The sequence below is a fragment of the Lepisosteus oculatus genome, chromosome 13, assembly GCF_040954835.1.
Source record: "Lepisosteus oculatus isolate fLepOcu1 chromosome 13, fLepOcu1.hap2, whole genome shotgun sequence".
NCBI classification, from domain to species: Eukaryota; Metazoa; Chordata; class Actinopteri; order Semionotiformes; family Lepisosteidae; genus Lepisosteus; species Lepisosteus oculatus.
In genome coordinates, this window is record NC_090708.1 from 8,177,688 (window position 1) to 8,246,719 (window position 69,032).

The following is a 69,032-nucleotide window of genomic DNA, read 5'->3' on the forward strand; positions in this document are numbered from 1 at the left end:
GCCCAGCTTGTTCTTATGGGACCTGAAATGCCTTAATTACACGATACCCAAAACAGCGAATACGACGCCCACTTTACTCCTTGAAAACGCGGTCCATTAGGGGAGCTAATTGTTTTACAGACGAGTTAATTACTGTTTTGTTCTCTTCCTATTCTAACAACATGCACCTTGTGAATGCCGCACGAGCACCCCCACCGACGTTTTGCGGTGGGCTTTAATGGAGCCGCTTCGATTGCTGTGTGATTTAGCAGTTAGTTGTGAGTAGTAAAATGCACCTATTTTACTGACCTAAAGTTTTGCTACAGATCACAGACCTAAGCAGGAACCCGCGATATTACAACATGCGACAGTGTATGCTTCGACATACTAACACCGTCAAAAGAAATCAAGCCAACTATGCTTGAATTGACTGTATAAGAATATACAAAATTATGTTTTTGACGAGAATGACCGCTGATATGATGGAATTAACGACAGTTTCACAAATAATTATGCCCCGATAGATATATATATGGTTTTAAAAAGTTAAAAAGCTGATCTGTAAAGAAATCGGCATCCTAAATTCCCGAATGACACGTGCTTGTTAAGTAGGCAAGAAGGCACGTGCTGTATTTATTTTTTTTGGAACGGTCCAAATTACACGGAGCAGCGAGACACAAATGGCGGGTTTGGCGACACAGAGAGCACTGGACGGCAGGCAGGTGGCGGACGTCACGTGCTTCGCTTTTGTTGGAGAAACCGTCGCGGCTTTCCAAAATACCTGTAAATCACGATTCGTAAAAGAGAAAAGACAACTCATTTTTTTTTTTCGAGAGCACCCTCTGGTGATGTATTAAGTCCAAGGAGAAGAGGTTGATTTGCAGCACTAAAAAGGACTTAACAGGGATTGAAAAGCATGCCAACTGAGGGAGGCGGATAGCACAATGAACAGCTAGACATCTGGCCACGCGACTCGCACGCAGTCAGATCCAGAAAGCGTCCTGCAGAACAATTGGGATACATTCCTGCTTTGTCCCCAGTCGAGCCCCACAGAAGCGGAAAAGCAAAGTTTCTGACGGGCTAATGAGAGGCATCTCCCCTACATTCTGAACGTTGGTTCATTTACGCATGAAATATAAAGTGCCTATATGTTGTATTTGCACGGTAGTTAGGCTAATCCTGCTATGAATATGGGTTTTAACATTACTTTACTAACCCTTTACAATTTCTTGCATTAGGAATCTGTCTTTTCGCATACCCCAGCTTGCTCTCCATGCGACACTAACAGGGAGAGAAGCTTGGGGTCAGAGCTTGTACAGCACCCCTGGAGCAGTTGGGGTTCAGGGCCTTGCTCAAGGGCCCAACAGAGTAGGATTTCTCTGCTAGCTGTGGGATTTGAACCGGCAACTTTACAGCTACAGGCGCAGATCCTTAACCACAGAGCCACACTTTTCTAGTTTGAGTATAGCTATTAACGTTAAATCCTGAAAGTAGTGGAGAACTTTCGCTTCAAAGTGATCCTTTTCAGGGTTTTTTTTAAAATAATGAACAAACAGTATTCTTAAATCCTGATTTGTGCTTCATTTACGCTGGATATGTTTTACCAACCAATATAAAATATTTTTAGAGTACAGGCAGATTAAGGGACAGGGGTAGTGGTCAGGAGTACGGTTTGAGCTAAGGATAGAAATGTTAAATATACTCAAAGCGGCCGAGTACTTATAAGCTGTCTTACGTAGCAAAGCACCACGATACTTGCGCAAAAAAAACATACTTTTGAACAATAATTCAAGAAGAATGAGGGCAGTGTACAGTATTTGACAAGTTTAACGAAAAGCATTTTAAGGAGCAGCACAAGCGCGAATAATGTGATCCATTTACCCCCTTTTAAAAAGGCAATTCAAACGCCCTTTCGTATTACAACGGTGCCTAATTGACTTGTAGCCCTCATTAGCAATAAAACAAGAAGAATTTCAGCATCTTAAAAAAAAGTAGTTTAAGGAGCTAATAAATGTCTATTGATTTCACACAGTAATGGTCCACGATAGATTGTGGTTTCGGGTCATATTTTAAGACGAGAAGTTAATATATATTTCAGAAGACCTGCAGAATACTCCTCGAAGTTCCGTTCACCCCCTGATCAGCCGGATTATTCCTCAAGGCCATGTCAGGACAGGCCTGGTCAATCCTGCTTCTGTCGAGCTACAGTCTAGAGGTCTGTATAGGTCACTCTTAACCCCTGAAGAGACTCGGTGCACGCTCATTGACCACTTCAGCAGTCAAATTGTTCCATTAAGATGTTCCTTGGAAAAAATAAATAGCAATAGCTCAAATATTGCAAATAACTATTCCCGACTTAACTGAACTGATTTACTTACTGCAAATGAAACAAAACGTGGAACTCGTGTTCCAGGTCTACAGATTGATGATAGACGGGTGTCCAGCAAGATCTGCTGGACTCTAGTTCTCCAACTAGAAGAAATCCAGAAACTGGATGGCATGGTGGTGCAGTAGTCAGCATTGCTACCTCGCAGAGCTGAGGTCCAGGGTTCAGTTTCTGGGGTGCTGTCTGCGTGGAGTTTGTATGTTCTCACTTTGTTCATGTGGGTTTCCACCAGACTAAAGGCATTTTTTTATCAATAACATCACTTTATTAACCCTTAAAAGATCATTAGGAATGATCTTTTTGCATACCCCAGCTTGCTCTCCATGAGACACACAGACAGGGAGAGAAGCTTGGGGTCAGAGTGCAGGGTCAGCCATTGTACAGCACCCCTGGAGCAGTTGGAGTGAAGGGCCTTGCTCAGGAGCCCAGCAGAGTAGGATTCCTCTGGCGGCTGTGGGATTTGAACCAGCAACCTTCCAGCTGCAGGCACAGAGCCACCGCTCCACCAGGCATGCTGGTAGGTTCATTTGCTTGTAGGAAGACTGACCCTAGTGGTGTTAATGTGTGGCTGTGTGTGCCTCGTGTTGGACTGGCATCCCATCCAGGGTCTATCCTGACTCGAGCCTGTTGCTTACAGGGGATATGCTCCGGCTCTCCCACGATCCTATATTGGATGAAGTAGATAGAAAATGTGAGGATGAATAGGAAATTCAGAAACCTTCTGGCCACCCAGGACAGAACTTGCGCACCACTGAGAACTTGGGAGAAGAATAATTACGCGTTACAGAAGAGCGATCCCCGACTGAACAGCATAGGCGGATCTGTGTCGAAGCAGCAGGCATTCAAGTCAAAACATCGTTTTTGTTTTATACAAAGTCTGCGACAGGAAGCTGAGGATTGTGGACACTTCTTTACCATCTGGCCACGCGTCTTCATACCTACGAATTCGCTTGGGAATGGCGGAGCAACAATGTGCCTCTCCGCCCACCGTTTCTTTCAGATCCGTGCCCTGTCCACCTCTGGGTTACTAATCGGGTTGGACGTAATCGTCACGCTGTTGTTTTTTCCTGTCTTGCCGACTCTAGGTTCAGTTTCAGTTAATTAATCCCTGACATGGTAAACACAGTTCAGGGCGATGCGCTGTACCGTGGCGCTGACGGCGAGTCAGGAGGTCCGCGCTGAGGCAGTGGGGGGAGAGAAACTGCACAGGCGGTTCGGGGAAGATGATCTAGACATGAATTTCTAGACTAAAAGCTAAGAAATATGTGTATTTGTTGTTTCAATGTGTCCATGGATGTGCACTGTATGGTAGAGGGAGAAAAAGAAATACGTTTTTGTTTTCCAAAAAAATATTACGTTTACAAATATGTTGAGCATGATATAAAAATGTTGTCTAGTGAAATTGATAAAATTGTAATTTCAAAATCGTAATGCATCGTTACTGTTCAGTCTATTACATGAATACTTTCTCATTTAAAAATTCAAAGACTGGGAAAATGTTAACTTAGTCGCTGAACCCACAGAAATTACTGTATATTTCAGGGATGGCCATCTCCTGTCCTCAAAATTCAACAGATTTTACAGGTCTCCGTCTCCAGTTTCTTAAGAACAAGGAACGGCTTCACATTGTCCGATGAGGGAAATAATGAGTTCATCGAGGCCATTAAGAGTTTAGGCAGAAACAAATCCAGAAGCTTTTTGGTCTTTCAAAACTTGTGCACCTCTGGGGTACCTGGTTCACATATAGCAGGGCTCTAGTACCCTGAACCTGTGGAGGCCCAAATTCAGCAAATTTTATATGTCAGCATTAAACTACCAATATCTAAAGAGTTGAAACTCTGAGATTAATTAAAAAGGTGTTTTTATATATTGCGGAATCTCTAATTTATTTGACACAAACTATGAGTTCCCTTCAGTCCTGTGATCTCTTAGCTAAATGGATCACTTGCTGAATTCATCATGTTGTTCTCAATTTTTAGAAACAGGTGGTCTCCTGACCGATCATTCCAAACTATGACTCATAATAAATTCAATTGTAATGATTCTGTTGGATTACAATTATCGCCCAAATATTATTGGATATTTGGAATTATAATGGATTCCAAATATACTGAAAATGTCTTCAAACAGTGTATAAAACTGTTAGGTTACTTTACTCAGATCACACATCATATAAAACTCAAATACCATACGTTAAACGCACACATTATAAAAAAAAAGAATTAAACATTAAAGATAGGCCCAGTTCCTTTACTGCTTCTATGCTCCCTTTTCAATAAGATAAATTCAGAGTTCGAGCGCCATCTTGTGTGTAGACACGGCATTGTAGTTGAACAAAATAGTGGTCAGTGGTGATTTTTGGGACAATTAAGTCCCAATATTAGTGCTAGTCCAAGGCCTAACTCTACATTTAAACCTAACTCTAACTATAGCCCCAAAAAATCCCACAAACCCACAATGAAAGCCCTGATATGAACCAAGCTGAGTCTAGATGAGGCAACAGTGAATCTCTGAGCTAACCCAGAAGCTGGTATGCAGGGGAGAAGGAGTACTGTAGAGCCCACTGTAGAGTCAACCTGCTCAGAGCTAACACTCACCCTCAGAGCCCCAGAAATTACAACTGGGCAATTTTCTCAAGGAAATTAAGTGATTCTTTCTGAAAACCTAATGCCAAATCTATCTTTTTCCTTAACCCTTAGTCTAGTTTTAGCTTTCTGGGGAACCTCAGTCATGACCATAAGCTAAACCCTTACCACAGCTTTAACCCTACCTAAAACCCTAGAAGTAGACACAGCCAAAGCACCTATCCAAGGTTAAGTCGTAACTCTAGTGTTAGTTCTATTTGGAATCTTTACTCTGGTAATTAAGATTGTATAAATTACACATTATATACTTACATTATATACACCTTAACTGCTAATGTGAAAAAAAATATTTCAAGGCAGAAGAATTTAAATTTATTGCTGGCCAACCACAAGATTTAAAATATTTTTTTCCCAGATACTGTAAATCAATAGAGGCTCACTGACATGGTCAAATGCTATCAGATCCAGTGATCTGCCTGGCTTATTCTTCTCCATCTCTGCATTGTATGGGTATTAGAACCAAGGCAGCAGCAGCCTAGAGAAAGCTGATGTACTTTGCAGAAGATAAATGGTTCCACAGGCCACCAGCTTCAGGTTTTCACTGGCCTTCCCCTTTCTGACACACAAACTAGCTTTCACGTGGCCCAAAGAAGACATATCAGGGCTCCACCACTATTCGATTCAATTCAGTTCACTTCAAGGTGCTTTATTAGCATGACCGATGGGTACAATCAGTGTTGCCAAAGCACATAATACAATTACTGTGAAACAAAATAAAAATAAAATAAAATCTACAGACATATTACAGACATTAAACAACAAATGACATATCAGAAAATATTTACATAAACTGTAAACATATTGAGCATTATTGGGAGACAGGCCCTCTGTTTCTCGGGCTTCTGAGAGGTGTGAAATGTTGGAGTTGTCTGACTAGATGCCACATTCCTGAAGGCCAGGGCACCTGATAGCATCTGTGCTGTCCCACACAGTTTGTGACTTTGTGACTTTGTGATTAAAGGGGGGTGGGGTTTTATATCTCACTGCTCTTCTAATTGTACCTTGTTCCTGTGAATAACACCATTTGTAGCTACTCTTCATGTTTTGCTACTGGTCTTTACAGCTCTACCGATCCACTCTGTTGGCTTAATGTACACAAGGTATATGTGGCTGTCCCCATACTTCTCTGAAACTGAAATCATCACCTAGTTAAAAATTCACATGGGAATACAGAATCCGTTAAAAATGTCCCATTGGCCTAAAGTAATTTTCCCTCTCTTGTCAGCCACCTTATCATGGTGGTTTATTTAACTACACAAAGTTTCTTTGGCCTGTGATATTTCTCATTTCTAGCTGGTTGTATGCTAATTACTTGACTGTAGGGCCTCATTTGCTTCTCATACAATATAGTTCTGTCATGTCTCTTTACATACTGTATACTGTATGTAACATGGTTCGATTAACTCTTGTTTGGGAATACGCCGATAGGGTAAAAAAAAAAAACTATCGTTGATCATTGGTTTTGTTGTGCTTGTTCTCTAAAAATACATTTCCACCCCAATCCCGTTCTGTCTGGTCTTGCTGTACGGAATAAAGTACAAAAGCCTTGGGAAGTGACGTATCTTAAGTTTCCTATGAAAAACAAAAATGCAAAAAAAATTTAAACAAATGTATTAAACGTATGAAGAATTTACAAATACAACCAGAGGATCAGAAACAGGTACAAGAGAAAAAAACACAAACAGAAAAAAAAAACAATGAACTGCCGGAGGTAAAGTAAATTATGTGATCAAATGGTATTTTTTACATATATCAAATGTTTTCTTGCTTCAGCCTTTTTTATCGAATTTAGTGTTTCAACTCCACCTCAAAAGTACTAAAAAGGGGAGTATTATTAGACCGTTTTGATTTATGAATGTGAAATTCACCCAGAATGACCAATACATTTACTGTACATAAATGCTCTTTTTCGAAATTTCCTATTAAACAGTTCAATAAAATATCGAAATCCTCAACTGCCTGCAAACAATAAAGGTTTGCTGGACTGGGTCATACTGGCATTCGTAGTACTCGAGGAATGAGGAAACATTTCGACTAGAGACTGGCGGCGCAGACCCCACGGTGGCTGCGCAGTGTTGTTGCTATGACACTGGCGGGCGGGCGATGGCAGCAGAGAGCGGCCTTTTCGGTATCACAGCGGAAATAGAAACAGCACTGCACTGAGAATTCGCACAGTTACATCCAGCTGCAGGGAGAACTAGGAAATAAACTAAAAGTATAATCACGGAGGGGCAGTAAATTAAGGAAAACCGGGCGGTATCAACCCCTGCCATTCTCCTCACTTGCTTCTGCGATTCCAAAACACTCGGAGACCAAGGAAGACGGGTCGTGTTTGCAAGGTTTGTTGCAGAGTAATATTTACTATCTCATGCAAACAGCGAAGTTTTTTCCCCTCTCTCTCTCTCTCTCGTCTTGCAGGCCTGTCAGTGTGCTCTTTTAGGCGAGAAAAGAGGAAAATTGTGTGGTGTAAAAAGAAAAACAGCGCAGCGGGTCTATGTCCGTGAGTCCTCACTTTGGAGAATAAACTGGTTTGTGTTCGCATCATTTAGATGGAAAAAGTAACAGTCTGTAGTTGTGCTGTCTTTGTGCGGAGATTTAAACAAGCAGAGCATTTTTTTTTCTTAAGGCCCGGTTGCTTGAGGCCTGCTGGTCAGATTGGATCCAGCACACGGTGCAGTGTGCACTGCTGGGACTTTCCTGTGTTGTGATTGATGTATTCATATAAGTTAACGATTCTGGGCGATGCAATACCAAATGGCTGTTTTTCTTACAGTTGCGAATTTGCAAATCAGCTGTTGGAGTGAAATAAACCACAGCAAACCGATAACAGAGTATCAGCTACTGCTGTTTAGAGACGACTGTCACATCTTGTCTCCAATTTCTGTTTTGTGTGTTTTTTTTTTTCCTGCTAGGGTGCAACAACTTAGCGTTGAAGGTGTATATTTCTGTTTTTCCCTAAAATGACTACCGAGCACGATTGGTAAGCCTGGTACATACTGCGCACATGCAGCACATAGCTCCTTCATTACCTATGTAGCCTTCGTATGTATTCATTTCCTTTAGTGTTTTTTATTTATTATATGCGTACGTGGTCATCTTTTGATTACCACCTTCCGCTGTGATTTGTAATTGTCTAGGGCTGGACGAAAACTCAGTGCCATATTTGTCAAATTACCTGCCACCGTCTGAAAACTGAACGCGTAACATATTGCTTTTGAGCTTGAAGTTGAGGTTGTGCAACGCTATGAAGCAAAAGGGTGTAACAGGCAAGGAAAATGTAGCGATCTGCGTAAACCAAACACTCGTGGTTCAAAGTTCAGGCCGTGGTGTAGGAATAATTGGTTTAGCAAGCTAAATTCGACTTTCTGTCCGTCTTGCCTATTGGTAGCAGTAAATGAGGTGCCGTATGTTTTGTATTCAAAGGCAAAATGAAGTCATGCTATTTATACAACGTGGAATGTCGTTTAAACGATTAAAATAAATGGTGTGTCATTTTAGACATCCTGCTTTCAAGTCTTATCTAAATACCACTCTAGAACGAAAACCTATCAAGGCTTGATTTTAATGAGCTTATGTGGTACAGTCATTTGAAATGCATATAACAAAGATTAATGTGTTATCTTATTGAAGCAGTCATTAGTCTTTCTATTTGTTTATGCCATTTCCATAACTTGTTCCTGTATGATTTTGTGCTACACTTGAAATGTAATTGTGGTTGTCCCCCTTTACATATTATAGAGTGACTAATTGAGCTCAATGATAAGAGGTTTCTTGTTGTTCTGCTGTTGTGGTATTTATGGGTTTAATAACCTTTGAGCAAAACCACACTTATAATTATTCCGTTTTGTAAATGTCAGCTCATACAAAAATAACAAAATGCACAGAACTTGTAAACTAAAATGGGAGCTCGTATAGCTTTTGACTCAAGACATTTTTGATTGTGTTGACTGAGGCGTTGAAGCAGAAGAGATTATCTTGAAATAAATGACCTCCATCTGTAAGGATAAAGGCAAAATATCCAGTGAGAGATTTGATGTTATAACAGATTAATTTGTTGAAATAGAAGACCAAAGTGATTACATTATGCCATATGTATGACCAACATCCTGTCACACGCCTATAGATTGTACACATTAAGCCTAAGCTTTTTATGTAAAAGAAGCCAAGCTAGCTGTGTATACATTCAGAAATATGATGCAAAAATGTTGTATTGGGTATTAATCTAAAGATAATTGGACCTTTATGAAGTACACAGGAATGATGCTGCACACATTTGTGGATGCTTTATATTTTGCTAAGGCACTGTGATTATAATCATGAGCATTAGTTATACTTTTCTATTTGCTATTAGATGTTATAGAGGAATCGCATCTTTTCAATAGATAAAAACATGTCACAAGAGTTCCTTTAAATACGAACATTACAAATGGTAAAAATAAAATGAAGCCCATATAAGTTAAATGCTCAGTTAATATCAAGGTTGTCAACCTTGATATACAACTGTCCAGCAGGTCTTATGGGTCATCCTTATATCAGCTGTTTCTAAATGCTTGGAATAATTGTGCTGGCCACTTAAGCAGGTGATTTATTTAATTAAGTAATTTGCAGATCTGTTAAACACTACTGGGTGTTGCTATTTTGAGTTCCACAGTTGGCCATTCCTGGTTTAATTGTCTCAACATTTTTACAGTAGGAATGTACAATTCTGTGTGTACTGACTTTCAGCATATAGTTGGAGGCTACAGTAAAGAAGTGGTCTTGTGCATTTTGGAAAACCAGTCTCTATCACCACCTCTGTGAAACTTGCATGACATGATTCAGCTTGTGTATAAGCATGCAAAAATTTAGTTAAAATAGCCACTGGACCTATCATGAGTTTATCTTTTAAGCAGTTTTGTTTTGCTAGCCTAAAAATGGTATGTTATTTTTCCAAAACACAACTTAATTCTAATTGCTGCCTGTCCTTATCCAGAAAATAGCCTCATTATAATGCTCATAGTAATATGTTTTAAAGCAGGACCTGTAGGGGTTCAGTGAAAACAATGGAGAATCAATTCGCAGCTACAGAATGCCTTTTGGGTGCTGAATTGATTGTTGTTTATCTTTAACTTCATACAGCTTGCACAGCTATGAGTTTAAAGAACATTAAAGATTATAAGATTTTGTCATCTGTTTTATCTGGTTAAAAGATTCACAATATATTCTATATTCCCAGAAGACTGAACAGTTGGTTAACAGTTTGCCACTAAAGTTTACAAGATTAATCATATACAATAACATTATTATAAGTGTGATTGGTTGCATTTGTAAATGTGTGAGCCTTTGATACTGCTGGTCAATACAAAAATTGCACAGTGAGAGAATTCTGGGCAAAATCTTTTTAAACAAATGTTGAATATCCTTGCATTTACATCTTTAATAGTAGATCCAGTACTGCATTATCTAAAGAATGCAGTTTGGTTAATTATTTTGTAAGTACATGTTGCTCTTGTAGATAAGGAATTACTTTTAGAAAGTACTCAGATTAAAAGGAAGTATTTTTTGGGAACCTATTGGAAGACATTTTACCTGTTTTCTACTGTGGTCTGTTTTTGCACTAAGTTGTGTTTGAGGCCCATCACACTGGGTTCGAGTAGTTTTTTGTTTTTTATGTTCAAAAAGCAGTATGAATAAAATGCAGTTTTTCTACAAAGTATTCCATAAATGCATAATTGCATGCTTGAGGAAATTCTTGTCTTTGGTAATGCATTCCTGTGTTACTTAAAACCATCCATGCATAATATGAAACCAACCCTTTTATGGCTGGTAAAGGACTTGACAATTGGGGGTTTATTCTAGAAACATAGGGCACCTATGGTGCGTTTTTGTCCCAGGTGTTACATCCACATTGGAATAACTTATAGAGTCAACAGAAAACCTAGGCAGCATGTTTGGGGACAGTGAGAGGACATGAGCATCTGTCCAAAACTCCTACAAACCTAAAAAGTATATGCAAACTCTAAACAGTAGGTAACCCAGCCTAGAACAGAATCCAGGTTTTTACCACCACTCCACTATGTTGACTGCTACTCAAAATAAGTTTTGGTAATTTCAGTACAGTATATTTATGCGCTTTTATGGGATTTGTACACTGAGGCATTCATACCCTGACTGACTATTTCAGACTCGCATTCATGAGAAAAGTTGGTGAGAGTATGAATCGAGTGACAGGCAGTCTTTAAGGGGATTGCTAAACAGACCCTTATGGAAGAGTAATAGGGAATGAAATCAGTATCAATTTGATGATGAGGATGAATGTGATGATACTATGTAGCCTGCTTGTAGAAGGTTCCTGGAATACAGGTCTGTTTTTCGGAGTGATTTTTAAAGCTGTCTCGATTCACAGAGAAGCATTAATTCACAGAGAACACAATAAGCATAAATCATGATTATTTACCTGATATTCCCAACTTGATGAGACTAGTTGATTGAAGTGCTTTCTGATATACAAACTGTCAAGCTATTTAAAGAATATATTGGAAGTCCAGGTTTTTAAAATATGATTGACTAACTTGTAGATTTGGGCAGTCACTGTATTGATTAATGAGCTGCTAACATCCACTGGGATACCCAGAGTAATCTCAGTGGAAGCATTCTGCTCTTATGTTGGGTCATTGTGAATACTTCACAACTTGTAATGATGTGGGAGTGAGTTCTATAAAACATCAGCTTAACATTTTTGATGTATTGGTCAGTCAACAGTCATTACATTTTGGACTGTGTAATTAAACCAAAGAAATGTTGACTTAAAGAATACCGGTTCTTTATATATTTTAATGAAAGTGTAGCCGAACCTTGTATAGATAATATTAATAATTATGAGCAGGCACATTTGCATTGTGAAGACAGAGATTAACCATATTTAGAAATTAATTTCAGTTCCCACCCCCTCTTGTCACTTGCAATAGTAAGATGATTTTTTAAAATGCTCTTGCATTCATCAAAGACATTATAGAATCGTAGAGGGGAGGTTTTATCACAGGTAAACTTCTCTGTTGAACAAGCCCTGGTTGTGTAAGAGGAACTGCTAGCACCAGCCATGTTGAAATATCAAATTAAAAGCACCCGTAAGCTGAAACATACAGTATAACTAAGCTTGCACTTGCCAGTATTTTTTTTAGAGTAAGTTTATTAGTGTTTTAAGATTATATAAGTGATGCATTCTGTCTCTGATGTTATCCAGGAAAGCACTAAGTTAGACTCATCTTATTTTACTGGATAAAATCTTATTAATGTTTTTCGAAATAAGTGATTTGGTAATTCTTTATTTTAAGGAGTGTTAGTCTTCCTTGTAGGCCATGTGTAGAGATTTCAAAAGGAATTTGAAAAGGTGGTGCAAGTGTGAAACAGTGCATCAAAAATGAGATTCGAGGCTTGTTTTTAAAGAAAAGTATAATTCTTTGTGATGCATGATATCATCCTGTATTATGAGTTTGTCATTTTGAAGTTCTCATGTTTCACAAGTCAGATATTCATATTTTGTTCAGATAATGTATGGTGTCCTCCAAGATTGTTTTTTCAAAATGCAATAATATTTGCACAGTTTGTTTACTTGCAGTATGTTTGCAGTGCTGCTATAATTATAGAACTCTGTTTTGCGGATGGAGTAAGGCATGAGGTTTCAATTGTAATGACCACCATGTGATGAGATGATTTATTAAAGCCCTGTTCTTCCTATATTAAGTAACTGATTACTAGTATGTTCTGTAACCCTTGGAATCCAAACCAGGAGCAGAGACTTGAGGGACAGAGTTCAACACCCACTCTTTTGTGCTTTGTAGAATCAGGCTATTTTGCAATGTAGCCTATACATCCTGAATTTAAAAAGTGGTGAAAAAATACTCATCTTCTATATTTAACAAAGATTTCATGTTATGAAACTGTTTAAGAAAAAATATATAGTCCTAGACTTAAAATCATTGTTTGAAAAATGAAAAGTATCGACAGTATTGGCTCTCATCAAAATGTCTCAAGTTGACTTGATTTATTACAATATAACTTTTGTGGAGGTTTTGCTATTGAGAAAGGCAGTTTACACAACAATAAGTAGAACTGTGTCCTGGCAACTGACCACAGCTGAACTCTTTAAATTGAGATTGAATGCACTAATGAAGAATAACATACGTTACATAACAGAACAGTACAAAATCTAATGTTTTAAGCCTGTGCTTACTAAAATGTTTTTTTTTAAAAAGTACACTATACAAACACCGTGGTGGTTAAACAAATTCTACTTTGTTTCTGAAATAAGACATATTCCTCAAAATATTAATAAGTTGAAGATGTTATTGTGCCATATAAAATGTTTTTTTTTGATAGAAAATCACTCATTTTCTGTGAGTGGAAGATACCACAACACAAGTTCATATTTGTTGAAAAAGCATTTGTGGTTGGCCTATTTTTTCCAATTAACTTTGCTAATTGATTAAAGTTCATAGTTTGAGATTTCACATATCAGGAAATAAAGCTAAATCCATCATGTTTCTTGTGTTTGAATAATACCTGTTTTATATAGTAAACATGTTCTTTCTGATAGAATATTTTTCATCCTTAACAATGACTGTTGTTTTTGATGCCGTCTTGCTTAACGTCTGTTTTATTGGGCTCCCATTTCCACAGGTGGACAGTGTGCTGTTAGTAGGACTCTGCTATCGACAGCCATGCCGTTCCCTTTTGGCAAGTCTCACAAGTCTCCCGCAGACATTGTGAAAAACTTGAAGGACAGTATGTCCGTTTTGGAAAAACAAGATATCTCGGACAAAAAGGCAGAAAAGGTACAGTCAAAACAGTGCCGTCTTACCTTGTGCATACCTTAAAAAGATTTTGCGAAATTAAGAAGTTTAACTGGTCTCCTCTAACTAGATAAATGAACCATTACATTCCGAAGACTGTCTTGAAGAATGTTAAATGAATGCAGCTGAACGGAATTCATTGTTCTTTTGAAGTCTGCAGTTTCAAACCCAGTCTTAAGTAAAAGGTGTATATAGTCACTGAAAATTCAGCTTTGAGGGTAGATGGACCCTATGTCTGATGAGTGTGTTTTTGATTGTATTCATACCAACAATTAGTGTAATTTTATGTATGCATTATAGATATGTCTAGATATGTTAATTTATCTAATTTGGTTACAAATAGTCCAAATCATTGGCATAGATCAGGAAGAGCTGTGGTCTTAAAGTGGATCCCGCAGTACACCATTGCTTACATCTGCCCGGTTAGATGCCCCTTAAGATGATTTGCTGTTTCCTGTTTGTTAATAATCCATGTGCATGCATTAATTTGAACTTCAGAGGTTTTCAATTAAAAAAATAAACATTTTATGAGGTAAGTTATCAGTAGCCTCATGGAATTTTAAATACGATATTTGTGTGCTTTATTGTTAAATGTTCATGTTTTTCCTTTGAATAATTTTAACAAGCTAATTCAACAAGATCTTCCCTTTCTAAATCTGTTGGGAGTTACACCATCAGTTACATCAGACTGCTACAGAACATGTTTTGAACTAGTTACATTTCAGCTGTACACCTAGAATCGGTTTCCCTTCTTTGCCTTTCAGTCCTTCTTGCGAGCGCTGATGTCTGATGTCTTCATAAAAAATATTGTCATTGCATGATTTTAAATCAAATTAAGTGAAAGCTATCCCTTTGTGCAAACTTAATTAAACAATCATGTGGAGAGCAGAATGAGGTCCATCAAGGTCAGTGTTTTGATGTAACTTCTTTTAACTTTCAAGAGGTCTACTTCTTAGAAAACAGTGGGAACAGTTCAGAGTTGAAAGCCAAACCTAGAATCCTAAAGGCCGCATGCAGTGTTGTGTGTCTTAAAAATACATTTCAGTGTTGTTTTTTTCTCTGTTAGCCAAATCTTTTAATTTTGTTTAGATCTAAATTCTGTTAGTATTTGATATCGTTACTTATCCAATTCTTTTTGTCGATTGTTTGTTTTTGTGATTAGGCAACAGAAGAGGTCTCAAAGAATCTTGTGGCTATGAAAGAAATCCTGTATGGCACAAATGAGAAGGAGCCTCAGACAGAAGCTGTGGCACAGCTTGCCCAGGAATTGTACAACAGCGGCCTTCTTAGCACTTTAATAGCAGATTTACAGCTCATCGACTTTGAGGTAAACTGCACTTAAAGAACTCCACATTTCCATGCCTTTTTGTTCATACTGCATGAGGGATCTCCTTAATAAGAAGTAGGACTTCTATATTAACATTAGCATATTATAATATTTTTAAAATTATGTCTAAGCATATTGAGGTATTCATTGTTTCATTATTGTCTGGTATGTTTTTATGCAGAATGTTTTAGTGACCATGAAATTGAAGAAAAGGAACAATGTTTTGGCTGTGGAGCCTTCTTCAGGTGACACCCGAAGTCTCCACAGCCGAAACGTGTTTCTTTTCTTCTCTTTTCAGCATGGAATGAACCTTTTTGTTCCTTTGCAGCCTATGCATGCTGACGCAGCTGCCCATTTTGAATAATGGATATTTGAATAATGCTACATTTTTACAAAGTAGTGTTTAAGTTAAAACTAAAGTTAAAGTTAAACAAATGTATTAATTGACTTCATGCCTAAACTTGTAAGTGCTATACATCAGATATTTTGTCAGAATTCCTTCTCTATTTGATGGAATTCAGGCTTTGAATGTTTTCATATGTTCTCTTCCCATTTCTATATTTTAACTCATGTGTCATTTCTGAGTAGATCTTTGTTTCTTACTTATTCCTTCCTCAGATGCATTGTAACCACATTTAGGCTTGGACAAATAGGGAAGCAGTTAAAATGTCAGTACCATTAAAATAAAGTACATGAAAGTATTTAGGAGCCATTTAATTTATTGCAGAATATTAAAAGTTATGTGCTAAAACTGTACTGCTTCTGCAACATTCAACTTGTGCCAGAAAAAATAAATTTCTTACAACTATGCCACTTATGGTTAACCACAGTTTTATTCATATTCTTCTCTTCTGTTTTATTTTTTTCTTAAAACAGGGTAAAAAAGATGTTGCTCAGATCTTCAACAACATTCTCAGAAGACAAATTGGTACAAGGACCCCTACAGTAGAATACATCTGTACCCAACAGAATATATTGTTCATGTTGTTAAAAGGGTGTGTTAAAACATCTTGTACTTTCACTTTTTTAAATAGTTTCCATTCTTTTAAAAGGAAAGACTGACAAGTTTCACATTTGTTCTGTTATTTGTGATTTGTAAAACCGAGGTCCTGACTCTCTGTGGTCATTAAAAATCCCAGGGCGTTTCTTGAAAAGAGTAGGGGTGTAACCCTGGTGTCCTGGCCAAATTTCCCATTGGCCCTTACCGATCATGGCCTCCTAATAATCCCCCTCTATGAATTGGCTTCATTACTCTGCTCTCCTCCCCACCGATAGCTGATGTGTGGTGAGCGTTCTGGCGCACTATGGCTGCCGTCGCATCATCCAGGTGGATGCTGCACATTGGTGGTGGTGGTTGTGGAGGGGAGTCCCCATTACCTGTAAAGCAGAGTGGAGTATCCAGAAAAGCAATTATAATAATAATAATAATTATAATAATAATAATTATAATTATTATTATTATTATTATTATTATTATTATTATTATTATTATTATTATAAAATAAGCTTGACGTTTAATGACCGAGGCATTTTATCAACTAGTAACTGCTGCAGTGTGGTGACCAGAACAGAGAATTCCAAATTACATCTTATTAATGCGTTGTATTTGTATAACATTATTTTCCTTGATTTATAAATTCTGTGTTCTTAATGATATTGCCAAGCATCTTGCTGTGTGTAGATGTTTTTCTTTTTTATCTTAATTTCATTTCCTGAGCTCTGCATTCATTTTTTACACAGGTATGAATCTCCTGAAATTGCTTTGAATTGTGGAATAATGCTAAGGGAGTGCATCAGACATGAACCATTGGCCAAAATCATCCTATGGTCTGAGCAGTTCTACGACTTCTTCAGATACGTTGAAATGTCAACATTTGATATTGCTTCAGATGCATTTGCCACTTTTAAAGTAAGAAAATGTTTCCTTTTCTATGACAAAGTAGTATTACATGACCACATTTAATACATTTCCTATTACGGTTTATGTACATTTACTATAGCAGTATGAGATAGGATGGCTGATTTTAGTCCTGTATTTTCTTATAGGATTTACTAACAAGACACAAGCTACTGAGTGCCGAGTTTCTGGAACAGCATTATGACAGAGTAAGTGGTTGTTTTTTATGTTCGTTTTGCTTGCATAATATCGGAAGACACATTTTCTTCCATTTTCTGGTGGTGAAGTTGCTATCAGAACTAAGTTTAGGAATGGCTATAAATTGTATCTGGTCTTAAAGGGTAATGTATTTATACTTACATTGCATAGTTTCCATTCAGAATAATAAGTTTTCGGCCAGATATTTGAAATTGCATAGTTTCCATTCAGAATAATACGTTTTTGGCCAGATATTTGAAATTGCAAGTGTTTTATTACATTGTGTATCAATACAGGAGTCAAATGCTAATTCTGTTTGTTATACGTCATTCCATTGTCTTATATAATGCTTTCCTTTCTTATGTATAACAGTTCTTTAGTGAATATGAGAAGCTGCTCCATTCAGAAAACTATGTGACTAAGAGGCAGTCTCTAAAGGTAAGGAACTTGTTACAAGATTCATTTACTTTTTCTCAGTGTACTGTATCTCAGTCTTTAAAGAACTATAGAATTGTGTTGCTCTGTGTGTGCTTTCTTGCTGTAAGTAGAAGCAACAAAGTATGGAGGTAATGCAGCCCTGCTATACTCAAGGCTTTTAGATAATCTAGTTTTAACATAAAAGCTAGATTGCATATTTCTGATTGAGAAATTAGCTAAATTAGGGATGTGTACTAAAACTGCAATGCATGCGCACATACCGTAGCATTTGTTTTAGTTTGCTGGCACAGACTCCCTGTAAATTTAAGAATAAAATGCCAAATGCTGCTTACCTTATAAGGGCTTAAGTGGTTTGGCTTCTGTCTCTATCAGTGAAATGTTAACACTCCCTTTACACCTACAGTACACATTTGCGCTTTTAGAACTCTGGCATTCCTACACATCCCAAAATTAGGCTCTCATCGATTGGGACACAGCTTTCTTTTCTGTTGCTCCAGGACTGTGGAATCTTCTGTCGGCCCAAATTAGATCTTGCTAGTCCGCTTGTGCTAACATTTCCTGTCTTAAAACTGTTATATGTTATACAATGGTTGTTAATTGTTTTATTTATTAATATGTATATACATATTTGTTTTGGCTTTATATTATGAAAAGCTTGAGATTTCATGAAAGGACATTATTTAAATGATTTATAATAATTTAAGAGTGTTAACAGCAGTGTGTTCAGAGAATGTAATGAAGTTGTGTACAGTTGGTATGTGACATTTTAATGGACTGATAGTAAACGGTAATTTTGTTAAGGTGGCGTTACATAGACATATCCGCATTCTCTATCTTTGCCTGAATTGTTTTTAAAATTCCCTAGTTGCTGGGTGAACTTCTTTTAGACCGACACAACTTCACCATCATGACGAAGTACATCAGCAAACCGGAGAATCTGAAATTAATGATGAATTTACTACGAGACAAGAGTCGCAACATCCAGTTTGAGGCCTTCCATGTCTTTAAGGTAGCAAGGAGAATGTAGGACAGTTTTCTCTGCACAGTTCTCAGTTCTCATGAAAACTGTGTTTTGAAGAAAGCTATTACACATTTTGAAACTGTATCTAATTAAATATTTCAGAAAGTACTTATTGATTCACTGTGAAATAGAGGTGTTTAGCCATTGCAAATGGTGTGAAAAACACAGTTAACTCCTGCAGTTCCCCCCAATTTCCACAAGGTGGAAACATACAACAATTCTAAAACTTCGTCCAAAAAGAGCACTTTTTGGTCTCATACCTTATGTGTACATAACAAAAAATGTATTTTGATGCAAAATAAAGTTGTATTGTACATTAACTTAGTTGTATTAGATTATTTTACAGTTTTCCTTATTTTCAGAAAATCTCTGTATATCAATTTTTAAAATGATTCTACATTTTACAGAAAAATAACAATTTCCCCATAAAGCAAAGTGATGCCAATGTTTTCAGATGATGTTTAATAGTTCTGCAAACTTAATGATATTGTCCTTACTATGTAATGTATCACTGATATTGGGAAATCCTAACTTTTTTTTCTCTTTCTTTATACAGGTGTTTGTAGCCAATCCAAACAAGACTCAGCCTATCTTAGACATTTTGCTGAAGAACCAGACAAAACTTATTGAGTTTCTTAGCAAATTCCAGAATGATAGGACCGAAGACGAACAGTTCAACGATGAAAAGACCTACTTGGTGAAACAAATCAGGGATTTGAAGAGACCTGCTCCCCAGGAAGCTTAGAGCTCCATTTAATTATGGAAACGGTCAAATCAGCAGCTGCTGTTAAGATATTGAACATTAAACACCCTTATTCAATTCATGAGGAATATTCCTGCTAATCTGCTGTTCAATGAACGGTTCTTTTTGTTTCTTTTTCATCTTATTTTGACTTTCAGAAAATATAGATGCTGCTTTATCGCACATTAGAACACGATGTGGACATATTCCTAAAATAATTTTGTCATTCAAACAGCACAGTAGACATCTTTTATATTTTGAATGCTCTCTCGTAGATGTCTGGAAGCACAGCGCTAGGTAGCATGGGGTTTATAAAAGAAGGGTACTGGCAGCTGAACATGGAGAGGTTGCATGCCTTTAAAATCTGATATGTCGGTGTACTCGCACCTGCTTTCTTTTGCCGAGCGTTAAGCACATGTGACCTGTGCTAACCTTAATGCACGTGCATTACAGTATGAATATAGCTGCAATTCTATGCCTTGATTTAAAGTAAGATTGTGCTTTAATGTAATTAGATGGGAACATGCAGCTACCATGTATGTTTGGGAAAAAATGGTAAAATTCATAAAACGTGTTTAGAAGAACATCTTGAAAGTTGGGGGGGGGAAGTGGCCGAACATGTACATATGCCTTTTTTTTGTTGCTTTCTAGGTATTTTTTGAAGGTGTCATGATTGACAGTATATTACCTGAAATCTTTTAAGGGTTTTTGTTTATTTTTATTGAATCCATTTTCAAACAGTAGAAATAGCAGTGACTTTACGTTTCATTACAGAGGTTTGCTGGTTTCCTATGTACATAACTCCTTAGAAAGCTCATAACTTCTTAAGATATTAATAAATTTGTACAGCAGAAGAATGTTATGGTATTAGTCTGTAACTATTAACCTATTGTTTTTTGCAAATGACTGCGCATATATAATTGAATATTTTTGCAGATTGCAAAGGGTGCTGACTTGCTTTTGAGGGGTACAGAATTAGTGACCGTGAAGCATCTGCATTTGCTTAGGTTGTGGGGTGCCATTAAGAATAGGTGAATAAAAACTGGAACCCAGTAAACTGGATCCCTAACAAGGCCCAAATGAAGCCCAAATCATTTATTTTATCATTTTAATAGTCCCTAAATAAAAGTATTTCAAGTTCTCCTGTGTCAGTGTTTTACAGTGGCAAAAAGGACTTTCAGTTCCATGTGTCATTCTAATTGAAAACCGTAAAAAATTCCAGTACATATACTTAATCTACTGCATGGAGTATTAAGACATTTGAGCACTTCCAAAAATAAGAAAATGTGTTCAGTTCAAATTGAAATGTTAATTTTACATTAAAATTAAATATTCCATTACTCTCTAAGATAAGGAGCACATTTTCTATTTCAAACCAACATGGGAAATAAATAGATGTTTATGAAATGTTTGATAAGCCAGACTTTAAAAGTCTACTATTAAAAATAGAAAAGATACTAACAGTTGAAATTATAAAACTGATAACACACTTATTTATTGATTTTTTTTTTCTGTTGTACAATCTTAACAGAAATGAACAAAAACTGATTATGTAGTGAAAGATAAGCCTGTAAAACAAATTTAAACGTACAGGTTAAAACCTAAGATATTTCAGTTGAAACATGATGTATGTAATATGCAAAAAAAGCAAAGATCTGAATAAGTATTTCACAGTGCACATTTAAATAGCATGCTCCACAGAAGAATTGAATATAGCATGATATTCTCAGAATTGCTGTACTGGAATATTTTTACATACTACAAGCTGTGGTGAGAAATCGGAGAATGGATAAATTCAGAGAAAAGTTTAACTTTTCACTGAACTCTGCAGTGTATTGATGTGACTCTACAGGAGGTACAAAAGTGCATTTATTCAGTTGTCCAATAATCTGGCTGGTCCCAACAGCAACTACAAAAAATAAATTTTGAATAAATTCAAATTGATTTCATCCTGTTTTTCTTTGTTGTGTCCTGTTTTTCTGGTGAATTGCAATATATCGCATATGCAGGCTGATAGTGTTCTAAATGCCATGCTAATGTGTGACTAGAACAGAGAGAGGAGAAGGGGGCAACTCCAGTTATCGTCGCCTGTTTCGAATGGATTTAAAATCTTTACTCCATGTGAAATTATTTTGCTGTTATGTGGCAATGTTAATGAGCTGTACGTAGGTGGAAGTGTTCTTTCCATTACGCTTTTTTTATCAATGTGGTGTCCAATGATTTTTTTTCTCCTAAATGTGGAAGTACCACTCATTGCTTCAGCCCACATTTGTGTGAAAGTGTTCTGCCGGGTGTCCTCCAACCTCGTTGCCGTTTAAGGCTCTCTTTTAAAACAGGCAACCTACGCTGTGGAGGTTTTGGATCTGCTTAGCTTCTGAAGAATGATTGTCCCAAGGCATATCTATAAAAGCTGTTAGTAAAGGCCCATAAGTGAATTATTTCCGGAATAATTGTCCTCCCTCACTCCTAACAGCTAGAAGTTTGATTTATGGGCCAACATGGTATATTAGAATAGCTGGTTATAGCTATTTTTATTTATACATCACACCTAATGAGACGCTTTGTGCTTGTTCTGTGTATTGATGTGGATACGGGGAACTCATTTTACCAGTTAACCCTAAATCTTTAAAAATATTTCTAGGATCAAGGCTAACTTTTTTTTTAAATCTGAGTGCAGAAGTGATGTGGGGGGTGAAGGCATTTTTGAAGCTCCAGAATAATGGGAGAAGTTGCAGTGTTGAGTGGTAATTTACAGCTTTTGTTTTCTACCTGCCTGAAAAATACAGTACTACACACAGTATCAGACGATTCATATCTATGAAAAGTCGAGTATTACAGTAGAACTATCCATTCTGTGTGTAATTTAATATTTTCTGTTTAATACAGGTATAAAAAGTGGGTTACTGAACATGTAGCTTTAAAACAAAAGAGATATGGACATAGCCACAGTAACTAGGCAAAGTCGCAAGTGTATACAATTGTGAGAGTGGAGAAAAACAGTTCAGGGGTTCCCAACCCTGATCCTGGGAACCACAAAGCTGCTCATATTTGTTCCAGTGACTTGCTGTGATCCTTTTAAAGTTTATTTTCCTACTGTAAATGTGGAGATGTACATATGATACCCAATATTTAAAAGGCAACTTCCAACGTATCGCCGAACTAAGACCACTGAGCTCACATGAAAACAGGTGGGTGGGTCATCTGGGTTAGTCTGTCAACTGGATTGTGATTCCAAGTTCTCGGAGTGCCGGCAGTCTGCTGTCCACTATCACACTCGCCAATCGCCTCTCTGTTTACGGACGTTTGCCAAAAAAGTCCCGTTTTAAGACTGTCCGTAATATCTGAAGCAAAGGCCGGTACTTTAAGGAGCTGGCCCGCTGGTTACATAAAGCCAAGCAAAAAACGCAGTGAAAATGAAGAAATGTATCGTCATACTCTGACCCACCTGGGAGAAAAAAAAAACAACCGTTGCCAGACACCCGCCGCGGAAAGCAGCAATACTGTAGTTATATAATTGCAATTGTTACATGTAAAAACGGGTTTACTGTCGGTAAATCAGAACAAAAGCCATTTTTAAGGTTGGCATCCCTCCTCCATATGTGTACGTACCTAAAGGATTTTTTCCCTTAATCTTTTTTTTTTTAATTGGTAACGCTTATTGTTGTCTTTTTTTCAATGAACGTATCTAGCCTTAAGGGGAACATTTATCATTAGGAAAGAGAAATTCCTGACTGCGGTTCGCATTATTCGTATTAATATTTACGAACCCTGTGTGATAAAATGAAAGCGAAGTCCTAAGGCTGTAAGATTTCCACAAACCCCGCTTCTTCTCCGTCTCTCCATCTATGGAGTATTTCCAGGGAAGAGCTCTACAGCTCCGCCTACGCAGTCTCGGGTCCATTTCCTGAACACCCTGTCTCTTTAAGAGGATTGTTTTAAAAAAAAAAACCCTGAAACTTCCGGTAGATCAAAGCAAAAGCGAACCTAGAGACAAGAATTAGTAAGTAGGGGGTGAGAGAGGAGAGGAGAGGTGAGGAGAGAGATAGAAAGATTAAATTATCCTTTATCTCCAGCAGTCGAAGAAACAATTTCATCGAAACGGTCGGTCACCGAAGGCGCTAGACATGGTGAAGATCAGTTTCCAGCCATCCGTTGGCCAGAAAACCGAGAAGGATGAGAAAGATGGAGAGAAAACGGAGATTCTCATACCTCATCCGCATGTAAGTTAATTATTGTGAGTGGGTTTTTTTTTCTTTCATTTTTTTCAATCGTTTGGTGTACTGCAGAGCGTCTGTGTTCAATAAAATCTGTTTTATCGTCTTAATTAAGTGGAGTTATGAAACGAAAACACGGTGAGATTAGAACAGTACACTCATCTCTGAATTTAATAATGTTATTTGGTTCGAACATAAAATGTAAAATAAAGGAAGGATGGTTTAAAGTATTACTTTTGAAAATAAGGTTGAACGCACGTTTTGTGATGACTGATGCTCTTTTACAAACAGCGAGAACAAAACAAATGTTCTTTAGTACAGGCAATGCGTTTTAACACTAGAAAAAAAAAACAGTTGCAACAACTAAGTAAATTAGCCCTGTCAAATATTATTATACCTGGCTGCAAAGACTAGGCTTGCCTCCGCCTCTATTCTCACTAAAATCTTTAAAATGGAAAGTAATAGAGATTGACTGTTATCAAACCGAAAAAAAAAATAGAAACAGCAAGAGCGGACAAAATGGCAGATGGTAAATGCAGTTTTTACTCTGATTTGCAGTCTCGGATTTAGAGCATTGCTCGTTTTACGGAATTAGGTGCAGTCAACAAATGTTGCTGGTTTAAATAGTGATAATGCCCGTCTTACTGACAACATACATTTGGCCCTTTTAATGTGACGAGATATCTGTGAAAACGGTTAATATACACTGAGCTTGAAACTAAAAGGGCAAAAATACGTCTGGTTGCGTCATTTATTTGCCCTCATTACATTGTTTTTGTTCTTGAGGGTGTTGAATTTCCCGTGATCTTTACTGTAAATGATCTTGTGTAAGTGTTAAGGGTTCTAGAGGAACGGTAAGAGACTGGTTACTTTTAAAGAAGCACATACTGATCTTTTATATCTGATTCAAGGCTTATGGACAGCTGTCATCTCATTATAGGATAATAGATTTATTGGGAGATAAGGGAGTGGGCACATTTGCTTTCAGGTTGTCGTTTGTTAATCATTTTTTCAATTTAAACTGAAGCAAAGCTGCAGGGCCTACTCATAAGACTTGACATACTCTGTCCTGTACATTGTGAAATCTGCTTGAGTATTTCCTTAGCTTTTGAAAATTGTAGCATACATTATGTGTATTACTATATCCAATCATAGTGACCTAAATGGATGTATAGCAGAAGTAAAAAAAAAACTACTGTGACTATTATGTGTAAATGTTGCAGTGTAGCAGCCTCACTGCAGTGAATAAAGCATTAAAGTAGCTCACAAAGACCTCATTATGTCAGCTTGTGTCTGTAACAATTTTAATCACACTGAGTAAACAGTTCCTTCATGAAGAAACGAGTCAGACTTGTCATTCTCTGCAGGGGACCTGAAGACAGCCGAACTACACCCACACAGGAAGCACTGCAAATAGACGGCTTGATGCTTTATATAAAATCTTATACTCGGTTGAGGTTTCATAACTGTGGCATTTTGCAACATGATGGTGACTAAGGCATCGTGCTGCTGTGGTGTGTTGAATGCTGCTGCCTTGGCATTCTTCCGGTCCTGGGTTCGATTGCAGAGTGGGGCACCTTCTGTCTGTGTGTGTTTGGCATTTTCCCTGTGTGTTCAGGTTTCTTTCCACATTCCAGATACATGCTGGCGAAGTTAGAGGGCATCTCTAAAGTGTCCCTTTGCGCGTGTATCACCCATTCAGGGTGTTTTCCTGCCTTTCCTGGAATAAACCGCTTTCTGATGACAGATGGATGGCTGTGAATATTTGGCCATGTTGTAGCTCAGTGATTCCTCATCCTGGTTCTGTAGTACCACTGTGTGTGCTGGTTGTTATTCTGGGCCCTTAATCACTTGTGCTGATTGGTATCTGTATCTGATCTGCTTACAGGTTTAGACTTTTTTTTGCACTATTTTTTGCAAAAATACCCTAAAAGCACAATATTTCCAACTGCCTTAGCACAGACCTCAATGCAGCCCCCCCACAGCTTTCTAACTGCTCCTTTTTTGACTAGATAGTTCTTAATAAGTGATCAATTGATGAACACAGGTGGAAATGACCGTGTACTGGCCATCACCCACAGCGAGTAAGTGCTTTTCCTTCTGCTTAAGTTGAATGGGTTCATGGCAGTCATGAATTTCTCTAATTAGCACAGGGTTCATATTACTTACAGACCACTTTCAGTTTAATTAAAAGCTGAAAGCACTCTAGATGCAGAATTGAGAACCAGTGCTCTAGCTCAGTGATTGATTTTCTAGATCTTTTTACTGTACAGATTTTCACCGCTGTAAATGTCAGCCTTCAAAGATACATGGGACCACCTGGGTGAGAAATAGGGGGAATGTCTTTTAACCCAATATTGGATATTAAAGTTTTTTTTTCCCCAAAACATTTTTTTATGCCCACTGATTTTGGAATCGCCAACTGTGCTTTAAGACCAGTGCCTCTTATTCTGGGTTTCTTTTTCTTTTGCAAGGAAGGATGCTCCTTGTATTTCTTATCCTAAAAACTCAGTTATACACACAATAGTACAATAATAAACATACAGTACCTGATTATATGCTCTCACCATAATTATGCACATTCTGATTATTCCTTAGTGCAGCACATTTATCACCCGGCCTAAGGCAGCTTGGCTCAATGGTTTGAGAAATAGAAACAAGCTGCAAGTGTTTTCTCACTCCCACTCCATCAGTCTGTTTTAAATTTTCCTGCTCTTGTTTTAGTTCATTTTTATTGATAGTAGACTAATTACTACAGCGTGTTTACACGATGCTTTCTCAATTTTGAATTACAGCATTTTAATAAAGTACTTTTTACTTTTTTCCCCCACCCCTGGGTTCACTAGGATTCATGATCTGAAAAATCCTCTGTGATGGGTGAATTTAAATGTATCCCACTTGGGTTCCACCAGGTCATACAACTCATTTATTTAAAAAAAAACATTGGTGATTGTAATTGTTAACCCCCCCGTCTTTTGGAATAAGGAACTGTTTGTCGTGTCGCTGGTTGCAGCTACACACTGCACAGTTGTGCACTGAAATGAGAGAGTGTTAGTAAACTCCACCTTCAAGACAGTAATCTTGTCACACATCACGGGCTGCAGAGCCCTGGGGCAGCAGTTCATCATCGAACGGAGATGAAGCACATCTTTTGTTGACAGTTTCATACACCAGTAGGGGTCGCTGTGTCTCTGAGGCCACAACAGCCCTATGTGAATGACCTTGTTCTTCTCTAGATGACGCTGGGAAGAATATGTACCTCCACTTCAGGGATCAAGTCACATTCTGGCTCGAACCTGCAACCTCAGAGCTCAAACTGGGCTCGGGCAAGCACCAGACACTTGAGCCAATTGGAAGGCCCTCTTAAGAAAGTCGTTCTGATCGATCCTGTCACGGTACTGCTTGGCTCAAAGGCCAGCAGGACATGACACCATTCAAATTAAACACTGGGTTATATGATGTGGGACTTGCTGTAGCTGCTTCTGATAATAGGCCAGTTGGCAAAGAAAAAGGTTTGTTCTTGTTAAAAGGAAGCACTGTATACAGTGAAATTGAAAATAAAGGCTCCATTTGGTAATCGCGTATCCCTGGCCCAGCTTTGCCTTTCAATAATCTACACAGTACATCACTAAAATGGTCCATTTATAAGTAACAGATGCCTTCATGGCTCATTCTTAACTGTTCTTTAAGCACGTACCCATTGAGAATGTGAGCCTTTCTGTGGGTATTTGTCCTGCATTACTTTGTCACGCTTTATAACAAAAGACTTTTAAAATAATGTTGTTGATTATAGTTCTCTTAAATGGTTTAATACAGTCTTTTAGAAATGTGAAATGATTTAATAAGCGCTAATGTGTATTTGGTCAGACAGAGGCAAATGCCACTGCAGAATACATAGCAGAATCCTGCAATACCAGCATGCACCGTGGACTCGAGTTTCTATTTTCAATCATGGAAATAATGTTCTACCTTGATACAGTACATTAGCTTGCTCATATGTTGTAACCCTGTCTCCTATTGGCTGCGGATCCATGCTGTTGTCAGAGCTCGAGTCCTTGAGCTGAAGCAAAAGGGTTACCATGAAAACCGCTGCCTCAAAGCTTCTGGGTTCTTCCTCGTTTGCTTGTTTCAGAGCTGGAATCCGTTGTTCTCATTTTTTGTGTGCAATGCCTTTTTTTAGAACTGACAGCCGAGTAATTGGGCGTTTGACTGTCTGTCTTTATATAGTATTAATTTCTGATTATAGTCAAGGACCATGTGTTCAAGCCTAATGTTACTAAACACATCAAAAGCAGTGTAGACTGTTGTCATGGTAATGGCAGCCGAGAAAAGAAAGTGGTTTACAATGAATATTATTTGCCAGTGACTGTGAAGGACTTTAATTGGATTTAGAATAAAAATATCTGCAATATTTGAATAATGTTTAACCAGATAAGTCAACGTCAAGATACTGTATTTAATTGTGACCTCTGCTACCTAGACAAGTCATCCTGGATCTGAGTCTGGGGAGTAAGAACACACTGGGCCGTGTTGTCGGACTGTGCCAAGAAGTCATTGGTGCTGATCCTTCGGGATTGTCCCAGGTCCAGCATATCAAATTCCTAGAGGACCATTCACGCCATTTGTTTAATGAATTACAGTGACTCCCCCCAGAAACAGGATTGGGATTTCCACATTTAAAAACAGACAGGTTCAAGTTCTCATTCATTCTTGTGGCCACAACATTGGATTTTTTTGTGTGCATGTACTGTATATGTGTATTGTTTGTTTTTCTTTATTTTGCCTGCTGCTGTGAAACAATTTGCCTCTTGGGGATAATAAAGACTCTCAATGTCCTAAAGACCTGTTCAAATAAAATCACATGTAAAAAACTGTGCACAATCAGACGAGGGACATTATATAACCATGTATACTGGAGGTCTAACCCCTCACATTTAACATTGCTTCTTTGCCGTGCTCAACTTGGTGTTGTGTTAATAATCATTGTAGGGCCTTTTCTGTTTATTTTTCTATCACGTGACATCCTTTTAAACTTAGTACAATTTCATTTCACCATTAAGAATACTATATTTGCTAGTTACAAAACGACACCAGATCCCGAGTGATTTATTTCTCATGCAGATCACTGTTCCCAGTGCCTGTTTAACTTGCATTGTAAGTGTATTATTGCCTAGTGAGATGCAACAATATTCTTTCCAACACACTGGGGATGTTGTTTATAATAATTATTTAAAATTATAATGAAGATCATGGAGCATCCCGCACTGAGAAAGCAGTGGATATGTTTTTTTCATTATAATGAAATAATATAATCCCAACATATAATTTCATTATAATGTTGGGATCCAGCCCAGACATAATGACTGCTAATTGCCCTTAAAAAGGAGATGTGTTGTGAAATGCTGAAAACACTAATGACATGAAATTTATTATCTTTAAAAATGGCCTCACTTAAGATCAAAATTAATTGCAAATACCCTGAAGTGTTAACGAGCATTTACAATGTGCATGATTCTCAAGGCTGAAGGGTGGGATCAAGTAAATACTCCCACCTTTAATTATAGATAGATTACAGAAAGCCTCTGTATACACACCTCCCACTAGCTGTAATACAACAGGCTCTTTGAAGGATTATATATCCAAAATGGATACTTTGATTTTTTTTTACAATGTACAAAAAAAGAAAAGGTAATTGTAGAATGACATTTTAGAAAAGGTGCAGATGTACACAGCCATCCAAAGAATGAAGAGGCTTTTTCAGTATAAATTCAAAATGATATGAGCAAAGCCCAATAATGTGGCTCAAATTCTGATTGAAACACAGTTGAAAACTACATCACACTGAGCATTTTGAAAAGAAAATACAGTACGTAATTCACCTTAATTCCTCTATAGAGAATACGGAGGAAAAAAATAGAGGTTACATAACCATTCCATTACGAACAATTTTGCCAAAATCAAACGCAGGACTTGAGCGTCATCCTGAAAGAGCTTTTCTGACAGTGCTCCTAAGCTATTTGCCTTCTGAAGCTGTATGGCAAGCTGTAATATGAAGCTGAGGGAAGATTTTGAACAGACTGTACCCTGCACTGCCCCTGCAAGCTGTATTGAATTAGTGAGCTCAGTAGAGCCAATTCTTTAATGGCTTAGAGTCTGTTTTTTCCCATAGATATATTGAGCATTAAAAGAAATGTATTACTGTGCTTGTGCATGTTTTTTTTAAAGAAATAAAGTATACACATTTTGGATACTTGATGTCATTTTGATTGAAAGTGTTAAGAGACTTGGGACTGTTGCATAAGCACTAAACCACTTCATTAGCAAGAGCGGGTTGGAGCAGGTGATGAGGTATTATCACTGAGCTGTGGTACATTGAGCCTAGTTAAGATCTGGGAAGATAAACAAAGAAAGGAATCAATATACCCCGCATGTCAAGATAACAGTGCCTTTGGTCCATCAGTATGTTGGAGGCATGACTAAGTCATCTCATGTGGATTTGCTAGCGGTGGAGCCAAGTCCTCTACAGGGATGACTCAAGGTTTTGTGTACACAGCCCTGCTGGATGCTGGTGAGTGTGGAACAGCATGGGAAGGTCCCCTGTGTCATGGTCTAGGCAGGAGTGTCTTGTAGCTGGAGAGCTCCACCTGCAAGGATTGATGACAGCCTGCCTGTACAGCACTACCTTGATCACGTCTAGGGCATCGCTGGCTGCCCCTCCTGCGTGCTCATCCCGATGTGACCAAGTTCCAGCATGTCGCCCCTGTTTAAAACAAGACAGCGTCCGCGCTGTCTAGTGTGGCACTGTGTCCTCTCTGAGCCCATGAGCAAGTGTGATCATATCCTGGCAAGGGCAGAGCTACATGTGTATCCTTCTTTATTACCGTATATAAGTTATGCCACTTGAGATTTTAGCGACGCGTACTATTTGCTTGATGTTTTGCCCAAAGCACTTATTTTACCTCCACAAAACTGTTAGAGCTTGGATATATATTGAGTGCATTGATGACAGTGGTAATCTTTTTGCCAAGTAGTCTGTTTCTGCCACAGGTATTCCACTATAACATTTATGCTTGCAGGCAAGTGTTTTAATTGTTTTTTTAGCACACCGACACTGAATCTGCACATTTGAGCTCACAAACATCCAGGTTTAAAACCAGCTGATATCAGGATTTAGGTCTATCCTTGCTTTCTTTGCTCATGACAGCGTAGCCCAGAATGTGTTTCCAGAGCCTGTCTGTTTATGGAGCAGAATGCGTTTGTGTATGGATTCTCTTCAATTTGGAACTTTGTGAGCTCAGCTGTATCTCTGAAATTGAATTAAACATTAATTATTGGATACAGTGGTTAGAATGTAGGAGACGTACATGCTATATTCTGTTATAATACTGAGCATAATTAAATTTGATAGCTTGTGCACTCAAACTATTTTCATTCATTTATATAGTGGATGTAGGATAGGGAACATAAATAATGGCTATTCACTTTATTTCTTCTTCCTTGAATTATGTTGCTAACTTAATAACATTTTCTACAGAGGGAAGTCAGGTGCTTTTTAATATGGAATGGCCTGACATTCAAAGAAATGTATTGTGATGGTTAATTTAGTGGTGCGTTGCAGAAGGTGATTGGGTATGGTGGCATTTCTAGTCTCCCAAATATGTTCTGTAGTATGCCTGTCTTTGTCATATCTATCTGCTGTCATCAAAACTTCATTACAAATAGGAAAGGTAATGTTTTTTTTTCTTATCGGAGAGAAGTGATCAGGTAAAAAATACAGATGGAACTGACCCTTCAGTCATATGGACTTTATGGTTGAAATGATCAAAAATGAAGATTGAGCGATTTCCCCCATTAATGCTGAAGCAATTTTAAGTTAGTTTTCCAATAAAACTTTTCCAGCTACATGAATGATGCATTTAACGCAGGAAACAACTTTATCGTGTTTTGCTGGAGGATCACTTGAGGTTTAGTGTCAACTTAAAAAAAAAAACATCAGCGGTTCTGTGATGTCAGTTCTGTTCCTGTGTTCCTTCCAGACAGATTAGTAATAGAAAAAAGCTTGTTTTTTTCCCCAAGGATGAAAAAAAATGTAGCAGACTTCTGATTTGGCAGCACAAAAATAGTTTCACACTTTTCTCAGCCTGCCAATAATTTACATAATATTACTGACGATGATTTATGTTGGTGGTCTGAAGGAGGATGCCTTATTTATTCTTCCTAGTTGAAATTTTGCTGTCGTGTATCCACGTCATCACACAGAGCTGCCAAACGATCGCTGGAGTGACTTGCAGGACCTTAGACTTACCTTTCGCACCCTTCAAAACGGCTAAAGGGGTGGAATGGCCGAAGACGAAATCTATTTCTGTCAGCTCGAAAGATGTAGGATTGTGGGTTACTTTTTTTATAGGCCAGTGAATTGGAACAGCGAGTCGTGTTTTGTCACGATGTGAACCCCGGGAGGCTGAGGGAGTGTCAGGCCGCCCCATCTTTGAGCGACTTGTCTTTTAATACATCACAGGCAGCACAGCGGCTCACTGGAGGTTCGGCACTGATTAGTGAAGCAACAGAGTGACAGAGAAGTAGAACTCGCCGTGGTCACTAAAAATCCCAGGGTGTCCCTCAAAAAGAGTAGGAGGTGTTACTCTGGTGTCCCCCTGGCCCTTACCAATCATGGCCTCTTAATTATCCTTGTCTATGAACTGGCTTCATTACTTTGCTATCCTGTGCCCTAACAGCTAATGTGTCGTGTAATTTGGCTGCCATTGCGTCATCCATGTTGAGGCTACACGTTGGCGGTGGTTGTGAGGAGTCCCAGTTTCCTGTAAGGCGCTTTGAGTGGAGTGTCCAAGAAGCACTATATAAGTTTAATGAATTATTATTAACAGCACCACAAGCCTGCGAGCACCTCAGGGGTTACTGAGTGCCAAGACCCTGGCTGACTAATCTTGCCTTGTTCCGAGTACCGCTTGACATAACCCAGGCTCGAACCCATGATTCTTCTCGTTCTCCACTCCGAGCAAGCACCTTTGCTGGTTGAGCCAATCTGGAACCCCATGTGCTTAAATGTTTTTTTTCTTAGAAACTTCTGTTGATACCAGAGTAATTTGTCATTGTATAGACATTACCAATTAGCATTAGCAGTGAACTGTCTTTGCATGGGATCTTTGCCATTTTTGTCATGACTTCAGAAAATAGCAGCTAATACAGCCATTGCAGGGTCATTTATTCACCAGCAGGTGTCAGTATTTTCTAATACTGAAGTTTCCCTCAGAGAAAAGTGACACCTAGGCCTAACCAGTGCTTTTGCATCTGGCTGGTACTGTCAGATATGGAAGTACTGGCAGTTGTTGTGCACAGTTCACAGACCTATATTCCCTAATAACTTCTGTTCATGGTCTGATCATGTTCAATTCAAAACACATTTGATTATAATCTGTGATGATACCGAACACAGTCGTACAGGGTTGCAAGTTAATCCTGTGTTTTAATGCCTTGTGTTGAGATAAAGAACAGTAAGAATTCTCAAGATTGTTTCCATCCAGTCATTTTGATTTTCTGGAAAGTTATTTTTAGCTCTTCTTGAACATGAGGATCAGTTTTTCCTTTTTTTAAAGGTAACTCGACAGGGCCATTTCTATCCTTCCAGCTTGTCCCGAAAGACAAGGCATCTCTGTTATTTTTTACCAGTCGTTCAACTGATAAACAGGTCTGTTTGGTTACGAACATTATTTACCACCATTAAGATTTTGGAAGATTGGCGAAATTAGTATCTACAGTTCTTTTTTTCCCTACTTAAAGCACTGGGTCTAACTGATTACTTTCTAGAAATCGAATTTTTTTTATATATGATTGTTTTTCCCCTGCAACCAGAGCTTAGAAAGTAGGAACAGAATCCCAGATGGTCACCTTGCCATGGAGCAGGATTTGGTATTAACGCGTGACTGTGTGGGCGTTACATGCTGCATGGGTATGAAATATCCATCTCTATAAAAATAGGAAGCTGGTTGATACAACTGCAGTAGGCTTGGTAATCATGAGTGTGGTGTTTCGAAGTGTGAACACACACCTACAGGTGTAGATAAATGTTGATTCATATATTAAGCAAGCTATGATGTAAAGCAGCTCATTGGCCAGGAGTCACAATAAGTTGTGCTTGTGTTGCTTGAGGCAGAGGGGCTGGGCACTTCACTTCTGAACCTTGTCAAGGGCCTGAAACCGAAAGGCAGTGCTTTTTGGTTCTGTAACAAAGCTTAAATCATGCAGTTTGCTGGAGTGATGCAATACTTTCAACTCTTTGAAGTTCCACAGAGAACCGTTAAAAGACCTTTTTGTGCTATATATAAAACTTCCACTTGAAAGTGTGAGAAAAGGTTTACAGTATATTATTCAATTTACTAGCCCATTCAGAAAATGGGAACTATTTTTTTTGATTAGTGGTTATTTGGTTTTGGTATTTTGGAATTTGTTCCCTTTCACCACAGCAAGACTTTTGCAACAACTTTAAGAACGTATGCAAAGGTACAGTCATGTCCAGCCTGTTTTTCTTTTTGATCTGTCACTTATTAAACATCAAATTTGAATTTGACCACGGTTAAAGAATTCCATATCGGAGTTTGACAAAAAACACGAGCTTCTGCGTTTAACATGTCTGTTCCCAAATATGATAATCCGTTTGGTTTTCATGATTTTTCAGGAAGAGTTGATTCTTCCCATCCGCCCCAAAAAGTCCTCTCTGAACGGCCTCTGCTGCCTGACCTTTGGGCTGGTGCTCTTTATGTCTGGTCTTGTGCTGGCGTCCATCTATGTCTACAGGTACTACTTCATTGCTCAGGTAAGCATGGCCTCTTTCCAGCCTTTTTTGTGCCTTTCTGTTTCATTTTTGAGGGGTTAAGAAATATAGACTTTGCAATGGTTGCGTAGGGGGATATTTTTTGCATGTTATTTATGCTTTTTTAACGCAGGGCACCACAAACCCTTCAGCATACAGCTACAGTGGTTTCAATGAGATTCTTCTCATTTACAAGTTTTCACACTGTAAGAGCCAAATGATTATAGTCCGTGTAATCCATTTTTACCCTGGGTATCTGGGGCTTGGAGACCTGTGAACTCGCAGGCTGCACAAGAGGGTTGCGACAGGGTCCCTCAGCCTGGTTCAAGACAGGATTCGCAATCTGCACTGTTGGCACCAGTAGGCAGTCTTGCTACACGCCTGGGAGATACTGTGGCATTGACACACGTTAATCAGCACAGTGAATTTACCTACGTAATGTCTGTTAAGTAAAATAAAAAAGGGTTGTCATATGTCGGGTGATCGCTTTGTGAATGTTAGTTATAAGTGACAGGTTTCTATTGATGATCGGTGTGTTAACTGTGAAGCCAAGGTGCTGTTCTGTGCTCTGTGGCTTAGTCTGGAAAGGTACTCGCAGTCAGCACAAGATACAGCACAGTCAAAGTCGATTAGAGTCATTAGCCGATTGTAAGGGCATCATTAGTTCTACTTTACTACTTTGAAATTTATCAAAGGAAGTTTATTTTGCACATTCTCTGCATCCGGTTTCAGAGATTTTATTTAATACACAGCCAATTGGACAAAATACCCAAATTCTGAATGTTGCAATTAGGCATGTATCCATCGGCGTCTTGCACAAGTTTTCTGAAAGCCGAGCCTTGCCGACTGCTTCCCTTTGAGCTTGAATTCCCTGGTGGGGAGGCCTGCGAGACTGGGATGCCGCCCCTCCCCTCCCGGTGTGGCATGGCGTGGCCGGGCCTGAGCTTTCTTTCCCGTGCGGCACTGCAGGTCCCGCAGGAGAACATGTTCCACTGCCGTGTGCTGTACGAGGACTCAGTCTACGCCCCACTCAGAGGCCGTCAGGAGCTGGAAGAGAACGTGGGCATTTACATCGACGACAACTACGAGCAGATCAACGTCCCCGTGCCTCACTTCGGAGGAAGCGATCCTGCCGACATCATCCACGACTTTCACAGGGTGAGTCTCTCGCCCAGCCCTCCTCTGGCCTTTCTTTTCCTCTGCTGGCTGCTGAAAAGTCTTTACTTCTACAGTGTAACAATTTGTTTAACCGACATTTTCATTTCAGAGACTGGGAATGGAAAGTGAGCTCGGTGGTGGTGTGTTCTGTCTCTTCCTTCTTGGTATATATACATGAGATTGCTTTTTTTACAGCTTTCAAAGACTTGGGTTTTAAAGTGAGAAAGTTGGAGGCTTCAAGTGATATAACGAGTATCTGAGTGTAGTGTGGTGCACTGCAGTCTCAGTTAAGATGTAAAGTTGCAGCACTGCTGGTGTGAATCTGCGCCTCGTCTCCGGCTCCTCTATACAGCAGCACACAAATGGCTGAGCTCCGCTGGTAGGCTTCAGCAGGTGCAGATTCCCATGGCTTTTGGTTTCACGGCAGCTCCTGTAGTCTGCCAGGCGACTGTGAGCCTACAGGGTCGCCTGTAACATATGTGCCACCCCTCCTACTAGGGCCAGCTCTCTAGCATGGCACTCCCAGTGGGTGGGGAAGGCTCTGGCGGAGAGGTGCATCCACAGTACCTTGTGGTACGGGCGTTTCAAGTCAGCTTGGATTTGCAGCTGCATGTTTGTTTTTGTAGCATCACAGCTTCCTTTTAAAATGATCTGCAGTATTTTCCTGTGGAAACTTTGACTTTTATGTTGGTAAGGCGTTGCCCATGATTGCCCAACCTGAACAGCTCTCTCTTCCTGCAGGGTCTGACAGCCTACCATGACATTGCACTGGACAAGTGCTATGTCATCGAGCTCAACACCACCATCGTGATGCCTCCGCGGAACCTCTGGGAGCTGCTGATAAATGTCAAGGTACAGACATAGTTTTCAAAATGCATGAATGTTTAGTGACAGGAACATTTTATTTCAAAGAAAAATTTCTCTAAGACAACATTGCAGCTAAGCAAACTAGCTATAAATGATGTATAGAAATAACGTGGCACTGTGGCGCAGTGGATAGAATTGCTGCCTTGCAACAGTAGGCCATTGGGCTCAGTTCCTTGGGTGCTATATGTGTGTATATCGTGTTGTGAACATGAGGAGAATAAACATGGGTTTCCTCCAGGTGCTCCAGTTTCCACACACTGTCCAAAGACATACTGGCAGGTTAATTGGCTTCTGGGAAATTGTCCACAAACACAGATGTTTGTGTCTGTGGGTGCTCTGTGATGGACTGGCGTCCCATCCAGGCTGTATCCTGCCTTCCGCCACTTGCTTGCTGCAAGAGACTCCTGCTTCCCTGCGACCCCATGTTGGATAAAGTGGTTAGAAAACAGATGGATGGATTACTCTGAGACAGTGCACAAATAAAATGTCTGCGGTCCTTGCCCTCTAGTCCAAGCTTGGTATTTATTTTAGGTTGGGAAGAGATAACTGTTGTTGTGACTATATACTGCCCACTGCCTATGAGCTCTGCGATGGACTGCTGTCCTGAGCAGGATGTATCCCTCCTTGAGCGAATTGCTTGCCAGGATAGGCTCCGGCTCCCCCACAACCCTCCATATGAGCTCAACACGTGAAAAAACTCCAGAACATTTCTAGCATAACCTCCCTATAAAGTATTTGAGCTGCTCAGCACCCATGTAACTCGGGAGCCGTTTCCCACAAACACGCATGATGGAATGGATTGTACCCGCTTCTTTCCAGAAGGGGACGTACTTGCCACAGACGTACATCATCCAGGAGGAAATGGTCGTCACTGGGAGGGTCCATAACATGCGTCAGCTGGGGGCCTTCATTTACCGTCTGTGCAATGGCAAGGAGACTTACCGGCTGAAACGCAGGAGCAGCAGGAGACGTAAGAAATCTTTATTGATTGTTTTGGAGAATCTGCTGAGGCAGACTTACCACCAGGCCAGCACTTACCACTGCCTGTCAGGGTAAATTCTGTTTAATTGAAGCAGTGCTGACCAGGAGGCCTGTGATATCTGACTGAACCGATGCCAGTGTTCTAATGAGTAATGGGATGACAAATCGTCTCGACACAAACACATGAGCTAAACTGCAGAAGTGCAACAAACCCTTTTTCACAGTCTGATAGTCTTACATACCAGATGGCGCAATAGATAATGTTGAAGCGTACAGCCAGCTAAATGAGACATCCTCTTTGTGTTTTCAAGTTTGCACAGATGGAGAGAAGAGGAATGTCTTACTTGAGATTACAGACTGTGCAGCAAATTTAAATCTTAACTGGGATATTTATGGTTTCTGCCAAATCAGAAGTTTTAATTTTGTTAAAACTTTGTTTTGCTATCGACTATGACCAGGGAGAATGAGGAACTGCTCACCCAATCCATAGTGCGGGCCATCAGGCAATTTGGAAATAACCATCACTAAATTATCAGCAGAACTTGAGTTGATGCTGTTTTTTTAAAGAAGCCTGGTATATTGTTACAGTATACTTTGATATTTAATTGCAAATCGTGCAAGACACAAAATAGTCATCTTTGTCTTTGTAACACAACCTATCAGTCGTGCATTCATCTGTTTAAAATTGGGGCTGATCTCAATGATAAACCAATTCTTTTCAGTTTATTTCCTTCCAGGTAAGAAGCAAATACTTATCACAGTAGAATTGTAAAATATCATTTTTCATGTTATAGTTAGGGTTAGTATTCGATAGTGTTGGGTAAATTTTCAAAACTGACATCAGTACTGCAGCAGAATATGGTGTCACATTTTTAGCTTCTGTGGTTAAAATGGCTTTTCATGGATAAAATGAAAGAAACTCCAGAGATACCCTATTTCTCACTTTTGAATTTTGTGGTCTGGTAAATGTAGTTGCTCCTAAATCATGGGTATTTGGATTGAAAAGACTTAGCTTTAAGATATCTATATTTAGTAAATGTTAGTGGTGAGGAGGACTATTTTACTGGGTGGTTTAAAAAAGTATCTTGCAGTTGGCTTTCTTTTAATTTTCTGCCTTTTCTCTTCTGCAGGTATTGATAAGCGAGAAGTACAAAAATGCCACAGGATTCGTCACTTTGAGAACACTTTTGTGGTAGAAACTGTGATCTGCGATAAGGCCTAACACCTTGCTGGTTCTTTTGCCAATGTGAAAAAACTCTGATACTGTAGCCATCTCTTGTGTGTTTTGTTAACTGCACTTTAAGCGTTGTATTGTACCTTGTTTTTGGGGAGTTCTGTCTACTCTGATTTAGTTTGTCTTATTTTAGAATTTGTTTCTGTCTCACTATTTTTTGTAGTTTGTTACAAGACACACATGGCATTTTTGAGTGTTTTTTTATTTTTCGAAGCAACATTTAGTATGTTGAACAAGTATGCTGTAAAATTTAACAAGGAGTTAGATTCCAGCATTGTACTACCAGGGTTAAACACTGTCAGATTTGAACCAAAAAAGGTTCCATTTGTTTGTTTTTTTCTCGTCTTTGCTTTAAGTCCTTCATAGGAAACTTAGTGCACTTTTTAGACAGTAATAAGACTATTCTGTGTGCAGATTCACAATGCATATTTTGCAGCACATTTTGTTAAATGTTAATTTTTGTGTGAGCACAATTTATTTTTTAGATTTTTTTCTTTTGGTTTTTCACATTTTTATAAGAAAAAAACACTATGTCCTTCTTCTCTTCCAACTCGATTGACCTGTTATACAGTTGTCTTAGTCCCATTAAATCCATCAGAATTATTTTCTTATGGTGGGAAACAAGCATGATTTTCTAGATATTTAGATCCGGAGTTCTACATCACCATATATATATTATATATCAAGAAATTATACTGACATATAAGGGACAAAAATTGGTTACGTCTTTCATTTGGCTGAACATGTGGCTACATTTTAAAGAATTGATGGGATTTGCTTTTGTCAAAGGAGGAGGGCAGCCAATAGTGGTGCATAAAGTGTGGATTTTAGGTGTTGTAACATCCTTTCTTTGACTAAGAAAATGTCCTGAAGGGAAATGTTTGGTATCTTTATTACCACAAAAAAAAACTTTGGTAATCACTTATTTTGGTTAAGAGTGGCGTTCAATAAACTAAAGGCATCCATTGAACAGTAAATAATTGCCGTCCCTTAATTCCTTTTTCGTTTTTTCCCCCTCTTTCTATGTATCCTTGTAACCGCTTCTGAATAGTCGACCAACTTCATTTTTTTCCCCCAATTTCTTATTGCGTGATTTTAGTGTCCTATTTTATCGTGCTGATACTTTTCAAAATGCACCGCTTTTCTCTCTCCCTCCCTCCTCTTAAGACCGGAACTTAGTCAGGCCCTGTTTGATCCGCTGGGCATTAGCAAAGTAAAACAAATTTCTGATTTTACCAGGTGAGCATTCAACAGCATATAAGGTACTGAACGTGCCCAAAAGACCCTGGTTCATGGAGTCCCACATGTACCTAATTAGTGCAAGAAACCAGGCATTATATCCACATTAATGGTTTCATGTTTTCATTTACAAATCTGTAGCCATCAGTTTAGAGAACTAGTGCCAGTTTCACTCCTTGTTGAGGTTCTGATATTGGGAATGTTCCCCTGTACATTTTTTGAGTATGTTCACTTTATCCCTGTTTTTTTTGGTCATGAAGACTTGTTTTTGTCTTTGGTTTTCTTCAGTTTGCATGTTTGTTTCCCCAGATCCTGCACTGTACGAACATTTTATAATACTATGGGAAAAAAGCCTTAGTTCAGTGATGAACTAAAGTAATTGCTATTGTAAGGGAATTTAGTATTAAATGTCTGTATATGAAACCTTCAACCCGTCTGTTACTTTTGTCTGCTAGTAATCCCTATCTATTAATAAAGAAGTAAATACTACTGGCTTGGACTGTGTGTTTCACTAATGAAGTGACAGCTCTTGGTTCAGTTCTAGGTTGGGACATTTTCTATGAAGAGTTTGGATGATCTCCCTGTCATACGTGGCAAAAGAGACACAAATAGACTTTATATGGATTGGTGAAGTCCTTTGAGTTTGAAGAGATTTTGGAGTCTAATTTGTGGCTTAACCAGTTTTCTAAATCATTATACTTCATCTTGGTTTCTGCAACTGTTCAGGAAGGCTGTTGTTTCATCATTCTTCAGATACAATTGAAATACATTTTCTGCATAACCAGGACGTGTATGAAATGTGTGGTTTTGGTGACAGGACAGCAGACTAACCTTGTAAACAAATACAAATGCAGTTGAAAAGAATCGCTTTACAAAATGGAGCAGAAATTATGCATTCTATAGATACAAAATTCATTCTTAGTAATTGCTTACTGTATATTCAGTTCTCTGAGTTGCAAAAGCAGAGTTGCAAAAAAAAAAACTGCTACTATGCATGCTGCAGGCTTAGAACAGACGTTAATAAATTTTTTACACAAATCAGAAACTGGACAGATGGTTAGCCATATGGTGTCATTACCACTGCATGTATAGGTCCTTCAAACAGAAATGTAGTATTTAAAATGCACTATCAGTGGCAGTTATTTGTATGAATGCATGCATTGTCAACATGCCCATTCAGTTTCACTACAATTTGCTTTGTGTGTTTTCTTTCTTCTGTTTGCAGCATGTTAATAAACCTTTAACTAGTTCCTTTGCAGCCTACGCTTGCTGACGCAGCTGCCTACTTTTACTATTGTTGAAGAACGTTTTGACAACTGATTGCTATCTGCTGCGCTTCCATATTTGAGACTTCTTGTTTTACTGAACTGTTAAGATATTTAGACGATGTGGATTATGTATAAAAAAGGTGGATGCATTTAAAAGTATTTGTGATTCTTTCGTGCATCTCAACTCGATTACCTTCTCTTCTGAAGAAGCCTCTTAACATTCAGCTGCAAAAAGAAAGACCCTGCTTTGTGAAAAACCTGCATTTTCAGTTCTTTTAGAAAAGGAAAGAAACGCGTCATTTGTTTACGGATTTCATTTGTGATGTCGAATTTAGAAAGTGCATATGCCATTTTGGTGCTTGAGCAGAGGACATCTGCCTTGACATCGTAAGAGGCAAATGATAGACTGTAAAAGCATATGTTTGGGGCATATTGGACATTAACTAGTGTTAATACTGCACCCCCTCAATGTAACACTGAATTTTCATGCCAGAGTTCAGGGTGATTAAGTGTTGCTCCTTCATCTTCTGAATATAGCCCAGAATATGACTGTGTCAGATATGTTCTAATTGGATTAACCCATTAACTGCTCCTCTCCGCAGTACATTTGCTGTTAAGACGTGCAAATGTGCACCCAAAATGTCTGGCAAGACTCTACGCTGAACTGAAGGGTATTTCAGTTAATCTAGACGGAGGGGAGGGAAGAATCTGTGAGGTGTTTTTGGAGTTCAAAGCGCCTTGCTTGTTTTCTGAAAGTGACCTTCATAACAAGTGAGTATCCTAGCTTAAATGACATGCACAAAAGTGCTGTTAGAAGCACATTTTAATATTAAGCTCCATGAGCAATGGCAGTACAGGATTTTAGCATCAAAAGAAACAGAATTCCTCAGCTTTATTGGTTATGAAGGAAAACTGAAAATGAATGTTATGTACTGTAAATGTGATTTGAAACGATCCATTATCATGCACAACATTGTTTGTGTTTTATAATCTGTAGAAGTGTCATGATTTTCATGGGCTGAATTTCCTTGAGCCTGATGTTATCTGCAAGTTGTGAGTACCACCCAGTCTTCTTGTAGGCTTATAGAGTTTGTACTGATTTCCAAATACAAATTACAGGTGCTTCTGCAAGCCATATGTAAAACAAGTTATTTTGTTTTTATTGCTGACAGCCAATACTAAAACAATTTTATTAAATTAAAACACTGTCATTGTAGACATTCCTTATGTTGAACTACTAGCCCAATTCAAATTGTTTTGTGTCAGAATTATCTTCACATTCTACAGAAGCCTAATTTTTAAGCAGGGAATGCTATACTATCATTAGGTTATGTTCAATGAAGGTTCTGGTTTTAGTCAAGACCTTTTTTGACCTGATTTGCCACACAGTCTTGATTCCTTTCTCTTTTATTACCTGGATTTCCTTTGAGATGAGTGCTCATCGACGATAGACTGGAATGGCTTAAGAACACAGGGGCCATCTACAAGAAGAGTCAGAGCCGACTTTACTTCTGGAGGAGGCTCAGGTCCTTCAATGTGTGTAGTAAGATGCTACATATGTTTTATCAGTCGGTGGTGGCGAGCGCCATTTTCTATGCGGTGGTATGCTGGGGCTCTGGGATTAGAGCAGGGGATGCTAACAGGCTGAATAAACTCATCAGAAGAGCAAGCTGTCATTGGGTCTGACCTGGACCTCCTGGAGGTAGTGGCTGAGAGGAGAATGTTGTCCAAACTAGAGGCCATCATGGACAATGTCTCCCATCCCCTCTATGACGTGCTTGCGGAAATGAAGAGCATGTTCAGCAATAGACTGATCCATCCGCGGTGCGACAGGGAGCCCTACAGGAGGTTATTCTTGCCTTCTGCCATAAGGCATTTCACTGGAATGATCTGAATGAAGCATACAGTATTATTATGGGTGCAACCACATTGTCCCCACCTGGTATTTGGACCCTCAGTCTACCCATTACAAGATTTGTGGGGAAATTTCTGAAGATAATGGAAATTGGTCAAGCATGTGTACTCAGTGTTACTATGATCCTGGTTTCTGAATCTTAGATTCCATGTGTCATCCTAGATTATCCTAAAAATGTTCACTGGAGTTCCAGTCTGGCTGTCAGGGCATCTACAGCATAAGCCTCAAATACTTCTCCTACAGATAAGATCACTTTATTGGCCACATACAATTTCTTGCATTAAGAATACATCTTTTCGCATATCATGGCTAGCTCTCCATGAGACTCCCAGACAGGGGGAAAGCTTGGGGTCAGAGCACAGGGTCAGCCATTGTACAGCGTCCCTGGAGCAGCTGGGGTTAAGAGCCTTGCTCAGGGGCCCAACGGAGTAGGATTGCGCCACAGGCGCAGATCCTTAGCCACAGAGCCACCGCCAACCGTTACACTTGCAACATGATGTATATTGTCCTGCTAGCATGTATTCACATCAGAATGAGCCTGCAGGAAGGGTAGAAATCAGATTGCAGTCTGCAAGCTGGTGGGACTTGTGATTTTTCAGATCATGGGCTATCTTTAACAGGTTGTTTTTAGGCAGTTACAAATTGATAGCTGTGAAAACCCCAGATGGGAAGTGACAGTCCTTAGACGAGGCCTCCAACATACAATTAGCATGAAGGTATTAATAAACAGGGAATACTGGTTCCTTGCTGCGTTTTGCTTTCTTTTCACCTTCTATGACATACGGTAGGTTAGTAGATTTCATCTGTACCCATGCAACTCTCACCAGTGAGGTGATTTAGTGCTTATGCAACAAAATCACTTGAGTATTTTTGGGGTCCATTATGAATAATTAAAATGACACCAAAAGCATTGAATCAATATCCAAAATTTTTATACGTAATCAAAAACATATGTACTGTATACACAGCATTTCTTTATGCTTTTACTCAGTTAGAAATCAACAGCCGGTTCTCAGTTTGAGTGATTCCACTACTTGGACTGAACTGCATGCTAGCAGGTCCCCACGAGGTCCCCATGTGTCACCATGAGCCAAGGAGCCCTGGGCAACTTATTACAGTCTGACCCCCAGAGCTGCTTCCTGGGGATTGCTGATCACATGACCAAGGCACTAACATGCAAGGTCCGGTTTATAGTGCCCAGCCTGTACTCAGATTAAACACCTTTACCCAAGATCTCTTTGGTGTTTTATGTAACGCACGTCTTGGACATGCTATACAGGAGTGTCAGCTTTAATTGCAGACACTATGCGGCTCTCACTGACTGCACTGCGAGCTTGTAGGCATCTGGCTAGTTGTAGGCCACAGTGAGCTGAGGGTATGCTGGCTTTTTCAAGCCACCACACCTCACAGCACTCGAACAGTTGAACAGTGTCACAGCCAGCACTGAGAACAGGGATCTTATCTGGTTAGACCGCTTGGTTTAGCCCCTGAATCCTTTTCTTTTAAATGATGGACATCTCTTTGACATTGCCTGCTTCAGGCCAATTCTGCATTACTGCTCAGTGGATAGTCTATCTTACTCTGGTCTAACACACAAATGCTAAAGTACATTTCAAAGTCATAATATGAAACGATTGGGGTAGTGAGGTGTCTTTGTTTACAGTGAGATAACATTTCTCCTTGCCTATTCATTTATGTTCTAATTGTCTGCTTGCAGTATCAAACTGTTTTTTTTAAAGAACACTTTGCATAAAATATTGAACTGAGGAAAGCTTAACAATACAAAAAGTAAATGTTTAAGATTCAGGACATTAATTCTGTATTAATTTTTATTTCTTACATTTCTAAGCATTTTGAACTTACAGCCAGCAGCCATATTGTCCTGCTACTCACAAATGACAACCTACTGAAGCTCAGCAGGTGTGAGCCTGGTCAGTACCTGGATGGGAAACCTCCTGGGAAAAACCAAGGTTGCTGCTAAAGGAGGTGCTGAATTGGACCAGTAGGAGGTGCTCACCCTGTGGTCTGTGTGGGTCCTAATACCTCAGTATAGTGAGGGAGACACTATGCTTTAAAAAGGTGCCATCCTTTGGATGAGATATAAAACCAAGGTCCTGCCTCCCTGTGGTCACTTCTCAAAAAGAGTAGTGGTGTTGTTCTGGTGTCCTGGCCTTTACCAGTTATGGCCTCCTAATATTTTCCATCTATGAACTGGCTTCATCGCTAAGTTTTCCTCCCTGCTGGTAGCTGGTGTGTGGTGAGCATGCTGGAGCACTCTGGCTGCTGTCACATCCAGGTGTGGGGGCTGGAGGTTCAAGTTCGAGTTTATTGTCATTATACTCATATACAGGTATGTGGTATAACGAAATGCTATTTAGCTAGCTCTCAGACGATAAGTAGTACAAAAAAACCCAACAATACAATTGTATAATAAAAGAAAGACAGAGACAACAGGCAGTGTGCAAAACAACAAAAGGTAACAGGTAATGTGCAAAACAACATCAGATGTGCAAAAACATGCATCGACAGAATAAAATAAAGGATAGAGAAATTATGAGGAGTGAGCTTCTTGACATGTGAGGTAGAGGTAGATTTCAATGTGTGTTTGGGTTTTTGGTAAGAAAGAAGGCACTGTGAGGTTCAGATCATAGGTGAGAGAGGCTGGGAGTTTAATAGTTTAATAGTGTGGGGGTAAAAACTGTCTCTGAGTCTGGTAGTCCGGGCCCGAATGCTCTGGTACCGTTTTCCAGATGGTAGAGGGTCATACAGTCTGTAGCTGGGGTGTGTAGTTGGAGGTTGGAGGGTAGTCCCCATTACCTATAAAGCGAACTGAAGTTGTTATTATTATTATTTCATAGGTAATTGGTGCAAAACACCATACACATAGTTACAAAAAACACAGATGCTTTTTTTAGCTATTCTTGTTTTTTATTCCACAAACATGGCTGGAAATGTGAGATGACCAAAACAGAACATAAAAGGTAACATTTTCACCACCTCAACCTTTCCACCTCATATCTTCAAAATGCTGCGTTTGAATTCATGTGCCCCTTCTTACTGAAACAGGAGTTGATTGTCCAACCTTCTTCAGAACTTTAATATGCGAGGTGAAGAGCACAACATGTCTTAGATGTCAGCCATCTACACATTTAACCCGCATTGGAGTTCTAATAAAAGTGACAGAACACAATTCATGTGCCAGTAGAACAGTAAACAAAGATTTTTAAAGAAATTCAAAAGACTTTAAAATAAATGTTACATTATTTTACACTAATAGGCTGTGTACAAGCCTACAAGCCAGGTTTACTGTACAAGAGTAATGTCTCTGTAGTACGTGTGTGTGTATCTTGGTAAATGATACACTGTATTCTATGTAGTTCAAGTAAATAGCTGTGTCAGCATGCGTAGGCTGCAAAATAACAAGTAAAGGTTTATTCCATGCTGAAAAGAAAAGAAACACAATGTTTCGGCTGTGGACATCCGTAGAATGCTCCACAGCCGAAACATTGTGTTTCTTTTCAGCATGGAATTAACCTTTACTTGTTCCATTGTATTCTTATTTTTATTTCACTTTGCAATTTTACTAATTGGATTTCCACAGGTTTTTTTTTTAATGTAAATCATCTTCAGCAAAATAACACTGAAAGAAGACTTTAGACTCAGCATCATTTTGAAATAATGAAATCCCTTATAATGGTTAAAACAAACAGTTTTGCAAACAGTTTTGCATCACAGTTTGACAAACTGTGATGCAAAAAAACTTCAATACAATTTTTAAAACTTGTTACAGCTAAAAAACATTAATATGTTGGAATATAGTTATATACTGATTAATAATAATAATTAATAATTGCTTACACTTATATAGGGATTTTCTGGACACTCCACTCAAAGTGCTCTACAGGTAATGTGGACTCCCCTCCACCACCACCAATGTGCAGCCCCAGTGCGCCAGTACGCTCACCACACATCAGCTATCAGTGGGGAGAACAGAGTAATAAAGTAAATTCATAGATGGGGATGATTGGCAAGGACCAAGGGGAAATTTGGCCAGGACACCGGGGTTACACTCCTACTCTTTTCAAGAAACACCCTGGGATTTTTAATGACCACAGAGAGTCAGGACCTTGGTTTTACATCTCATCCAAAGGACGGCACCTGTTTACAGTATAGTGTCCCAGTCACTATACTGGGGCATTAGGACCCACACGGACCGCAGGGCGAGCGCCCCCTGCTGGCCCCACTAACACCTCTTCCAGCAGCAACCTTAGTTTTTCCCTGGAGGTCTCCCATCCAGGTACCAACCAGGCTCACACCTGTTGAGCTCCAGTGGGCTGACAGCTGTGAGTTGCAGGGTGATATGGCTGCTGGCTTACTGTTTTAAGTACTGTTTTGAATTGTTGTGAACTTCCAAGCTTCAATTATTTTTAAAATAACCAAAATTGTTTTAAACCTACACAGGATTTCTGTCTGGACTCTTGCATCATTGTTCATACATGAGATGACCTCTGAAATAATCTCAGAAATGCTTGGCTCTGTTTTCTTTCCACAGTGATAAAAAAGTTTTTAAAAAACATTATAATGATTGAGAGACATTCTGCATTTCTTACTAAGGTCAACCACAAAAAGGAAGTGTGAGTTATAAGAACAAGACCTAGTTTTGGGTGGTTACAGCTTCAGTTTCTGACACTTACTTTGCGCAGATCTCATGCAGATTTCTAATTTTTAAGACCCATTGAAACCAGAAGCTAAGGGCAGGTAGCTCCTCTTTTATGTTTCAGTGACACAGTATGAATAAAGTCTTTTTTGTTGTGTTACATCCAGTCTATGTTGTTTTTGAAGATGACGTCCTCTGTATTTTCTTCTTTTCCTCTTGATTGTGCCAATAGCTGCCTTGGATTTCAAGCAAACACATCTTACCTCTGTAACACAGAGGTTCGCAGTGTTCTCAGCTCCAAATTGTCATCCTTTCGTTTCTTAAAGGCTCTCAAAACAAAATAATAAATGATGGGGTCCAGACAGCTGTTTGCACTAGCAAAGCACATTGTAATTGTTTGGATGTCTAAAAAGTTATATGCAATGATGTCCAGTTTGTACAAACCATAAAGAATGAATGCAGCATGAAATGGGATGAAGCAAAAGGCATACATGAGCAGATTTGCTATAAACATCCTGGTGATCTTTTTTTTGTTGTCAGGCATTGAGCAGTGTGTTTCATTTCTGATTTTCCATATCACCACAAGTGTCGAGCTTGCGATGATAACGAACGGTATAAGAATCCCCACTCCTGTGATGAGACAGAGAATAATGAAACCAAAATACCAGCTGTTGGGAGAAAAGCTTTCAAAACAGCGGGTGATGTTGTGGCACGTGTCATAGCTCGTCGAGTGGTTCAGAGCAACGGGGATGCTGAGCCCCAAGATGAAAACCCAAACTGATCCACAAGCTATTGCTGCAAACTTGGTAGTGCGAATCGCCCGTGACCTGAGAGGGTAAACAACAGCCAAGAAGCGATCCACACTGATCAGAGTAATGAACAAAGAGCTGGAGTAAATGTTCACGGAGAACAGAGTACCTGGTACCATACAGAGGATTTGTCCAAAAGGCCAGGTCGCTGTGCTGAAGTAGTAAATCCTCAGAGGCAGAGAAAGGACAAAGAGCAGGTCCGAGATGGCCAGGTTGGTCATGTAAACGACTGGAACAGACTGAAGCTTCAATCTCCTGAAGAGGCACCACAAGGACACAGCATTCAACGGCAAGCCGAGGACCAGCACCACACTGTAAGTCACTGTAAATAGAGGGTATCGGAAATGTGAAGGATCTAAAACGCATGTTGCGTTCTCAAGTTGTCTTTTCGTAATCATGGTCAAAGCCTGTATAAAAATATTGCGAGCTGTGTTCCTCTTAAATAGAAAGAGGGGGGGTTTCCTCTCACGGTGTGTGAGTTTTCTCAGCGTATGCAGTTAGTAAACATCTCCAGCAATGAAAAAGTTGCATTACTATGTAACATGACCAAGGATGAGCATATGGGCTTAGCTGAAACCAAAACAGGACTGCATAAAAAGAGAATTTATAGCAAATGAATAGTAACAGTGCATTAAAATCTGCAGAAACATGTAAATGTTTAAGTTTGTTCACTGCAGAGGTTGTGTTAACTTCTTTTCACTTAGAAAATCAACAAAATGGAATTTGGCCAGGGGTGCCCAAACTTTTGCATAAAACTGTATATCTGAGGCATTATACCTTTTGGAATTTTGGATCATATCAAAAACTGATGCTGTAATTAAACGATTCAATAAAAGCTGGCATTTTCAGATGCCAGGTGACACTGACTTTTCAAGAGACGCGTTTTAAGGGTTGCATTTTAAGCTTCATGTAAGAAAGTGCTGCAGCCCAATTGTTTTTAAGAGGACAGATAACGGAAAAACTAGACATTAACCCCTTTTGTAATATGGCAACTACAGTGGCAGGAAGTGGAAAGTAATGTCTTACTCTGCGAATGTGGAGGAGTTACTAGTGGTTTTGAGACACTTTCATAAAAAGTACATTACTGTGCACCACCCTGCTGCCTTTCATTACTTGCAAGAGAAGGTGGGTGTGGGAGCTGCAACCAAGCAGAGATGATTTTTCTGACACCCTACATTTGGCCAGACTAAGAATGTATCAAACAGTCTTGGCATTATTTGACAACTAATTACTGTCCCTGTTGCTTTCTTATATGTTTTAGTCCACTGTGCCTGACAAATATACTATCGGTGATGTTACTGGATTTCTTTTTATAAGCTATTTATCTAACATTCTTTGTGGCATTTCCTTTAAACTGTCAAAATATTCTGTGTTCAGGGTAATTACTTCCCCAGGTTTCTTCCCTCATCTCACTTTTTCACCCATTTACTGAGCAGCTTAAATACCGTAAACGTGCAGTTTATGTTTGTATTTCATGTGTATGTGTTGTTTGATCATTTAAAAAGGGTTTGGTTGTAAAAAAAAAAGTTTTATGGAATAAATGAAAAGAGGGCTTCTTATCCAGTCCTCATATGAGAAAAACCCATGTAAATGGTCATCTGTACATGTACTTTACGATTAGACCCTGTAGAATCACTCCAGCTCTCGTTTCTCAGAACCCTGAAACATTAAAGTAAGCACCAAACTTTCCCATCAATATTGTGATGTTCTCATTTACAAGGATCAGTCATTTTTGATTGTGTGATGTAAATATTATGCAGGGGCTTGCAACCTAAAGCTAGCAGAAGTGTCCCCTACATTTTGTACTTGGTAAGTGCAGGTTGTGTGGAAATAATTTTGTTTTGTTTTCAGTGATATCATTTTTTTAAGTTAAAATTTGACTGTTGTGCAAGTCCATAGGTTTTAAATTAAAAAAAAAAAATGTGGATAAAAAGGATTCCCTTTCCACCGGAGAATGCTTTTCAATGCGGTTTCTCAAAGGATGGTTATAACTGTCCTGGCTTTGTGCTGACCAAGTCTGCCGTCTCACACACCAACACATCACATCCTCTCTTTTACACTTCAAAAAATGCTTTAACAGGCTGTGTTTTGCAGACACTGTTTATCCCGATGGATCATTTACCATGTCGTGGGTTAAGGAGATATCAGATACATCAAATATTTTTCGATATTGTTTGAGGACATCATGTACTTCTGCAGTGCATGTGATTATATAACTGCAGTGTGACCGCAGTACTGGCAAGACAGTTTCAGCAGCAGATAGTTGGGTAACTACTGTAGTTATTATTATGTGTAGCTCATTTACCTCCAGCATCGCAGAATGACTGTGAGTAAGAAGATTTTTGTGTAAATAAATAAATATCAATTTTCTAAATTCTTTAACAAGTTCCTGTTTATCCAGAAAGGTTGTTAAACGTAAATAAATGCAGACATGTTCAGTGTTGTGTACGCAGGTGTTCTTTATGTATGCATTTTAAATGTTAGCAGATTGCAGCCCACAAAAATAACCCAAATACCTGAAGGAAATTCTAATTAACAGACCAAACATTTTGTCTTTCCTGTACTGGCATTCTGTCGATTTTCACCTGAGGTGCTTTACTCTTTACACTCATCTTGCAGATACTACCATAGCATTCGTAAACAAGATATTTGTTTTCCTTTGATCAGATTGTCATGCAAACCAGAAAAAAAAAAACATCTGAGTCTTTGCTTGGTGGCTCTCTCAAGCAGATTGTTCTCAGCCAGTGCTCTAACTGCCTTGTCAGAAGCTCAACAGACTGGTGCTGGCCTGTCATTTCTTTTGGACTATAGATGGCAAAAAGTACCAATACAGAGTAATCCCACAGTCATTCAATAATGGATGCCTAAGGATCTCTTCCTTCAACCCTAAAGCAGTTTCCATCAGGAGATAAACCCTACAGTATATGAAAGTAACATCATATCTGTGATTGTAAGAGTAGGAACAGAAACAGTTGTAGTTGCAGCTACGCAGTGACCAGAGAAAGGAGAAAGTGTGGGATGAATCTGAGACGTCAGGCAATGCAAGACGCAGGCTAGGAGCTGAACCTAGTGCACAGGCGACGCGGAGAGCCGAGGCTGGAAGCCAGGACTGCTGCCAAACACAATCCGCCAGTCGGAAACGGTCTCGTGGACGAGAGAGTCTCCTGGGAAAGGAGCCGGACGGCTTTAGAAAGACAGACTTGAGGCCGATAGACATTTTGTAGACATGAGCAGAGTGAAGGCTGGCTGAAGGCCAGGGTGAAGCGACCAGGGCGAGGCGGCAGAGACTGGGGCACGGGGCGACGCTGGGGCGGGGAAACCGCTGCGCAGAGTGAAACGCAGGCTTGAGGCCAAAACTGCCGCACAGCCCGTGGGTCAGAAAAAAGTACGGGGAAACTGAATAGCGAACCTCCAAATAAACAAAAATGACCAAACGGGTTTCAGGGCAGTCTTGAGACTGCAGCTTATGTGCAGAGTAAGGACTGTCTAGCTCAGCAGGAAAAAAAATAGGAGAATGTGTCAGACGTACTAATGAAATTCGGGGTGACGTGGAAAAAATGACAAAGTACCGTCAAAACGGCCCCATGGCTTTACGTATATAGAAAAGCGGGAATTGAATAATAAGCTAATTAACACGGATCACGAAAAGCGATCCGGTCAGAGCAGCAGAGAACTGGCAAACCGTGAGCCCTCGTGAGACTGTGGCGGTTTCCCAGGGCAACCGCTAGCCAAATGACGCCAATCTTTCGGTGTAGCTAATATTTGACAATGAAATGCCTAATATTTTTACAGAAATTTTCTGCTTCTATATATGATCGATTGATCTGTTTTTGCTCATGTCAAGCAAAAAGATTTGCAAAGTTTGTCAAATCGAATTCCATTGTCCATTGATGTTTATCACCATGTCCTTTCAATTGCTTTACTTTGCAATCTGTTAGCACAGCAATGTAACCCAGTTTTGATTTGTTTCATTTTGAATTATTGAAATCAATCACTTTAGTTGCTATAGCTCTTTTGCAACCGTTAGCCACAGGGCACTTTACAGAATTGTTGCAGTGGGTATGAAGGAGAGAAAAACAAATGTACATCTAGGCTTCTAGGGCCTGATGGTTGTATCCCCTCCAGGATATGACTTAGTGGCACATTAGTTACAATAAATCTTGGACAACCTCTGTGATATCAAAGGTTGGGGTCCTGCATTGCTAGCTCTTTCATCAGCGATATCTCTGTGAAGCAGCTGAGCTTTTCTGGGTCTGCCATCTTGGAACAAGCATTCTTGATCTTGAGGTCACAGATTGTCAGGACACGTGTGCTCAGTGTGAAAAGTATTATGACCCCAGTGCAGGCAAGAAGGGATATCAGAAGATGGGAAATGTGTTACTGTGACTGGGCACAAGACCACAGTTTGAGGCAATCAACTGAACATTGGCAAACTTTTTTGGCAATGAGAAAAACAGTCCCTGTTGGGGGACATGGTGCTTTCATCAGTGCCCAAAGACAAAGGCACATCATTCAGCATTCTAATTAGTAGGGTAGAAGAGGAGTTTATTGCCATATGTACATTGCTTGGTTTGTGGTCAATAACACAGATCCAGCCAGGAGGATTCCAGTAACCCAGGGTGAACACCCACTGATCATATCCAGAGCGGATGTGTGCAGAGTTTTTAGAACGACTAATTTACAGATGGTGAAGAGTCTGTGTACAGGGAGGAGGTTGAAACCCTGACAGCATGGTTCCAGGAGAGCAACCTCTATCTGAACATCAGTAAGACTAAGTAGATGATTGTGGATTACAGGAAACATCAGGGAGGAGGTCACACACCTTATCTACATCACCGGGACTGCAGTGGAGAGGGTCGGAAGTTTTAAGTTCCTGGGAGTTAACATCACAGAGCACTTGATCTGGTCTCATCACACCAACACCGTGGTGAAAAGAGGTTTGGCATGCCATCACATATCCAGACCAACTTCTACAGGTGCACTATTGAGAGCATCCTGACTGGCTATCGCAAAATACTGCAGAGGGTGGTGAAGTCAGCACAGCTCATTACGGGCTGTGAGCTACCAAACATCCAGGATATCTACTCAGCTAGATGTCTTAAGAAGGCCAGGTCTATTCTCAAGGCCCACAGTCATCCTGTGTTCTCTCCTACTGATTATTAAAACTTTTAAATTAAAACTTTTAATTTTATTTGCTTTTTAATTCCCCCTGCTGAGCTCACAGAAAAGACATTTCATTGCCAGCAATTACTGCTGCACACTGTATTGTTTGCATTTGATAAATAAACTTTGATTGATTAATAGAATAGAGGAGTTTATTATCATATTTACATGTACATTGGAATTCCTATTTACCGTGATCTCTCAGGACAATAGCCAACACCACACAATACCGACAGTACATTACAAACACAATAAATAATAAAAACAGGAATAATAAATATGTGGTGCAACAATAAATATGTAGTAGACCATGCAAAAAGTGCAGAGTGCAGATGGGTATTGAGTCTGAGGCATTGCTGTTTTCTAGTGTCTTAGTGGTCCCTGCTTTGGTAGGCTTTAGTAGTGCCGTACTACTTGCCAGAGTGCGGGGGGAGAACAGTCTGTGGCCAGGATGGTTGGGATCCTGAATGATGGACTGGGCTTTATTGCGTCAGCGGATGCTTTGAATTTCACCGATTAATGGCAAATCACATCCTATAGCCCTCTGTGCTGATATCTCCACAACTGAGGTACCTGAACCAGCTGACAGTTTCCACTGCTGTGACATTGATGCTGATTGGGGCGTGACTCCCGTTGGGTCTCCTGAAGTCCACAATGAGTTCTTTTGTCTTTTAGATATTCAGGGCCAGATTTTTCTCCAGACACCATCTTGTAAGATTCTCCACCTCACTTCTGTATTTGAATTCATCGTTGTTGTTGATCAACCCAATAATAGTGCTGTCATCTGAAAACTTAATAATGTGGCTGGTGCTGTAAGTGGCTGTACAGTCGTAGGTGAACAAGGAGTACAGCCTAGGACTGAGACAGCAGCCTTGGGGAGCTCCAGTTGACCTGCACAGGCTTTAAGTACACGAGGGGAGACCTACCTGGGCTGGCTGCTTTATGGGTTTTCACTCTCTTAAAGGCTCTACACACCTCATGTTTAGAGAGCTGTAACACAAAGTCCCCTGGTTCACTGGAAGCCTTGATAGCAGGCTCTGTGTTCTGAGCCTCAAAGTGGAAATAAAAGGTGTCCAGCTCATCTGGTAGAGATGCATCAATGTTGGAAATACCACTGGTGTTGCCTTTATAGTTTGTGATAGCCTGCAAGACTTGCCCCATGTGCCTTTAAGTTGCCGGGATTCGAACCGACAACCTTCCAGCCATAGGTTGGAAGGCTCTTCCAGCCAGAGCCACAGAGCCAGTGGAAGAATCCTTGAATACACACCAGTCATTTCATGTAATGCCAGCAGCCATATCACTCTGCAACTCACAGCTGGCAGCCCACTGAAGCTAAGCAGGTGTGAGCCTGGTCAGTACCTGAATGGGAGACCTCCCAGGAAAAACTAAGGCTACTGCTGGAAGAGGTGTTAGTGGGGCCAGCAGGGGGCGCTCACCCTGCAATCCATGTGGGTCCTAATGCCCCAGTATAGTGACAGGGACACTATACTGTAAACAGGTGCTGTCATTCAGATGAGACGTAAAACCGAGGTCCCGACTCTCTTTGGTCATTAAAAATCCCAGGGTGTTTCTCGAAAAGAGTAGGGGTGTTACTCCGGCCAAATTTCCCATTGGCCCTTACCAATCATGGCCTCCTAATAATCCCCATCTATGAATTGGCTTCATTACTCTGCTCTCCTCCCCACTGATAGCTGGTGTGTGGTGAGTGTTCTGGTGCACTATGGCTGCTGTCGCATCATCCAGGTGGATACTGCACATTGATGGTGGTGGAGGGGAGTGCCCATTACCTGTAAAGCTTGAGTGGAGTATCCAGAAAAGTGCTACATGTGTAAGTGTAAGCTATTCTTATTATTATTATTATTATTACCAGTCATTTCAAAAACAGCCTGCGACAGCATGGCCTTTACTGCAGGTGGCGCTCTTGTAGACAAGAAGAAGGAGCGACCATGAAATGGAGCGGTATGCTCATTTAATTTTGGTGTAACAGTTATCCAGTGTGTCACTGCCTCTAGTGGGAATGGAGACGTGTTGAAAGTACTTTCGTAGTACCTTTTTTAAGTTTGCAGTGGTTAAAGTCCCCTGCCGCGATAGAAACAGCTCCCGGATGCATGTTGTCATATTTGCTGATGACGCTGTACAACTCGCCGAGTGCTGCTTCACCATTAGCTTGCGGGTAAATGTACACAGCGGTCATAATAACAGGCGTAAATTCCCTCGGTAGAAAATTAAAGTTAAAAAATGCGACATTTCATAGTGAGGTATTCCAGATTAGATTAGCAAATCTGTAGAGAATTTCTACGTGAGTGCACCATCTACTTTCTCCTCTCCGGAAGAATGAGCTGTGCAGTCCGCTCTGTAAATCGTGAATCCACCGGCATCGGGAATGCTGGGTTTCAGCGAAACAGATGACGCACCAGCCTCTCACGGCGCGCTGTGTATTGATGCGAGAGTGAAGGTCGTCCATCTCATTGTACATTTGGAAGCAAGATGCTGTGCAGAGGGGGCCGGCAGGCTAACAAGCTACTTCTCTTACCCCGCTTCCTCTTGCATTCGTGGCCTTGTTGGCTCTGTGCTTGAGAAGCAAAGCTGTGTATTTTCAGTTCCACTGAATTGAAATCTAGGGCTCTAAATCTCAGGTCTAGGACTGTTTATCGGTCGCACACGTAACACGAAAATAACAAACGAGAACTACATGCGAGACGCACCCATTGGATCGGCGCCATTTTGAAGGATAGAATGAAGGAATGGCAGCGAGTAGTAGTTAGCTTTTCACATCCCGGGAGCACGACTTTCTGTTAGTATTTGCTTCCTGATATTTGCAAAAATAGTCCATAAAGTTATACAAATAATATTTGAATTGACAGGTGATAGTATATCCAATCATTTATGTGTAAGATTATTAATAGGACTGTATAGAAATTGTGGATTTTTTTCAAGTTATCAGTTCTCTGAATGGTAAACTGAGAAGGGTGAAAATACAATTTGTTTATTCTTCATGGTGCTTTCAAGTCCGAGCAATTTAAAAACTTTAAACATGGTCACTCTCCATTTACATTCAGAACTCTGGCAGTCTAATTTGCGTGAGCCTTTCATGTCATTAAACCATGGACAGAATGTTTAGTCATGTACTGATGTATTTGACTGATGTATTTGACACCTGAAGAAGGCTCCACGGCCGAAACGTTGTGTTCTCTTTCTTCTTTTTTTCAGCATGGAATAAACCTATTACTTGTTCTGATGTATTTTACTTGATTGTTGGCCAAAAAGGGCTATTGCAATTCAAACCTAATAAGATAATGGCCTGATATAAGTGGTTTGAGAGTCATAACAGTCAGCTGACTAATAGTACAGTGCTGTGTGCCAGTCTAGTGTAATAACTAGGTCACTGCATGACTTTAAGGGTGTGTTTGACCTAAGGTTTGTTGATTGAAACATCAGTCTCAATATACACAGTAATGAAAATGACCAAGGGGGTCATTTTCCACATCAACATGTATGTTTACATCTCCCGGTATAGGAACAATTCCTAACCGGGAGTTAACTATAATATGAAATCTATAAACTTTACTGTTAAGGATGAATAAGAACCTTGGGGCCTATAGACAGCTATTAGATGAAGTGAAAGATGGCATTTAAGCACGTGTGATTCAAACCATGAATAATTCCCTGTGGGTGAACTTTGAGGACAGAGAAAAGTAAAAGAAACCAACTGAAGTTTACAGATCTGAAACCAGTATGGAACTCTGGCACTCCTGGGGGTTTTAATTATGCTTGCAACGGAAAGAGATTTTATTTCTTGGCAGTTTTCATGATGGAATTAGACAAGTAAGTTTATTGTTTTTTTTCACAATAAGAGCACAATTTACATTTTCTATCACAAGTTAAAAAATGTTTTAGACGGAGGTTTTTCATATGCTGTTTAAGTGAGTCTGTTTATTTGCAATGTTTGATCAAAAATGCCTCATGGTGCAGAGACCTGGCTTCATACTGGTTTAGAGACTTCTATCCTTTCTATTGACCATTCATTTCACTCTTCTGTTTTCTGTGATTTTATTGCCACAGTAAGTTCAACACCTTTCAAGTGGGTTGTTTTATTCGGGATCTTATGGTTATGTGAGAAGATTAAATGCCCAGGCAGCAAGTCATTGTACAACTATTGTCAATAGGTGGCAGCATTGCACCCCGTTTGGAACTGTTACGTTTTTTTTTCTTCACCGACAACCATGTATAATTCTAATGGTCTGTTTAATTTTAGCTGTTGCAAAGCAGGACATTTTTAACGTGTTCCCCACACACCAGCCTCAGCCAGTTTGGTGAGGGATGTACAGGAAGGCTCTACCTCCCCAGCAGCTGCTTGGTCCTAAACCCCCTTGATAGTGGCGGGGACACTCTACCGTAGTGGGTGCAGTCTTTCGGATGAGCCGTTAAACCGAGGTCCTGACTCTCAGTGGTCATTAAAGATCCCCGGGCAATTCACAATAAGATCTTGGCCAAATTTCCTCCCTCGGCCTTTACTGTGGCCTCCAAATTGTCCCCATGTCTGATCGGCTTGCACTGGCCCTGCGATGGACTGGCGCCCTGTCCAGGGTGTACCCTGTCTTGTGCTCGTTGCTTGCCAGGTAGGCTTCAGCTTCCCGTGACACAGTATGATATAAAGCATTCGGCAAATGACTTGACATGACATTTGCAAGGCAAGCGCCATCATTACCACACACTGCCACTCATGTGCATGAACACACACACACAAAAACACACACAAATGGAACTGTTCATTTTATCTTATAACCTGATTGAATTTGTGATGTTTGTAAAATAAATGGTCATTTGAACACAAATTTGTTACTCTGTGTCTTTTCTTTGCAAATAAAATCATTTGGTTAGTTTTGACCAGAAACACAACGGATGTGTTTCTGGTGTTCATGTGGCACCATTGCAAAATTTGAAATGGTTTCAAAACAAGTATCTTGGCTACACTTTTATAATCACTCAACATGTTTTCCTCTGGTCTTTACTGTAGTCAAAATAACACATACATTGTGCTTATGTCACTCAAAAACCAGTAGTATAACTTCAGGTAAATGAGGTCTATATACCATAAGTTCCAAAAAGAAAATGCAGAACTTGTTATAATGATGAAGAATGAAGTTGGTTAAAAGGTGTAACACAACATTAGGTGATAATATGTTTTATAATTGCTCTATAAACAGTTATAATGAGCCGCCCAATTTTGGGCATGAATATCAAAAATAGAAAGCTGTCTTTTACATAACAGGAGGGCTAGATCAGGCCACCCTTCCACACAAGGCAAAGAATCTTGGTTAGACATGCCACTGTGAAGCCAACAGTGACAATGAAATATCTGGAAAGACTGTGAGATTATTGAAACATTATGTAATATGTGTTTACCAACAAAGTAATTTACCTCTTAAAGTATTTTTTCCTAAATTCTTACCATTTTACCAGAAGTAATTCCTTGCTCAAGTAACTTTAAATGATTACTTTTTAAAAGTAATTTTTCCCATTACTTATTGTATTGGTGACTACATGCACACTATAATGTTTAATGGTGTATCATCATAGTGACTTAAAACTAAAGAACTGTTACATTTTGATTCTACAGCCACCTCACTGTGTGTTTTTGTGACCACAACAGCACAGGAAGTAAGACTGGGTGTTTCCACCCTACAGCAGTGTTTACAGCCAGCCTGCTCTGAGGTGAATATCGAAAAGTTTAACCCACTTTTTTAATACTTTCAGCTGATATTTACTTCAGCAAATAAAAATACTTCCATACTTCCTGACTGATCACTTGTGTGTGCTAAACATCACTCCCAGCACATACTGATTCCTTCGGTACAGTATATCTACTGTTAATGATCAGTCTGTATTTAGAATCTGATAAATCTGTCGACTGGATTAGCAAACATCAGCAGTACAAATTTAACAGCAGTAGCAGTTGAAATGTTAAAAACACCTTTCTTACAAGATATGTAATTTTTCTAGGAAGACAAAGCTTTGTTTTGCTTTGCTTTTTATGTGCTTCATGTGAATATACTGTAAAGAAACTCAAAACTTATTTGAAAATAATATTTATTTAATCTGTTTAAAACAAAACCATCCTTGGTCATACCCTTGATGTAAATACATTAAGTTACATAAAATGCCCATAGATACAGTACACATAATAAAACATTTATCCTTTGCTGTTCTTTTATGCTTTAGAAAAAATCCAGTAAATATATTGACAGTTACATGAACAAATCATTAAACGACGTGTTAACTTTTGATATATGAAATGAAGAAAATACCTTAAAAAAATAAATTGTATGCAAATGTCTGCCTTAATTTGTGAAGTATTCAGTCATATGGCATTAAAGGAGCCTAATATAACCCATCTATCATCTATTCTTGTATGGAACTTATGTCCAACTGCACATCTTCTCATTTTGCAGAAATACTTTATAGAGAGATAATAGATGACTAGATTAAGCAAAAAATCTGTGAGGATACAGCAATTGTTATAGAGTAGTAGAAGAAGCTAGTGAAAAACTGTTTCTGGAAAACAAAAATAAACAAAAAACGATAAATAAAAATAACATTTTTAATATTGGTTCTTTAGCAGAAGGTTTCTCTTTCTTATAGAAATAAAGTCTTACAAATATTCAAATGTTTAACACACTTACATTTACAACCTAAATCATCTAGTCAAAGACAAATATAAATGTAGAATTGTTAATTGAATTAGATCATGATCTTCTTGGAAGATTAATTATAAATAATTAATGTCTCAAAATCATTTAACGGTATGCAGTATGTATGTGAAAAGTTGAAATAAGGAAAAATACACATTTAACATGGATTTTTGACATAAAAAATAAGATGTCATGCCTTATAAATTCATGTTATTTGGCATTAAAGATACCTAAATCACACTATTGCCTTACTTTGCATCATTTTTAGTCCTTTGGTTTTAAAAAAGTCAAAGTAAACGTACATAATCATTCATTTGTCTCAAGTAGCTGTGTGTAGTATATGAATCTTCACGTCATTTTGAGTGCGAGTTGTATCCATCTCCACACTTTCTTTCTTTTCCCAGAAAGACTCTAGAGAGAAATAATAGATGACTGGATCTAGACAGAAGTTGATACTGGTAAAGCATGTTACAAACCTCAAAGTCAATCTGCTGACAGTGCCTTGATAGAAAGCTAAAAACAGTACAATGCTAAATGGTGCAAAAAATACAGCAAACATGAAGACGTTCAGAAAAAACATCCACATAAGCTTCTTCTTCTCAGCCAGGAGCTGACCAGTCAGTGTCTTGTGCAGATTTTTCAAAACCATCACTGTGCAGAATCCATTACATATAAGCAGAAGAAATACAAAAATGGCTAATACCAAAGGCATTGGTGATATATTTGTTTTGTTCTGTGCCGAATGACTCTCAAAACAACCACAATTGTTAGCCGGGCTTTCATAGTGTTTTTTTGCCCAGATGGCGGTGAGGATCATGGTGAAAACCCAGACTGCTAAGCATGTCGTGCCAGCTTTCCTCACAGTGCGAATTGCCCGGGACCTCAGAGGATAAACCACAGCCAGGAAGCGATCCACGCTGATCAGGGTAATGAAGAAAGTGCTGGAAAAAATATTAGATCGGAACAACATCTCGCTGATCGTACACATGACTTTTCCAAAGGGCCATTTCGAAGTGGCATAGTAATAGATCCTCAGAGGCAAAGACAGGACAAAGAGAAGGTCAACAGTAGCCAGATTGGTCATGAAAACAGCAGGAGGAGACCTCATCCCATATCTTCTCAAGAAAATCCAGAGAGAGATCCCGTTGAACGGCAGACCAATAACCATCACAACAGTATAAACTGCAGTGAAAATGTATTGGTAAGGTGCTGTCCCATTCACACTGCAGGTCGTGTTGTTCATTTCTCTTGTCTTTCAAAATGATTGTGCAAACGGCAAAGTTCAGATGTGGCTGACAGATATATAAATCAATTAACAGCTTCTTAAAATAAAATCTAAGACATAAAATTGTGTGATATATGTAATCAGACTTGTAGCTTGTAACACACTTCAGAACAAAGAAGCAAGCAGTTTATCAATGGCCACCATCTGTTTCCCTTATCTCTTAGACTCAATTTGAAACCGCTTTCAAACCACTTTTAAACTGCAAAGGAACAAGTAATAGGTGTCACGATTATAGTCCCCCCTCCTTAAGGGTGCTCCAGCCTTTTCACGTGAGACTTTATTCTGTGCACCTGCTCCCTATTCCCAGCCCACCTTAAAAACCAGGCGCTGACGCTCATCCGGTCTCTGCATCTGATTTCCATATCGTGCGAGTCCGGGACCTGGAAGCGCCTGGTCCCGTTAAGGTTTTAACCCCCTGTTCCTGTTCCCCGTCCGCCGGTTCCGACCCGGCCTTCGTGGTTTTTAATTCTTTGTTCTGATGGATCTCCTGGTTTTGGACTTACCCTTGTGTTTTGGATATTCCCAAAGGACTACTCTGTCGGATTGTTCGCCTCGGCCACACCTCCTCCGTGCACCAGCGCACCTTGGACACGCCCCCCTGTCTTCAGCCCCGTATTCCTGCATGACGTTTCCCTAGTGTTTCCCCACTCCGTCGGATTGTGTCGTCCGCATAGGGTCCGGAAAGAACTGTTTGTTACAATAGGTTTATTCCATGCTGAAAACAGAAGAAAGAAAACACTATCCCTTTTTCTTGATCTCTTCATTGTTCCTTCTCTTCCTCCCTGGGCTACTTGCCACCCTACTTGCTAAACCAGCATTCCGTCTCTTCACAGCGATCTGTTCCAAGACGAGGCTTTCTCACCACCTCCTATTCTTTACAGATATCTTTACATATATAATATGATTCCTAAAGGATTTCGCCTGAAATTTAACACTTTTTCTTTTGATTCCTACACCACCCAGAGTATCACTCAGAGACTTCTACAACAATTTTCTAAGAAACTAATAACTTCTACCATTTTCTCCCTCAAATAACAGATTACCCTTTCTGACAACAACAAAGAAGCCAAGGACTTTTTATCGCTAATAGCTCCACATCATCTTCCCTTTATAACTAACTGTAGCGGAGCTAGTGTTGTGACGTCAGCGCCCTCACTGCACGTACCAGGGACCTCAGCTGCCTGGGCTGGTGGAGGTCTCCTTTAGCTCATGCTGCTGGTTCCCTGTGGCACTACACCAGAGACCCAGGTTCACGCCCCAGGTGTGTGGGGCGGAACGGGCGGTGGGGGGCACGAGCCTGCGCGGAACTGCGACGATCACATAACCTCATCAGATCCCTCACCCACCAACACCCCTACCACCTCCAATCCTAACCTTTTCATTACTATACCCTCTGACCTTTCACTTTAAAAAGCTAAACGATCTCTTAGGAGAGGCCTCAGGTTTGTACCAGTCCCCAAGAAGCTGGAAATCCCCCAAACCCAAGTCGACCTCACCACTTTTACTGCAGGATTCATTTCGGAACACATTTTTCTGATGACTCCTCACAGGCAGCTGACAACAACCCGGTTATTGATGCAATTAACAATATTAATCCTAAACAGAGCTGTTGGACTCCCCCCTCCGGCTGTTTTCTACCAGTCGATTACTTCATTAACTAATGCATCAATCAAGCTCCCAAGACCCTTTCTATACCCAGTAAACACAGGTCTAACCTCACCTAAGGTGAAACTCAGGCACTCCCAGGCTTTGTCCTGGACCTCTACAAGCGATACCTTGATGACTGTGTTATGCTGCCACATGCTCTAATGACCAGCTAGAGCACTTTCTGCATCACTTCACCAACTTCACCAACCTGTCTCTCAAATATACAGTTAACATATTCTCTGCTAGTCTTCCGTTTCTTGACATAAACCTATCCATTAACCATCCCGGATTCTCTACTTCGGTCTATTACATACCCATAGACTCAGATAGCTGTACACAGCTATCTTCTATACAGATCATTTCACCACAAACACACTAAAAACTCTCTTCCCTTTTCACAGTTCCTTCCGCTATGACATCTCTGCAATGATAAGATTGATTTCCAGAAGCAAGCACTCAAAATGCACTCTTTCTTCATCAACAGAGGATAGCCCACCCATGTTATTGACAGGGCCCTTACCTGAGCCAAAAACAGCCCTTGGACTACCAACTCGATTAGGAACTCCTGGCCTAACAACCACATTCCTTTGGTGCTTCCCTACCACTCTTACACGCTCTCTATCCCCAGGACCGACAACTTTCCTATCCTACAGGATGATCCCTTCATTGGTTCCTTTTTTATTGACCATTTCTTGACCTATCATCTCATATCGCCGACCACCTAATCCGCTTAACCTTCTTGACCGCCCTCAGCAATCATCCAGACACTTTCCCCTGCAACAGAGCTCAATTTATCACCTGCAAGTACACATCCAACAGCACACTCATTCAAGGCCCCTCAGGACAATTCCGGATCACCTAGATGACATCTTGTACCTCCAGCAACCTTATTTACTGTATCTATTGCAGTAAATGCCCAGCCATCTACACTGGGGAAACAGGAAGGAGACTCAGAGACCGCTTCAGAGAACATGTTAGGGCTGTGAAGGTTAAAAATTTCTCCAAGCCCACAGTTTCTCATTTCACCTCTAACGGACACGATCACACTGATCTCTCCATCTGCATTCTCAAAGTTGGGTTTCTTAACTCCCATAGCAGAATTACATCAGAAGCTAAAATTATCCTGAGACTTGGTTCACACCTTCCCCCTTCTCTCAACAACAGACTTGTTTTCTTCTAATTGTATTCTCTTTCTTCTCTTTTCAGCATGGAATAAACCTATTACTTATTCCTTTGCAGCCTACCCATGCTAACTTAGCTACCCACCTGAACCACTTTTAAACTGGACAGTTAAAATGCAAACCAATGAGCTGATGTTATTATTTGATATACCAACCTGACAATCCTGTGGTACAGCTCTACTGGACGTGAAACGTATTTTGCTCATCTCCAACTTGTAATTGTCTAATGTGGCCATGCGCTCTTAGTGACTAAAAAAGTCATGATCTACATGTGTGTAGATGCACAGAATAATGACTCATTAATGTCCACGTGGTTTTGATAATAAAGAACAGTGTTGTGCAGAAGAAATAGTCTGCTTCTAAGGTTCTATGGACGCTTGTTATGGACTTTTTTTTCCCTTTCTCAAAAGCTACGTCAGACGTTGTTTGCAGCCTCCTGATTTTGTACAAGAGCAAGTATTTTACCTCCTGGGTAAAATGTATTTTGAGAGAGAAAATGTATGAAAGGCTAGAAATTCACAGTTTAAAAATAAGTCTTCATTTAGAATACTGTGTATAAATGTGGTTACGACACTTCATAGCTTTTATAGTCTTAAAGGAAAGTCTTGGAAGGGCTAAAGAAACCGAACCTCTGTAGTCCTGGACAGATGAGACTACTGAGGGTTTTGTTATTACTACATTCTTTATATGGCACCAGGTATTATATGTGTACCTCTTGTGATATAGGTAGTATATAACAAAGACCCTAATGGTTTAATTTAGTGAAACATGAGCCAAGTAGCAGAACAATTAATTCAAATTCAGGAATGTCATTGGCAATGAAACAGTATTCAAACTATCATGTAGTTAAACACCTGGATCCTTTATATTGTAACGCAACGGGGGCTCAGGCGGGCGCCCTTTTCGCATTAGGTCGGCCCCCCACCGTCGGGGGCTCAAACCCGGGACTCCCGCGTCGCTCTACAGGGACCCAGCCCGGTGAGCCAAAGAGCTTACGGCCGACAGGCACTGTGTAAGAGCCGGCGTACCAGAGCAGGTGACGTCACCGCCCTTCCCTGTGTTAGCAGGACTACAGCTACTGGGCTGGGGAGAGATCTCTCTTTGGCTCACCGGGCTGGGTCCCTGCAGAGTGACGCGGGAGTCTTGGGTTCGAGCCCCCGACGGTGGGGGGCCGACCTAATGCAGCAAGGTCGCCCGCCTGAACCCCCGTTGCGTTACAATATTCACCATATGAATGAAATGTTGTATGTTCAAAGAGCTATGTGTAACGAACAGTTCTTTCCAGACCCCTACGCGGACGACACAATTCGGAATAGTGAGGAAACACTGGGGGAAAAGCCATGCAGGAAACAGGGATCAAAACAGTGGGGGGCGTGTCCTTGGTGCGCTAGTGTTCAGGGGGGTGCGTCCGGGGCAAACAATCCAGTAGGAATCCAAAACGAAAGCAAAAGTCCAAAACCGGGAGGTCCATCCAAAAACCGACAAGATAAAAAAGGGGACCGGGCGCATCCAGGTCCTGGACTCGCACGATACGGAGATCAGGTGCAGAGCCGGGATTAATGTCAGCGCCTGGCTTTTAAGGTGGACTGGGAACTATAGACAGGTGCACAAAATCAAGTCCAAAGTGAAAGGGCTGGAGCGCCCTTAAGGGGGGAGGGACTACAGTCGTGACACTAGGCTCATTAGGCTGCACAATATTCATTCCCTTAAAAAGGAACATTGTTGTTTTAATAATAATTAATAATAATAATTGCTTACACTTATATAGCGCTTTTCTGGACCCTCCACTCAAAGCGCTTTACAGGTAATGGGGACTCCCCTCCACCACCACCAATGTGCAGCATACACCTTTTAGGTTGTAATTAAATAATAACCTTTAAAGAAACATTTTTGTTCAGCATGCAATCAAAATGTCAGTCATAAGAAAACACTACACTTATAGTAAAACAGATGATTTCCTTTTTTATTATGAAAGTAAAAAAAACTGTCCTTCTGCATTGCCTTTTAGCTAAGCATCCACTTATCTGACATCTAACATCCTGCAACTCTTTGAGGTATCTCTAATTTTAGCATTTGGCGCAAACAAGAGAAGAAAGCTATAAAAACTCCAGACTTCTGTGCATCTTTTCCGATAAGCTTTGGTTATCTGACCTTTAACTAACGGCTGCTCCCCTGGAAATAATTTTTTAAATGACAGGTTACAGGTTTCTGTTTTTATTCTAGATACCTGGAATAGTAACAAACAATAGTAAGAACATTTTTTTACATGACAAGTAAAAAAATCAGCATTTATTATAATACAAATAAACTTCCAGTGACTGAGACTCATCCCAAATCTTTGCACACTATGCATTGGGCATATACTGCATATGCAAAAGTATGTTCAGATAAGAGAATCTAAACATACAGAATCATATAACACAACACAAAATTGTTAGCAATGCTGTATTTACTGTAAAAAGTAGTTTACAATCTCCTCTAAAATGTAAAATGTATCAATAATGCTACTATGTATCAATATAATGTTACTAATGTATCAATAATGACACTGGGAAGGCCAGTAGATGATTATTTATCTGCATACCTCTATACTTTTTTTTAAATGCTGGACACTTGGTTTGAAGAGAAGATCATGATGTGAGTGATTTATTTTATGACCACTGTGTGCATGTTTTCCCAATTTAATTTGAAAATTATATAATGTGTTTTTTAATTGAAAGGCACCAGCTTAATTTTGAGATGATTTGGTGACTAATTGTTAATAATCAACAATCAGGAAATGAATTATTTGGGCAGAGCTTGATATGTTTAAACAAACCACACACACGTTTTGAAATACTATCTACAATTCTAACAACAAAAAAATGAGTCAAAACAATAGACAACATGATATTTAAATTTGATCTTAAATATTGCCACAACACGTATTACTTTTGCTATGTATTAATATGCCTAACGAGTTGTATTGTGGCTCAGGAGTTATGTAAACGACATTCACTTAGGTTAGAGCTTTGCTTTTTTAAACCTTGATATCAGTCTTATAATACATTTTCTTAGAGTCTGATTAACTTTGCCTCCTTTGTGATACAGACTGTAATAGCTGGATGTTTCACAAAGTTACAATTTTTCCTAAGTATACCCTCAGAAAATGTATCTCAGTAACTTCTCTACAGTTTTAGGAATTCATATACTATAATGATACTGTCCTCAGGGCAATAAACATAAAAAAACACTATCAGTGATACAAGCTTTGACCTTTTACATATGTTCACAGTATAGCTAACATCAATGATGTCAACAGACTGTCACGCCCTCTGCAGCCAGAGGGCGCTCCTTCTCTGTCCTGTCCCTAGTTTCCGGTCTGCTGTCCTTCCTGTCCCTCTCTTTCCCTTGGGCTATATATTTCCGGGTTTTGACTCTGTCCTCGCTCAGCATTGTTGTTCGGATGTCCTGAGACCCGCCTAGCACCAGGGCGCCCCACGTCTGCTCCCTGAGGGCATAGGTTTCTATACGGCATTCCTGAACTCTTTGCACTAATGAGCCCGGGCCTTTTTCCCGTCTCGCCGCTACGCATATGGGTCTTTTTCCGCTCTCCTGCTCCCCACGGTTAGTCCCTTTGGACGTCCGTGACACAGACGTTAAATTCATAAAATGACAATTCTGAATATGAAATGTTAATCCCAAGTCCCCTGACTTGGGCCTGTCCCAGGCTCGGGGTCTGTTCACCCAGCACACAATGGTTTACCAGGCTTCTAATCTTTTGGCTTATTCTAGGGACTACTCTGCACTTGATGGGAGTCCAGTGTGCAGACGTTTACCTCAGATCTGTCTGTTTAAAATGTTTTAAAAGGCATCTGTTTAAAATGTGTAAAATGTGCAGCATCCACCTGGATGTGATGTGACGACAGCCATAGAGCTCCAGTACACTCACCACACACCAGCTCTCAGTGGGGAGGAGAACAGAGTGATGAAGCCAGTTCAGAGATGGGGATTATTAGGAAGCCATGATTGGTAAAGGCCAATGGGAAATTTGGCCAGGATGCCGGAGTAACACACCTACTGTTTTCAAGAAACGCCCTGGGATTTTTAATGACCACAGAAAGTCATGATCTTGGTTTTACATCTCATCTGGAGGACAGCACCTTTTTACAGCATAGTGTTCCTGTCACTATATTGGGGCATTAGGACAAACACAGACCTCAGGGTGAGCACCACCTCCTGCCCCATTTACACCACTTACACCAGCAACCTTAGCTTTCCTAGGAGGTTTCCCATCCAGCTACTGACCAGGCTCACACCTGCTGAGGTTCACTGGGCTGCCAGCTGTGAGTTGCAGGGTGATATGACTGCTGGATATTTAGTTCAAACAGAAGGCAGTCCACTGTGTGTTGTGTCGTTGACTGAATGAGTGGTGGAAAACTTCACTGCAG

At 39.7% G+C, this 69,032-nt stretch overlaps 3 protein-coding genes across 5 annotated transcripts; 2 read left to right on the plus strand and 1 right to left on the minus strand.

Annotated features, from left to right (window-relative positions):
* Positions 1–7,115: 7,115 nt before the first annotated feature.
* On the plus strand, positions 7,116–21,404 carry cab39 (calcium binding protein 39). 3 transcript variants are annotated; one of them, XM_006637599.3, is made up of 9 exons: positions 7,116–7,349; positions 13,669–13,823; positions 15,004–15,168; positions 16,045–16,163; positions 16,909–17,077; positions 17,215–17,274; positions 17,636–17,701; positions 18,567–18,710; positions 19,279–21,404. In XM_006637599.3, the coding sequence occupies exons 2-9, from the start codon at positions 13,710–13,712 to the stop codon at positions 19,465–19,467; spliced, it is 1,026 nt and encodes a 341-aa protein (XP_006637662.2). In that variant the 5' UTR covers positions 7,116–7,349; positions 13,669–13,709; the 3' UTR covers positions 19,468–21,404. The 3 variants fall into 3 exon arrangements, with proteins under 3 accessions (XP_006637662.2, XP_015216466.2, XP_015216467.2); XM_015360980.2 differs by lacking the exon at positions 7,116–7,349 and adding an exon at positions 7,469–7,538; XM_015360981.2 differs by lacking the exons at positions 7,116–7,349; positions 13,669–13,823 and adding an exon at positions 14,604–14,746.
* A 2,011-nt stretch (positions 21,405–23,415) lies between these two features.
* On the plus strand, positions 23,416–40,474 carry itm2ca (integral membrane protein 2Ca). Its single transcript, XM_006637600.3, has 6 exons — positions 23,416–23,684; positions 34,372–34,509; positions 35,476–35,664; positions 36,406–36,516; positions 37,351–37,501; positions 38,643–40,474. Exons 1-6 carry the CDS (start codon positions 23,589–23,591, stop codon positions 38,732–38,734), a joined length of 777 nt encoding a protein of 258 aa, XP_006637663.1. The 5' UTR covers positions 23,416–23,588; the 3' UTR covers positions 38,735–40,474.
* Positions 40,475–46,074: 5,600 nt separating this feature from the next.
* lpar5a (lysophosphatidic acid receptor 5a) lies at positions 46,075–49,134 on the minus strand. The gene has a single exon (XM_006637628.3). The coding sequence runs from the start codon at positions 49,030–49,032 to the stop codon at positions 48,085–48,087; it is 948 nt and encodes a 315-aa protein (XP_006637691.1). The 5' UTR covers positions 49,033–49,134; the 3' UTR covers positions 46,075–48,084.
* Positions 49,135–69,032: the final 19,898 nt, after the last annotated feature.

What these genes read in the sequence shown, in the direction of transcription:
- lpar5a (XM_006637628.3), bottom strand. Translation starts at nt 49,032, where the DNA reads ATGATTACGAAAAGACAACTTGAGAACGCAACATGCGTTTTAGATCCT.
- cab39 (XM_006637599.3), top strand. Translation starts at nt 13,710, where the DNA reads ATGCCGTTCCCTTTTGGCAAGTCTCACAAGTCTCCCGCAGACATTGTG. An exon ending in TACAGCTCATCGACTTTGAG is followed by an intron (nt 15,169 to 16,044) that starts GTAAACTGCACT and finishes TTCTTAAAACAG; the next exon opens with GGTAAAAAAGATGTTGCTCA. An exon ending in CTAAGAGGCAGTCTCTAAAG is followed by an intron (nt 17,702 to 18,566) that starts GTAAGGAACTTG and finishes AAAATTCCCTAG; the next exon opens with TTGCTGGGTGAACTTCTTTT.
- itm2ca (XM_006637600.3), top strand. Translation starts at nt 23,589, where the DNA reads ATGGTGAAGATCAGTTTCCAGCCATCCGTTGGCCAGAAAACCGAGAAG. An exon ending in GGTACTACTTCATTGCTCAG is followed by an intron (nt 34,510 to 35,475) that starts GTAAGCATGGCC and finishes GCGGCACTGCAG; the next exon opens with GTCCCGCAGGAGAACATGTT. An exon ending in AGCTGCTGATAAATGTCAAG is followed by an intron (nt 36,517 to 37,350) that starts GTACAGACATAG and finishes GCTTCTTTCCAG; the next exon opens with AAGGGGACGTACTTGCCACA.